This window comes from Chenopodium album, chromosome 9, assembly GCF_948465745.1.
Source record: "Chenopodium album chromosome 9, dcCheAlbu1.1, whole genome shotgun sequence".
In the NCBI taxonomy this organism is placed as follows: domain Eukaryota; kingdom Viridiplantae; phylum Streptophyta; class Magnoliopsida; order Caryophyllales; family Amaranthaceae; genus Chenopodium; species Chenopodium album.
In genome coordinates, this window is record NC_137842.1 from 7,161,081 (window position 1) to 7,233,169 (window position 72,089).

Consider the following 72,089-nt stretch of genomic DNA (forward strand, 5'->3'; position numbering starts at 1 on the left):
TATTGACATTTAATTTCTTTCCTTTTCTTTGTTTTTCTTAAATTTCGAATTTTGATTAGATTCTTGTCATATACTTGCATTTGCATGTCGCAAAACATTTATGAACTTTGCTAAGCGTTATTATAATTTGAACTTAGAACAAAATTACGCTGTAGATTTTACTTATGACTACTTAGACTATACTTTATCGTTGTATCGATAATAATGTTCTATTCTTGTTTTTTCGTCTAGACGTATATTTTATATTTGAATTTGAATTGGTCAAAAATTTAATGTAATGGGTTATTAACTTATAATAGTAGTCCATGTTGTAGCTTTTAAGATACGATATATCTAAATCGATTTGCATTATGTAACAGTCTTTATCACATCGATAGAAGATTATGATTAATTTACACATTACCTTCTTTATTAAGGAATCTTGTTGTAAAATTACTTTAGGAAATAGGAATAATAATAATGGTATTATTATTGGAACAAGTGCTTTAAATCCTAACACCATGTTATTAGTGGCATAGTGACCCAAAAAAGTTCTTTACAATAATGACTCCACTTTAATATTGATGTTGTTTGTGTTATTCCTTTGTAGGGCTGTAAGGACCCACATTTGGCGGAATTTCAACAATAACCGGAGGTTTTACCTAAAGAGACATAGGTACGCCGGTTACCAGTCAGAAATCGCCCGGTCCGTGTTTTGTTTATGTCCCCTAGGGTGGGCTCCGTGGAGTCCACGCCTAGTCGAATCGGTTGCACTTGGGTGCGTACCCGTGATCATAGCGGATGGCATTAAGTTGCCATTCGAAGACGTCGTGCCTTGGGCCAACATATCCTTGACCGTGGCGGAGCGCGACGTCGCAAAGCTAGGTACAATCCTCGATCACGTGTCCCGGACCAACCTCACGGCCATCCAAAGAAACCTGTGGGACCCAAATGTGAGTAGGGCCCTCCTCTTCAACGATCGGATCGAAAAAGGAGATGCCACGTGGCAGGTACTTCGCACTCTTAGTACAAAGCTGGCCCACCATAGGACGAGGGTTTCTGACCAATAAGGACAGGACACGTGGGAGAAAGTCATTGGTGGGGTCAGGTTTGCCAGCTTGGAATTTCGAGATTTAATTTGGGTATTTGCATGAGAAATTTGATAATGGAAGCCAGTTGGAGTGTTTTTCTAGGGAGTTGTGACAAGCTGTGAACACTGTTTTTTACTACACCCCATTATTTTTTCTGACACAAGAAAGATAAGATTGGGTGACACAATATTATTTTGGTGACGTGGCGGATTCTGGTTGGATGTGGAAGACGGTTCATGTGATGAAAGAGAAAAAAAATTCAATTTTTAAGATTTTTAAGATTTTTTTGAAAAAATACAATTTTTTTTAAATTTTGGAGTTTATACTTTTTATACAGAGGAATTATTATTGTATAGATGTAATGTCAGAAACGAGCCTGTAAAAATTAGGGAATATACAATGTACAGTTGAATACTTGAATATTGATAAATTTTGAGAAGAGAGTGACATAATTAAAGATCTTTTTATGTCACATGACAAATTTGCCGTGTGATATGTGCCATTTTTGATGTTTTAGAAATTGAATTAATTTTGGATAGGTAGAAGGTCGTTTTGGTTAATGGTGTGTTGAATCATTTGTTTGAATGTTTCTACGAGTATAATTAAACTAATAAAAGTAAGAAGGCAACCTTCTTTGAATGATGTCAAAGTCTAACTAAAATATTTGCATACTTGATTTGTATTATGCCGTGTGGTTTAAGAAAACGAGTTCATAACCTATGATTTTTTTTTACATGTTTGTTTTTTGTTATGTTTTTTGTTATAACAAATGTTGTAGCATAACGTGTATGATTGGGTTTTTAAAATTAATTTTTGTTTATACTATAAGACTAGTATTTGGTGCAATTGGAGTGGTTGTTAAAAGGAACTACTAGCAATACCTAAATGGATAATTCAAAACATGATTAGAATAAGTACAAAGTATGATAGTCACTTAACTTGGATAAAATTATAAGGGTATTCAAATACTACTTTTGATATTCAAAACTTGAGATCAAATTCTTTACATCATTGTTTCTTAGGACTTCCTCTACATTATACATAAGTTATTAAACTTGCAAGAAGTAAGAAATAACACATGTTATTACATGTTGTTTGAATCAATTTCCTCAATGTTGTGAGATCTTGTATGACTCTATGTTTGGTGCCGGTGAGCGGATCAAGTTTGCAAATATGAAATGTGTAGATGGAGCCAATCCGGTACTCGCTTCCGATCAAACTTTAAGTGGAGTTGGGGCAGGTTTGGTTAGTGATCTGATCTTAAGAGGCCAAAGAGATGGAACATCCAGAAGGTGAGGGATTATTTTGAATGAGATAATGCAAAAGATATCTTGAACTTTGGAATGGTAAAAAATGCAGGAGGAAGACATCCTATATTGGCATAATCATAAAACAGGAAAATATAAAACTAAGACAGGGTATGCCTTTCTTCAGGGGGGTAAAGGCCACATGTCTCGATAGTGGGTTGACACCTGAATTTTGCAAGGTTTTATGGCGCCTCATTATCCCTCCAAAGTGGAATCTCTTCCTTTGGAAATTAGTTATGAACGGAATAGCAGTAAAATCAAATTTGCACCATAGGGGTATACCTTACAAATGGCATGTGATCTTTGTGGAGGGGAATGAAGAAGAAGAAGATATTGAGCACCTATTTAGAGATTGTGCTCTAGCTCAGTGTCCGTGGGAAGATTGCTCGTTGGGTCCCAATTTGGAATTGGCTGAATCTATTCCAATTCGACAATGAATTCAGAGATATATCCTACTGTTTTATAGCGAGGATGGTATTCATAGCGACAGAATCACTACCTTTATAGTGATTTAGTGGTGTTTATGGGTTAACATAAATGGAAATGTCTTTAAAGGAGACGAGGGTAATTCGGTTGCGCTCTTGCGTCATATGGAGAAGGCAAGGGACGATCCTGAGGCCTTCAGGATAAGCCGGTCTCCTCTATAGGGAATGATATAGGTGCTAGACCCCCAAGTTTCCACTATGCATTGTTAGGAAGGAAGGACTTCCATCCCCAAGCCAATGGGTAAGCTCTCAAGGGTTACAATCTTTATCGACAGATCCTAGCAAAAACATACAGGAAATGCAGGGTTAGGATGGGCACAACCTAATGATAATAATGAGTTTCAGGAAGGGGGCGGGAACTAGTGAAGGGTAGTCTCGGCCATTCATGCAGAAGCCCTAGCTTGCCTAATGGGCGGCTATTAGATGGGCTTCCTCCTAGCAAAGGATTTTCTTGTTCTCAGATTGCTATTTTAGTCAACATACTGGGTAATAATCAAGAATCGGATATTACATCTTGTGGACGATACATGATATACAGAGGGCGGTTAGTAGGTTTCAAAGTTCCGTAGTTTGGAAGGTGAGCATAGACCAAGTTCACAAAGCACACTTAGTTGCTAACGGCTGCACGACTACTCTTTCTAGCTTTGTTACTTAGTTCTTTCTTTCTCTTTTGCTGTTGTAAAAAAAAAAAATCTTACATATTTGACGGTAGATATGCTTGAGAGCTGCAATGCAAACTACTACCTTCATTTTTTTTGGTTGATACCTTCCTTTTATCATGTTTACCAATGTAATATTTTAAAGATTTGTAAGATTGTAAAAAGTAGACATTAATAAAATATCATTGAGACAGTTCAAATAAGATATCTCTTAATTATGTTTTATCGTATCTATAAATAACAAAAGTTAAATGAATGGTCTGAAATAAAAAACGGAGGAAATGTGTTTTCCATATTTTAAGACAAAGGAACTTTGAGATTTTTTGAGTTGAAATTGGCCTATATTCAAATTGACATAATTTTGACTTTGGCTATTTCTTCATCGAACCATAATTTTTGACCTAGACCAAACCAACATGTTAACGATCTGACAATTGAGAAGAGAGCAAATGCTTAAACATTCTTTTTATTTGACAGGCCCAATGGACCAAATATAGTAATTGATGTAAATCAAGAAGTTCGAGTTTATAAAGGAATTCAGAAGGCTTGTGTTACTTGTGATTTTAGATTCTTTATTAAGTTAGGAGATTTAAATCCATTCAGTATTGTTTTAGAATGGGCTAATGCAGTGATACAAAATAATAAAACAACAAAGCCAAATATTTTAGATGATTAAAATAACACTTGACTTAGACCAATTGCACCTACTATCTAGTTGGTGGGCGTTACATAAAGCCATGTTATTCTTGCCTTAATTGAAAATAATATATAAGATACATGTATGATATGAGTATAGGATGAGATAACATAGAAGTTGATAAGTTCAAATAAAATAAGATAAGAGCTAATTAGGTTTAGATATGGTAAGATAATATAAGTTTTTAATTAACATGATTAGAATTAGTGAAATGCAAGTGAAGAGAAAACTACTTACCTTAAAATCTTGTCTATATCATCACCTTTTGTGTAACCTATAAACGCCTTTTATTGATCCACGTGTCCAAATTAAACCTAACGAGTATTTTGAAAAAACATAATATGTACGTTTAAGATTAATTAACATTGCACCAAAAAAAAAGATTAATTAACACAATTTGATCTTTTGCAATATTCTTCTGTTATTTTTGATATTATATTAATATATTTTTTTCTTCAGCTTCTTATAATTTTTATTAACTTATATTTTCATATATTATTAGTAACATGAGTCAATTATTTGAAATGTAGAAAATATGAAATATTTAGGCACTATTAGTTTTATTTTATCTTGGATGATATAATTTAATTGAGATAAATATTACGGAGTAATAATCGCTTTTCGAGATTAACAACAACTAAATTTAGATTAGTTCAAATAAATAGAAACCAAGTGAATAAATAACACCCTTAATTTCAAACAACCAATGCTAAAGATAATTTGTGGTCGGACATTGACAATTCCACAAGTCGGGCCTCTAATTGACTCTGCTGGAAGTGTAAGCTTGAATGATGAATATTTCAGGTGGATCCAAACAATCATGTCCATTGTCCAAATCCAAACAAATTATACTTTTTATGACCAAAATTCTTTGAAGTCTAATACTACCTCCAGTTCTTATTACTCACAATAAAGGAATATTTTATGTCTCACAAATATTACCCCTTTGTTGCGAGCAATAAGAACCAGAGGTAGTAAAAGAAGACCAAAACATACAGTACTAGTCCATCAACTACATCAATTAAGGCCTCCACAAAAGCAAATGACGAAACCCAGTCCTTGACTGCAAATACAAATACAAATACTTTGAAGCCTGATTCTACTATAACATGACATTGCTTCATTCATCAGGATATCTTGTTTTTCAAAATTAAAATTTATTTAAATGTTTACTACAGTAAGAGTTAAAAAGACATTAAAGCTTAGACATCATCTTATACATAATCTTACTCTTAATGATGTTTGCTGATTACATTTAGAAATTCTAAAACTTAGTCTTTTTAATATAGTTATTAGGCTTATGATGTCATTAAAAAAAAGCTTGTAATATCACTATTTCATCCAAAAAAAACAAAAAACTAATTGTTCTAAGGCTTGCAATACTACAGCAGCAACATCAAGTATAGCTGCAGCAGTAATGCAGTATCACAGCAGCAACAACTTTTGCTTATTAGCAGCGAGGAATTCAGCACCAGTAGCGTTGAGTAATACAGCACTGGTATCAGCGTACAGCACATTATTACAGCACCAGCAGTTGCAACTTGCAATTCAGTATCTTTTACCATGACTTAAGGTGCATTTGAATCATCATATGCAAGAAAGCAGAAGAATACAACACAAAAAATTGATCTAATTTCGAACAGAACATGTGAATTAGGAACAAAAAAAAACACAAAACCTTTTATTTCACATTTTATCAAGCACTTAGCACGCATATCTAAAGGTGGTTTGAACTTGGTAATGGATGAAAAACAGCTAGAACTACATACCTACTTAACAAACTGTAGGTAATTTGTACTTTTTTTTTCTTTTTTTTTTTTGAGACAAAGGTAATTTGTATTCTTATAAAAACAAATTGTCGCACAAGAAGATGTTGTAATTGTCCAGCAAGCTGATTGGAAACGGATAAGATACAGCTTAAGACACTATAATCCAAATTTAGAAAGTATATAGTAGTAATAATAATGACTAGAAAAGCAGATGAATACAAGTATATTTTATCAACTTATCTAAGTCATTTTCTAAAGACCTCATATTAGTTTAAACTTTAAACACGTCTAACTCATTAAATATTCACTAAATTTAGAGAGAAATTGTAGGGATGGAATTACCTGTTTCTTTCCACGGAATCAGCACACCTGTCTGAAAATTCCAATTCCCTTCTGCTTACAGAGGCACCTGTGGCATAGCGTGGAAGATCACAGTCAATTCTTTTCCTATGCTATCAGCTTTCTATACTTGACCTGGTCATCCATCTCCACCTTTTCAGATTTATTTGCTGCGAAACATACCTTCAGGGCTGAGTTTCTCTTTGTACAAATCACTTTCATAGCGTCCACAGTGGACAAGTAACCCTGAAACCGTAGAGAGCAATGTTGTTCAACGCTATTCACATGATCTAACTGTTCATCAGCTGAGCTAAAACTACCAGATCGATAACTCTGCTTCTCAGACCCAACCAGAATTTCTCCTGACAATTGGACAAAATCACTAGAAGCTTTATAAAACAAAATCATTCCTATCATCAGAATCATAATACACATGTTCACTTTCACCTTCATTATCCTTCCAATCCCCTAACAGTCCTAGAATTTTCAGTCACAAGGCATGACCATCATCCAAAGACGACTTGTTAACAACATGGCCACTGGTAGATTTGCTGTATGGATCAACAGAAACACAAGGATCCAACATTATAGGCACAAGAGCTTCATATCCATGATTTTTCAGGGTGCAAGTTACAAGGCATCAGTGACAATAGGGTTTTTTTCAATTTTTTTCGCAGACACTGCATATATGGCTTGGTCATCACCCATAGACATTGAGGTTGCAAACCTATATACGACTTTGCTTGAGCAATGAAAAACACTAGGATCGTTCGAGTAAACCATTAGATTTTTAGAGCTGGAAGGCTGAGAATCTACTGGTTATCCAATGATTCACTAGGATCTTTCGACTACACTGTTAGATCCACTTATATGAAACCAGATGACATGTCTGAATTAAGTTCCATCCTGCTGCTTGTGGTACTAACACTAGTAGAGCCTGCATTGTCTGGCAACACCCTAGTACTAACAGTAGTTTCCAATTTCTTTGCCTCCAAACCTCTACATATTAGCATATACGTTCTTGATCACAGATCTATCTGCCTCAGAACCTTCCATATTCTTCAAATTTTGGGAATCCATAGTATTCATCAGAGTAACTTCCACTAGATTGAGCAATAGTATCATCAAATGGATTACTCCACACTCATCCATCACAGTACTAAAATCCCAATGGAATCGAAATCTCAGGTTGCACCAGAACTTTCTGATGTTCTATCAGCAACTTCAATTGGAGAGTCAGCAAATGCCTTACTTTCAGCATCACTTCTGAATTCTGATCCACACAGTCAATCCAAGACATTCAACTCTTTCTTTCTTAGGGGATGTGGACACAATTGACTCATTTTGCTCCACTTTCTGAAACTCCTTTATTGGACTCATGCCAACAACATCAGCATCATTGCTCACGCTAGCAACTTGAATACTATCAATAGGCAAAGCAACCATGCAAACTCCTCCAACATGTTTAATGTCTGATCCAAGCAAGTCGGATGATTGAATGCTTGTAATGCTTTCTTTCAAGTTGGATGCAGAAAAAAATGATTCATTATGCTCCCAATTTGAGGGACCACCCATCTGACAGACACTTCCCAGCATCATTGGTGGAATAATCTAATCGATCACTCTAAGCTGCAGCAGCAAGTATGGAAATACCTGAGAAATCCTGCCCCAAACCAATTGAGTAATCACTTAATGATTTCATACCTTTCTCGTCAATGTTACCATCACAATCAAATTTTTTGGATTTTGATCCTTCAGAAATAATAACTTCCATAACTGGACTCTGATAACATCTGAGCAGCTTAGCTGATCTGCAGTGCTATGGTCACCAACAAGGTCCTCAGACTATTCCAAGTCAAACTGGGATCAATAAAACTTGCAAATTCTGGGCCAACTGTGGTCATGCTTTCACGACAGAAATATATCCCATCAACAAACGATCTATAGACAGAGCGCTTTCCAAACACCATGCCTAAATGTTTTAACTATGCACAGGGAAGAATGCGAACCTAATCTGCCGGGAAAAGGGAAGAGACACCTTGTTAAAGAAAAAACCTTTACAATCCAATGATCAAAGTCGCAAAACAGTCACACTCCCCCTTCCCACCTCAACTAACGTCCCAATCCAGCAATCCCAAGTGCATAGAAGTTAGTCATCTACTACAGTAAGGTGTCTACCTTGGGCATCCAGGCAGTCATCGCCTCAAATAATCATATATAGGCAAAAGAAGTAAATAGACTTTAATTTGGACATTCCAGAATAGCAAATTAGTGTGAAAGTGATCATTAACCACAGAACTGCCAATGCAAATTAATCCATGCATCAACAATCAAGATGGACAATCACACAATGAACCTAATAGAAGGCAGAAATTATAGGAACAAAAACTCACAATGAACAGGATGAAGTAAGAGAACATTGACATTATCTATTTTGTTGAAGGACCACTCAAACGTGCATCCACGTCCTTGGAAGGATATTGGATGTCACAAAACAATAATAACATCCTGGAAAAGCTACACTCACTTACAGAAAAGAAAAATAAAGCATTTCAGACAAAATGTTTACCCGGAAAATTTCATCAAACATTTGGCGTTTATATCATCAACAAAGTATGATCCCTAGCAATAACTAAGCATTTCGTACATTCATTCCAAGCTGAGCAATGATAACAACGAAACCAACAGTAAAAAGAGCCTAAATTGTAGCAAACTACACCATTTTTTTTATCATCTATTTATAAGCAAATTAAAGGTCAAGTACTCAAGTCAATATCAAACAAGAATGCAAGTATACATGTTTTGAGCTAGATAGTGCAATCAATGATATACCAAACCCAACTCTTCAATTTAATCTAAGATTAAGCTTTAAAAGAACTTACAATTTCAGAATAAAGGTAAAAAATTATGCACTAAAAACATCTCATAAGGTAAAATTATCCAACCCAAAATCTGAAAAACCAACATAACAACAACAATAGAGATGCAGAAATACCTATACAGAATAACTAGAGCAGGATCAGCATCATCAAACCTACTTCCCAGCAAAGTATAGCAGCTACAACTGCACAAGTCACATCTTTTTCTCTAGTCACCACCAGCATAAGTTATTAAATAATAAAGAAGGAGATCTTTTAAGCAAGTTTTATGAGAGAAAATTGAAAAAGCGCATACCCAAATAAGCAGAAATCAAAACCGTACAAATGAAAGGGCTACAAGCACAACTGCACAAGCACTGAAATAAATAAAGACATCATATAAACAGACTATGCTGCCTTGGGAACCTGAGTTTTTCTAGAAACTCAGAATGAGTTTATTGCTAAGTAACAACAATGTCTCTAGACCCAATTTGAGATATCACCCATCATGACTAGTGTTCCATCAATTAAACTTAATATTCACTTCAAAGTACTAACATTAACAAGAGGGCAGCAGTACAGAATTCATAAGCTCAAGAATTTAAAGACAGGCATTGGCACAAGCCAATTTCAGTTTTACGAAAATGGTGAAAGATAGGATGTTTTCTAAGACAGAATAAGATTCCATGTTTGTTACGTCAGTATGACATTAAAGGGTGACAAAAATTGAAGGCATAAAAGCACAATGTTAAATTGTTTCATGCAGGCATGTGCCCTTAATATGCAGACCAAATAATATTTAGCAAGAAGACATGTAAACCACAATGTCTGTTTGAAGATGGTAGATCCACAACAACTGTATCACGCGAAGTGCAGTGTTAAACGGAGCTTGCTGTGCCAGATCCAAGCTACAATATCAGAAAATTCTTTCGTTCCTTTAGAATAGATATGAAAGATGACAGTAGATACTGTCAGAACATTACTAAAATGTAGAAAAATAAGCAAATCCATGTTAGTGTTGATGGAGTGCGCTAAAAGATGACATGACATGCTTTGCTATTTCTTTTTACGATATTAAGGTATTAAATCTTCAAAAAGTAATAGTATGAATACTTATCCACCAACCATAGCTATACTTATGGTATGAAAAAAAGATGTTAAAGTTCAGTAACATCACGATAACCAGTTTCATCCTCTAGCAGCAGTGAGGATCCATAGTCGTAGCACAATTAATATTAAAAAGGCTTGGAAGAAAGTTTTTATGAACTATGTTATAAATCATGCTTTAGAAACTCATGTGAGTAGAGTTGATCACTGGAAGTCTGGAATCCTACAGATTCTTCTTTTACAATTCATATCTCACATCAGATAGCAAATAAATACTTATTAAGTCACTACAAAATATTTAGCAGCCATAGTGGGATCATTGATAGTTTGAAGTTTTTGTACGCTTGCTATTGTTTCACTTGCATAGATATTTAGCTCCCATTATTTTGTAACGTCAACCTGTTATTACAATTTATTAAAAAAAAACCATTAATAACCAGCAGTATAATAATCATCTTAAAAATTGATACAATAGAGGCAAAATTACACCCATTGACGTGAATTATAGTTTAACTATAACCAGTGACATAACTTGTCATTAGAGACATTTAATGCACAAATAGCTAAATAAATAATTCCCAACAGACATAATTAGATACCCAAAATTCCATAAATAATTAAAAATAACATAAGGATCGGAACCTATCTCAACCCCAGCAGTTTTCTTCCTAGAGCTTGAGTGATTAATTCCACATAGTTGTAACACCATTAGGCAAAAATAGATGATTTGAAAGATAAATTACCTTGCTTTTGTTGAGTAAAACCACATTCTCATGGCGTTCTGTCTGGCTTCCACAAAATTCTTTCTCCAGTTCATTTATATCATCATCGCTCTGAAGAATAAAAAATAAATGAAGTGAGAAAGTCTAATGGAAGTTCAGATTGTCTAAATAGAGAAGGAGCTAGCAAGGGTAATCGCATCATACCAATTTCCTGAATAAAGGACATGGCTTCCCTATTTTATGGCCAGCAGGAACAATTTCCCAAGGCTTTTGAGCCCTTTCTATATCTTCATCATGAAGAGTAAACACACTAGCTTCCAGCTTAAGCTGCTTCAATACCTAAATTGCCAAGCACAAGTTCAAATTACAGCAGAAAATCAATCAGTGGAAAAGGAAAGACAAAAAAAAATTCAAGAGCCAAAGCCACAACAAACACATACCTTTGTGGTGAATGATGGCATATATGGCTGAAGCAGGCATGCAAGAATGCAAACAACTCCAACTAAAGTCTTGACAACAACAGAACACCTAGATCTGTCTTCAATGTAAAGTTTCCAAACTTCTGTACTCTGTAACGAAATTATGAAAGCAAAATGTCAGTGGCATACATAAACAGAAAGGGAAATGATTAATGAAAATGCATGGGTGATCATGCCAAAAATCATCATTACCTGGAAGTATCGATTTCCCTCGTTAGCAATAGCCATTGCAGCCCTTAGACCATCTTTCAACTTACCCTGCAATTAAGACACAAAATATTGAAAAGAGTATATTAGGTGACAAGCTAGATGCACTCATGCAGTGACAGCAACTTCAGGATATGGGAGGACAAAGTTTACCTTCTCTAAAGACTTGACATATTCTTGTACATAACCTTTAAGGGAATCACCAAACTTGTTGTCTATCTCATTGAGCACAGCATCAGGTACATCAGGGACAATAGAGTTATATCCTTTGCCTGCGGAGAAATTTAACAATAAGAAATAAAACGAAGTGGAAAGTCACTTTTATTACAAGAGAACATCACAATTTTTATATTACAAGGGAACATTGCAACCTATGCTCCTTTTTCATCATCTTTACTTGAATGGTGCTAGATTGAGAAGCCACCTATATATATATATATATATATATATATATATATATATATATAAGTAGTATCTATAGACTATGGGAACCAACAATTTATACAGTTTAAATGAGACAATAGTCACATTCATAGTTATTTTCATCCCCCTAAATAAACATAAAATCCCGTCATTTACATAACAAGGTGAGATGCATATGATGTGTACAAAATAAGTAGAAAGTAACATCATGATTTCTCAATGAACATTTTAGTCAGTGCACTAGCATGTTCATGTTTAGGGAGAGAAAAATTAAAGATATCATCATTGGTTAGTGAAACACATGCATAAACTAAAGATATCAATACCGAGGGGCTTAGCGACAAAGGTGAGCACACGATTCATGAAATTGCCCAAATTATCAGCAAGCTCGCTATTGAGTTTTGCTTGCAAGTCCTCCCAAGAGAATCTTGAGTCTGATGTCTACAAAATGTAAACACATAGTTTCAGAAGAGGGGGAATAAATAAGGTTAAAAAAAAGAGATAGTGACTTCAACTGCTTACCTCTGGCCTAACACTAACTAGGTAATATCTCCATACTTCTACAGGTATATTTGTGTCTTTCACTTCATCACCAAAAATTCCTATACCCCTGCTCTTTGAAAATTTCCCTAAAAAGGCATAAAAACTGATAATTAGTTTGAAATCATCTTAAGATATAGAAAGCAAACGATGCAAGAAAAAATGCAAGAGCTAGGAAGGACCTGCTCCAAATAGAAGAAAGTGTGTAGCATGTATCGAATGAGGCAGGGTCCAGTTTTCCCCAGTGCCTATCAGATAAGAAGGGAAATGAACCTGAAGCAAGGGTGACACTCAGGCAATTAGCTCTAATAAATAAAAGGGGAAGCATGAAAATAAAAGTAAAAAAGGTTTCAAAATAAAAAAGTTTACCGAATGAAATGAAACATTGTCTTTTCCCATGAATTGGTGTAGCTCGACATTCTGTGGATTTTTCCACCACAGCTCCCACTTGGATGTGTGACACTTTGTGATAGATATATAACCAAGGGGAGCATCAAACCAAACATACATCACCTGGTACCAAGAAACAAGGAACAATTAGAAACCATGCCTAGTATATTCAACACAAAAGGAATTGAAGCCAAACAAATTTGAAGATTTGAATTTCCTATATTTTACCTTGTCTTTGAATTTTTCAACAGGAACAGGAACCCCCCATTTAAGATCACGAGTTATGCACTTTGGCGGGAGTTTATTATCCAAACAAACAAGATTCTGAGTATCAGTCAATGCTTGATCATTCGAAAAATAAATCCTTTCAGAGAGGGCATGCACATCCTGCTGCACAGTTGCTAGTTGTAGAAATAGATGTTCTGTGGAGCGGAGTGTTGGGGTTGAACTCTGACAAATCTTGCAGATAGGGTCTAATAAATCTCGAGCATTTAAATGTGCACTGCAATCCTCACATTGATCGCCTTTACAAGATCCACGGCAGTGAGGGCAGTGACCTTCAACAAAACTGTCCGCCAAAAACTTCAAACAATTTTGACAATACAACTGGAAAAGAAAAGAAATCACAAAACTAATGAGTCATCTAGGCTGTAAAACATGATGCATAAAACTAACAACAAGCTATATGACCAACATTTTGTTTTCTTGGGTAGAATAAGTGATCTACATTACTCGGAATACTCGATCAATATACTATATCGGAATACTCGATCAATATACTATATCAAGCAGGTGCACTCTAAGCTTATTGAATTAGCAATTAAAAGAAACACTACTTGCTTCCTCCAAATTCATAACACCGCATGATGAACAAGGAAAATACAAAAATGCACAACTTATTATAATGTCTTAAAATCTAATTAAACCTTTGAATAGATTCCTAGGACAATCATGAATTAACTAAATCGACAAACTCAAAAACAAGCAAAACACACCAAAATTACATAAAACCCTAAGTACTTAATTAATTAAATTAGCTTAATTATAATATAATCAATTATAAAAAAACACATGAAACCCTAGAAGCTACTACTCCGTACATATAGACATATAGTTAAATCGATAAACGCATAGAAATTAAGCCAAATTATGATTTCCTCACCAAAAAAAAAAAAATATATTGATTAAAGTATCTATCAATTATGATTTACGAAAAATAACTCAAAAATGAAGCAAATTACTAACAGGAAAAAAAAAAAAGTTATCGATTAAAGCAACTATAAATTACGAAGCACAACACAATTATTACTCACTCACAAAAAAAAATACGAAGTAATCATAGATTAAACGAAGTAATCATAGACTAAAGCAACTATCAATTACAAACAACAACACAAAAATTAAGCAAAATTCAACACAACTAAACCCTAAATAAAAATAATTTAGTAAGAAGAAATAATTAAACCTGTTCAATTGTATCTTCCGCCAAAAGATTATTCTGAAACAGTGAATTGAACACTTGATGACAAACAACAGTGTGTTGATGAGTAGAAGTACGACCAAATTGATCAAAACTTATATCAAACCATTGATAAACCTCCTTATGCAAAGGATGGTACTTATCGCAAATCTCTCGAGGCAAAACATTCTCCTTAGCAGCCCTAACCTCGGTACTGGTACCGTATTCATCGGTACCGCAAACGAACAATACATTATACCCCCTTAACCGGCAGAACCTAGCGAACACATCGGCGCTCAGCACTGATCCGATTATGTTTCCTAGATGAGGCAGGTTGTTCACATATGGAAGCGCGCTCGTCACGAGTATGTTTCGCTCCCCGGCTTTCGGGAGCTTAACTGATGATCCCTCCATAACAAAATTGCAGAGGAAGGAGAAGGAGCGCTTTTTTATTTTTTTGAGGGAACTTGCTTTTATAATGGCTGCAAAAAAAAAGGTCAATTTTTAATTTTTTTTTTTAATATTTTTTTTATTTCTTCGATATTGTTAATGCTAAGAGGCGCCAGCAATAACAATAGTAGAATTTAGGGCTTGTTTGACATCATTTTTTGTTTTGAGTTTTCTATTTTTTTTTTTTTAGAAAAACTAAGAACCAAAAACAAGAAACAATTAAAAAGGTGTTTTCCACTTTTTTTTTTTGTTAGTTTTCAAATTCATTATGATTTTTATAGGTTTAAATAATTTTTTTATTCATTATGTGACATATATCATATACTTTTATACAACAAAAAACCAAAAAACAGAAAGCCACAGCAATGCCAAACGAATCCTTAGTAATTTATTTTTTATTTTTATTTAATTTTTGACAGGAATTAATTTTAGTTATAATTAGATTTGTTTTTAATTAACAAATTTAAACCCAAATCTATACATTTACTCTAATCAGGCGCCGATAATTATAACCTAAAGAAAAGAGAAGAAGAGTTAACCTCGTTGGGAAAGCGATGTTGTTGACACTAATAACTAGCAATGGCTCGTTAAGGTGTTGATGTATGATTTATGAAGAAGCAGAACTATGATGTAAGAATTAACATTGGAGACGATTAATAGAGTTATTATCATTGGTTAGAAATTGACTTTTTTTTTTCGTTGATCAAACAATACAAAGATGAGAATTTTTTTATTTTTTTTTAATAAACTCTAGAAAACAGAAACTTATAAGCCCATACATCAACCTAATTTCAAATTCAGTTAGGATACAAAATACAATATACATGATGAATATTAAAATCATTAATGGGATAATTAGGGCTTACCTCACAATTGAAGGTAGGAAAAAACGATGGGGAAGAATTTCAGGTCGCCGAGAAAACTTGTGAAATGGTGGTTGTCGTTTTTTTTAAGGAAAAAATGGTGGTTGTCGTTGGTGGATTGCTATGATCAATTGATCACTCTGTTTTTTTGTTTTGTTTTTTTTTTTTTTTCCAACTTTTGTTGACAGAAAGAACGAAGTGGAAAAAGAAGAGTAGCTTAAAACGCAAACTAGTTAATGACTTTTAACATATTGAGGGATAACCTCGGTGAATAGGTTAAATTAGTATCCTATCTTACTTAGATAATATTTTCAGAATTATTTTAGGTGCCTTTATTGCCAAGGCAAAATAGGTAAAGAGTGATTTCCTCAAAAAAAAAAAAAAAAAAAAAAAAAGGTAAGAGTGGCTTCCAAGGCAAATTATACTCCATAATCTTTGAAAATTTAAATACATCAAACTCAATTTTTTTTCTTTTTTTTTGGCAAAACACGTCAAAACTCATTAATTCGATCAATAAAATTTGGCAAAATTTAATGAGTGCCTTGAAGACAATTAAATAATAACAGAAATAAAAGTAAAAATATTAATTATTAATATTACGAGTAATATTTTAGGAATTTACAAACAAAGTATTAATTATACTCCGTACCATTTTCCTGTTTGGCACAAAATGATTTTATTTTTATATCCATCTCCACCTTGTTCACGTGTTAACCAGTTTAAAATTTAGGGCCTAAAAAACAAGGTCACTAAAATTAGACCACCACGGACCACAGTGCATGCGATGAGATGTGACTAATTTTTTTTTGGTGTTTCACCCGGTTCACCCTTTAGGCTAATCCGGATTCGGGGATCAGTTTTGGATGGTTAGGTTCCAGTCCCCTTCCGATTGTTGTTGCGGGGGATTGAGATGTGACTAATTTGACCCTTGGTTAAAAGTGGACCCAACCAAATTGTACCAACTAAATAAAACGATCTGGGGTCCACGTTTGTCAATTGAAATCCTACGTGGCAAACAAACAGACATTTTTCTTTTCTCTCTTAGCTGGGTTTCTTCTTCGAAAAGGGTGAACTGTTTATTACTCCGTACAATTTTTCTAATTAGGGATTTAGGGTTTAAATTTGGGCCAAAAATCGAAGATTTTCAATTTCTTGGATCTAAATCGAATTAAATTTTCTTCGTTTTTGTACTTTCTGGAGATTGTTTTCAAGATGAATTGATTAATTTTCCAGAAAAATCTTAACAATGGATTCTCCGGTGGTAGCTGTGAAAGATAACAAGCTATTAAAAGGAGCTTTTGCTGTCGGCGGAATCATGGTTACTCTCGTAATCTATGGTGTTTTGCAGGTAATTTAAACCCTAATTATGTCCGATTAATTTGTAAAACAATCAAACTTGATGATTTTCGTCTTTATTGTTATTTTATTTTTGTCTGTAATGGCTTTGTTGTTATCTGTGTTGATTTTTCAACAGTTTTTAATGTTATTTTTGGATAATGTTGATTAACTGAAATATATGAAAATAAGTTGCGAGCTCAGTAATTATAGTGGAACATTTTAAAAAGAGTTTTGTTGTTGATTTATATCTAATTTGCAATTAATATTTAGTGAAATTTAAGTTGTAATGAAATGTAGAAATACGATTAATATGTGCAGAAATTAGTGGTTTTTGACTTGAAATCATCAAAAATCGCGGCGATATGATTAAGATGGAAGATTTGAAGGCAGCATTTGGTGTGATGAATGTTGAATTTTTTGCTTATTGTATTTATTAATTGAGTTGAAGAATGTTACGTTTTGCTTATTTCTGTGGTGTACTGAGCTGAAGATTTTGTGATCTTGCAGGAAAAGCTCATGAGAATTCCGTATGGGCAAAACAAAGAATTTTTCACATTCTCACTATTTCTAGTCTTCTGCAATCGTCTTACGACCTCAGCTGTATCTGCTGCTTCTTTAGTGGTAAAATTGTTATTGAATTGGTCTAGATATGTTGTGAACTGATTTGGCTGTAATGTACTCGACATTGCATATCTGCTGTTTTGTTGTGATGCTGATATGTCTATGTTGTGTATGAAATTATTCGTTAATTGTGTCGTGGTTTTGACGCTTGCCATTCATTGATTTGTTTCTTTAGGCGAGTAAGAAAGCTTTGGATCCTGTTGCCCCTGTTTATAAGTACTGCTTGGTGTCTGTAACAAATATTCTAACCACAACATGCCAGTATGAAGTGAGTAAATGCTCCTGAGATGGAAGTGAATTTGATGAAAATCATGATCAATTTGTTAATGCTGGAAGTTTGGGATCAGATTTTAAACCAACCTTCTTGCTTTCTTTCAGGCGCTTAAATATGTCAGTTTTCCTGTCCAGACTCTTGCAAAATGTGCCAAAATGATACCAGTCATGGTAAGTGGAAAATGACTAGTGTTAATAGCTTGTTTCAAAAATATCCAAACGGCCAAGGCTAGCGATATTTCTGCATATCTTATTTATTAGCTTTCTTTGCTAGATATTTGATCCACTCTTTTTTCCTTGCATTTGCAGATTTGGGGTTCTATAATCATGCAGAAAAGATACAAGGGGCTCGATTATTTGTGGGCTGTCCTTGTAACCGTTGGATGTTCTGTGTTTATTCTGTATCCGGTTAGTATTATGGTTTTGTTTAAATATTTGTGCAGCTTGAGATTGTGATTGTTAGTGCTGTTGTAATCATCTTCATGCATTTGAATTGGTGTTTTGTTGTTCATTATAGCTAGAGTATTCTTTATAGAAAATTTCCCTATCATTTCTCTTGGATTTTTAGGCGTCAGCATCTAATCATGTAGTGGTAGCGTGCTAATGCTCATATTCAATGTAAATATGTCTTGTAGAAGGAAATGCTTGCTTTATACTTCCTCCATTCTTTTTTATTGCACCATTTGGTATGGCACAAAATGTAATAAATAGTGTAAAAGATGGAGTATGTCAAAAGTGCTTATGTGACAAAAACAAATGATAGAGAGAGAAAAGGTGGGGTAATAATGGTGGTTATGACATGTGAACAAGGCTAAGTTGGGTATTTTGTGTGTGAACAATTGAACATGACCAAAAGGTTAAAAAAACATACCAAATAAGGAAATGGTGCAATTAATATGTAACTTCCCAAAAAGGATAATGGTGCAATTAAAAAAAAAAAAAAGTATTAATCTTGAACTGTATTAGTTGAAAGTTGTCTTATTATTGGCCATCACAATTGGGTAGTGACCCCCCCCCCCCCCCCCCCCCCCCCCCCCCCCCCCCTCTTTTTTTTCTCTTTTTGGGAGTCATGACCCTTTTGTTGTTGTTGCCTCCTCAATACAGGCAGGAGATGATATCAGCCCCTACAAGAAAGGGAGAGAGAGCACGGTTTGGGGTATGTCCCTCATGGCCGGCTATCTTGGGTATTAGTCTTGCACTTTAACTCAGTATTTTATCCCGTGTTGTGCTGCTTTGAGTTTCACATACTGGTTGACTTGATGCACATCTTCCTTTCCTATGAGTTTAACAGTGTGTGAGGAAGGTCTATAGTACCCTAACTTACTACCTGATATTTTTCTGCAAAAATGTTCCCTTATTCCTCTCGTAAGCAGTAACATCCTAACCATCCCCTCTACTCCACTCTTTAGTTAAGGAGGAGGTCAATATGTTTACACTTGAAGCAGAGATATTCTCTATAGGTCTTGCTTAGACTGGAATACGATAAAGTGAGGGAGATACAATATTGCTGAATTTATAGATGATATCATTTGCATCCTATATTTGAAGAAGGATAGGGTGTCGGAGTACTCTTTTTCTTTGCACGTGATCTGGGAATGAGAAACTATACAAAGCACTCTATTTCACCCTATGTTTCTGTGGACTTGTTTCGATTTTTGACAATTTGAGACATCTTGGGATTGTCAGAACATTTTGTTTATGTACTTATTTCCCTGTCTTGTTATAAAGTGTCTTACTTGTATTTATTTGGTGAAATAGCATACTTTGCAGTCTTCTTTCCTGACTTCAATGTCTCAAATAGCTTAAACATCATAAGTGTCATTGTTTCCTTGTGGTGCAGATTTGATGGCTTTACAAGCACATTCCAAGACAAATTATTCAAAGGTTACAATATGGAAATACACAACCAAATATTTTATACAACATTGTGCTCCTGTGTGCTAAGTTTGACTGGTAGGTATACAATGTTAATTCTATTGCTTCATGCATTCCCTGTTGGTCAATTTGTTTTATTCTGATGTGTGAGGATGGATATTAACATATTGAATTTACATAAGATGCATGCCATGTTACTGTTACTTTGAACTCTAAGTCACCTGACATGTGTTAAAATTACTGAAACCAAAATCTTTAATACCTTTGATGTGTTTGCTTTGGATCGGATTGATTTCATAAACACAATTACCCGTGGAATGTGGACTTTTGCGCATATTTTGATGAATTCGTTCTTTTGCTTGGCAGGACTTGTATTGCAAGGGCAACTTCTAGCAGCTATAGATTTTATTCATAGACACAATGATTGTTTATACGATATTGTATTGCTCTCTATTGTAAGATTCATATCTTTTCTCTTAATCTATTATTCTAACAGTTCATATGCCAATCTTGGGAAACTCAATTGCAACATGTCTTAATCTTCTATTTTTCATGTAAGTTGGTGGTGCATCATAGTAGCTAATATTGGAGCTTGTACAGGTAGCTACTGCTAGTCAGTTCTTCATTTCTTATACAATTCGGACCTTTGGTGCTCTCACTTTTGCGACCATAATGACTACAAGACAGGTGAGTTTTGCTTTACATGTTTCGTTTTTGTTTCTTTGTTATTGCTGCTACAATGAGTAAACAAATGTCCTCTATAAATGCAGCTTATCAGCATCCTACTCTCATGCCTGTGGTTTGCTCATCCTTTAAGCCCATTACAATGGCTTGGAGCAGTAAGACCTTTGACCTTTTGGTATTTTTGTCCAAAATTGCAGTAATATTTGTTTAATAATAATGCATTATCCTCCACCAGGTTATAGTCTTCGGGTCACTATATGCGAAAAGCTTCTTGAGGGAAAACACCCAAAAACCCCCTCATCCAACAGACGAGCAAGATAAAGAATTGGCTCCACTAAAGGGAAACCCGTAAGTTGAAATCAATTTTTTCCATCGTCGTAGTTTTGCCCCATGTCGAGGTTGCTAAGTGACCCATTTTCTTAGACGTGATCTTGTAGAAGGGGATTTTGGCGATAACGGATAGATAATATTATAGTACTAGGGATTGTTATAGTGAAAACGGATAGTTGGTTTAATAGTCTTAGGGAACATGACCGGGTTGATAATTTGGCTTTTCTCTCCTATATTTTCTAAACGGGAAGATGAATAGGTTACGTTATTGTTAAGCAAGTCAGCAGTTCAGCATGTATTAGTGTATTACATTGTAAAACATTATTTGAAAAAAAAAAAAATGGCAATTCAGCTAATTTATGTGAAATATTCCCCCCCACCCCCGCCCAAAAAAAAAAAAAAAAAAAAAAAAAAATTATATATACACTTAAGTGTATTATGTTAAGCTTGATCTAACCATGAGTTAGCATACTATCACGTGTTCACTATGCCCTAGACTAGTCATGCATTATTGCATTGTGCATCACTCGATAAGTGCCCTCGAGTCAGGCGTTTCCACAGTGGCAACACCGCACCACACAGCCACTCTCTTGTGCCTTCAAAATGCACTTCCTAGCAACACCTCCAAACGTCAAGCAATGCCCCTTGAATGAACTAAGCTAGCCTCAGTGTCTGTGGTATGTCCAATCACTCACGCTATAATGTACAAATGAAGGTTGAGTTGGAAGAGTACACAGGGGAATGCTTACTTGTGTTGAACTCTTAATTTATATGTTCAAATGATACTTGACAAGTGTTTTAGTCTTGAGTATGTCTTCTATGGTAATTTTATTTTTATTTTAATTATTTTTTTGACAAAAGTAGACTAGTAATCTTTAATTTCTTAAGTACATATAATCAAAAAAGATATTTTAAATTAATTTATTTTTTTTGGGGGGTGGGGGGGTTCTTCGCATTCCATTCACCTGAGAGTAAGTAATCCTTATTATCCGTTCTCTCTTAGAAAATCATGTTATGATATTTACATTGTTATAGATTTTTTAATTTTTTTTAATTTTTAATTAATTTATTTTTTTTAAAAAAAAACCAAGAAAAATTTACGAAAAAAAAAAGGGTTACATATTTTCATGAACATTCAAAACAGAATCCATAATTAAATAGAATCGCATCCTATATGCGAAAGTTGCTTATTCAAATAGTCCAACCATAGCATCAATTTCTGGTAAGTACTCAGCATTCATTTTCTTAATTTGGAGGGAAGAAAATCTCATCAGAAGTCCTTGTTGAGTGGAATTGCTGCTTGATCTCAGCAGGCACCTTGACACGGCTTCCAGCACTTGTGGTGATAACGCCTTCCAGACTGAAGTCTTCCCTGCTAAGTGTGTATAAACAGGACTGCAAACACCGCGGAAAAGCTATTAGAAATCAATCTTTAGTCTAAATAACAAAAACTAAATATACCAATACAAAACAGAGGACTGAAGGAGTCTGTTTTTTATTTCGGAGTAGAGATGATAGAAAACCACTCCAAGCCATCATCATCCGCGCAATCTTTAAAACAACAAAAATCCGGGGCACAATGAACAGATTGCCAGCTGTGATCGTGGTCACCAATCTCCAACACCCTCTTTACCTTCAACCCCGACTACTTGAACTTGACCACTACCTCTGACGATGAAAGTCACCTGGTAGGCAGAGTCACAAGAGAACCCTGTAGAGCACATAGCTTTTCCATTGAGCCTAACAAGGTCAGCCCCAAGGCCTACCTCACCCACCAAGAGCAAGTTCTTGGTGTTTAAGACGACCACCTTTCCACCACCCTTGATGTCAATATCCAGTGGAGCTTCGTCACAATTCAATGCCATTCCATCACAGTGTTCCTTCTCGGGTTTAGGCATTTTTTGCTCCAAAAGTTTTGGCACATATCCTCTTACTCTTTATGTGATTAACATTTTAAACATGTGATGACTCCACATAACAAATAAAGGACTACTACCTTTAAATACTTCATGTGGTGTCACCATGAAATAAAATTGTGCCAAAAGAAGTATGATGCTAAAAAAAAGTCACCTTGAATCTATTGAACAGTTAGATGAATGATTATAAAAGCAGAATGTATCCAGAAAGTAAATTTGTATATATAACGTATAATGCCTTTATTTCAATCCTTTAATGGAAGACCATTCGCCTTCTCAAAATTTACATCTTAGACACCACACTCGTAAACCTTTACAAGTAAAATAAAAGTAAAACATCAACAATATCTCAATCATAACATTTTCCCTTTTTTTTTTTGTAAATATGGAAAATAAATCAAAACGACACACTGCAAACCAACAACAACATAAAACGAAGTACAGAAGTATAACTCAATTATCAACACTCAGGTGTAAGGGTATGATCTCTCTTAGAATCCTTGCAATAATCATAAACCAAGTAGTTTCTTTGGGCCCACGTCATCGCTGCGACTTGTTGTGGGCTGAGGTTATTGGGCCCAGAAGGTGACATTTTTGGAAGATGACATGATCCTTTAGGCCCACCAAATTCACAGCCCGCAATCTTGAAATTACGATATTGCCCCACAAAAGGTTGATAATTGTAATTGGCTTTGATTTTACCATCTTCAGTGGCCCAAGATGAAGCATCCCAAATTGATCCATACATGTACATGGGCCTTTGAGGAAACGTGGCATCACTTTTTCTAGGGTACCTTCTTATAGGCACATCATCCACTAAGAATCTGCAACGTGGCACATTAAATTTCATTAATTTCAACATTATTGTATAAATAATATATAAGGAAGATGCTACAAATAGTCCTTAGGGTTACATATTAAGTACTAAATACACACTAGAAAATCTTAGGAAATCATAAAAATATAAACACTAATAACACTGATTTACGCGTGTTTTTGTCATAATCTTCTAATTTTATTCAATTTTCAAGAGTGTATTTAATACTTACATATAGCAATTAGAGCTACATCTAGCATCACCCATAATACTCCGTACATTATAGTGATAATAATAATAGTTATATTGATTTTTGAGGAAATAGGACAAATGTGTTTATGCCATTTGTCTTAGAAATCAAAACTTTGATTTGTGACATCCTTATAATTATGGCCCGTTTATAATTTGGCTTAATTGGTCACTTTACAACATTCCTTTTCATGTTTAGATGGGCTATTATCATCCCTACATTTTACATCAAAGGGACCATTTAAGATACTTAGGTTTCTATTTTTAATGTGTTTTTTTTTTTGTAAATTTTCATGATGTTACATCATTTTCATTTGGAGGAGGTGGTGGAGGTGGATACCCTGATTAGGACGATGTAGTCGACGGGTTGAGTTTTCATATTAGTATAGAGGTAAGGGGAGATGTGCACAAGTTTGAGGCGATGAATTATATATACGTATGTTTATATATTTCTCGCAATAAAAGAAACCATAAATCGTAATAGTAGGGTAAAGTAAATATTCTAATATAGCTTATTTTAAAAGGGAAATTTCGATTATAATCACATGTTAGAAGCTTTTCTCTTACATGATGGATGTTAAAAAATTAAAACTTGTAGGTAAGTTATCAACTTGTTTTTATTGGTTAGCTTAAATGTGATTGTATTTAAAATCTTAATTGGTTGTCAAACTCATATGTGATATTGTACCATAATTTTCCATTGGAAGAGTGTTGGATTATATAAATCTAGTCGATCTACTAATTATTCATTCATTTGTCTGATAAAGCAAAGATCTTAAAAATTAACGAATCATTCAATTAAATTATGAGAGTACTTTATATTTCTTCACCAATAATAATAAGCCAAGCACTAGCTTAGCCATCTGTGATCAATAATCATTATTAACGTCATTATCTTAATTATAAATTGTTATTGATTGAATGTGATCTTTCCTATAATAGTATCCACAATTATTGTTCATGACTTGTCACACAAGTATTGGTAGTTAATAATTACTCTTTCCAAAACCCTAAAGCAATAAACTAAACTTCATTTTATGACTTATATATTTTAATATTAACCATCAATTCTAATATCTTATGTTCTAGAAAAGCATATTTCTATTAAATTCAGTTCATCCCAAAAATCATCGGTCACATATGATCTAAATTATTTCTAAGGAATTCAACCAAAACATCGAAACCATCCTTCTCTTTTAAATTACAAACCTCCAATTCTTCACCGTATATACCATTTAAATAAATTTTCATCGTTTTTTTTTTTTTTTTTTTTTTTTTTTTTTTTTTTCTCGCTACGATGTTGTTGTTTGTTATATGAAAATTTTAAAATTATATAGTTATTGAAATTTTGAATGGACATACTAGAATTGTAGTGTATTATCTACGAATAGATTATATTCTATTTAACTTATTTTTGACTTATTTCAAATAAAATATTATACTTGTAATTAATTATCACAAGTTTAATTTACAATTACTACACCCTTTAATATTTTTAAGTTGAACTAAGTTCTACATAAAAAAATAACTTGTTAAGATTTGACAAAATACAGTAATTAAACTCATTCAAAGAAATCAAATTAGTCATATAAAATAGTCAAAAGAAATTTAATGTTGAACATTAAATTAATCAACTGCCCTAATGCAAATACGGATTTGGTCATTTTTTAGTAAAGGTACCAATAATTGAACCTAAAATAGTACGGCCAAATATTTATATAATTGATTGTCAACCTCCATTATTAATTCCGACAAAGGTGATCTAAATTAAGTTATGGCGTACTACTCTTCCTTAAGTTTGTGCATGTTAATGTCAATGTTTTGGTGAGGTGTCGGTTCATCTTTTTTTCAAGGGTATACTTCTTGTCTCCCTCTTTTTTACAATATTGTACGTCCAATGGTCCATTATCTTATTATGGGATCTTAATTAACCTTCATGCATTGAGAGGAACTAGGGCCGGGGGTCGTTTTTGGGGTTGGTCGCCTATGGAATCATTGCGTTACAAATGTACTACTCTCTCCGTCCCTAAATTACATTCCTAGAAACTATAAACGAGGACCGACTCTCAGATTGAAAAGATGAGTCATTTTCGTAATTTCCTCTTAGCATCGTTCTTCACCTCTATATTAATCCTTGATAAAACCATATAATTTTTATTGGTTTGTGTATGACAAAGTAGCGACGTGTATCTCTTAAAGCCCAAGAGTTCACTCTTATTATACATTAATTTTAGGTTAAGTACAACGTTGATACGCTTCCCCTAATTTTTCTAGCATGACAATACTATATATTATGGACTCACACTCTAGTTAGGATATCCCATCAATCTCTATAAATCTTTTCTATCAATAATTAATTATGCCATGAATAAATCTAAAAAAGATACGCCTTGCTGTTAGCTTATGAAATAGACGTCATGTTAACAAAAGGAAAATACCATTTTTTCACGTCCATTGTTGATCGATCATAGGACAAATTTTGCACCTTTTGCTCTCGAGTAAGCAATACTCTTTTAAGGTTATGAATAATTTATTGAGAAGGTAAGAAATTTACCACATTAACCGACAAATTGCCATAAGCCATATATATAATATGTACGTGATTTAAATTTAGTGGTTAGATATTATATTATTATATATATAAATGGAATAAAATCGAATAACTAAAAAGAGGAATAGGGAAAACGATACGTACATTATGTCGTTTTGTGACCAGAAAATCGCATAGTTGTGAAAATCTTTGGTAGGATCAAACCATAAATGAAATTTCATTTCTCTTCCAATAAGCCTTCCATCTCCACTTCCTTCTACATAAACATTTGTTTGTAATACATATGGTTTTCCAGGGGTTGTTCCAAGAAATTCAATATCAACTTCATCATGGTGACCAGGAAAATCTTCTTGATTTGAAAGCTGCCAAAAATTAATTACAATTTTATATAAATAATTATTTAATTAGTAGGTAATCACCACCTAAAAGTTTCTTTAATTAAAATATTTTCTTTCTTAAATTAAATTCTATTTTGAAAGTTAAATGGACGGAGTGTATATAGTCTCTTTATAGTCACTCTGTCACATACTCACATTACTACAGTCTTAATTATACTCGCTCTGTTATGTGTACTGTATAATTTTTTGTACGAAAGTGAATAATATAAAGTCGAATTTGTAGGATTTTAAATTTTCTTACGTAGAAGGATGTGATCACTCCGGCAGTGTAGCCGGGTTGGAGCTTCATTGCGGCACTGAAGTAACCCGATTGATACCGTTTCAAGGACTTGAATCCACTACCTATTATTAACAAAAATATTAGTACACCATTTAATTCAAATAATACAAACTTTATAAAACTAAAATATTTAACAAAATTCTTAAATGTAACAATAAATATAAGTGGTTAGAGAGAAAAAATATTAGATTTATTGACAATTTAATTTAATTAATATTACATGGATTTCAATTTTATCATTTGGCTTAAATTAAAGTTGTTTTAATTGAGTTTTGACATTAAAAAGATTGATAATAAGTAGGTTCATAGTTCTTATGAATAGTTATATGTCTCAGTCAAGCCATTGATATGAGGTTTCATGTGGTGGTTTTGATTATAAATTTAACCACTTGAAAAAGCACCTGAAATATTAGAAATTCTTTAATACTGTAAATAGTTAGTCCAAAATTATGGTGCACTACTATTTATGGTATGACAAATAAAAAAGAGCACCACGAGTATACTATTACAAAAATAAAAGTTATGTATATTAAACTATTGCTAAGTAGGCTTAATAAAAAAAAAAAAAAAAAATTTATCTCCTCGATATATTGGTTATTAGGTTATCACCCATGCTAACTTTTACTAAAAAAAGTCACTATAACAGTGTTAATGAGGATTGAAAACCGTAATTCGGAAGTTTATGAGAGTGATATGCATATTAACAAGACAAATTAGAGAGCTCTTAGCCAAAACAAAAAGAAAAAAAATAAAATAATTGATTGATTACCAGTACTACGGTCGAGCCAGACCGTGACAGTGCCTTGTTGGAACGTTTGGTGTTGAGGACCCCATAGAGTTCTATACCCTTGATTGAAACTCAAAGGAGCAACTTGGGAACTAGGGTAGTAGCCAGGGGAAGGTTGTGCATTGCATAGATGAGACACAAGAAGAAGAGTAATGAGACACACAAAAGGGGCCATTATTTTTTTTTTTCTATATTTTGTGGGGAAAAGGAAATAGTAATATTTAAAAGAAGTTGTACTAATGCTTAGTGTTTAGGGATCAAGAGAAATGAGTATATATTGAAGAGTGTGCTAATTGAAGTGGGTATAAATAGGAGGTATTAAATGACCCTATGAAAAGAAGTTGATTTGGAAGTTACAAATAAAGACAAAAATAGCAACATCTTGTGAATAAATAATGCACAAATTTTCTTTCTCTTACACTCTATATAATTGGCACTTTTATTTTTTGCCCTTTTTAACGATTATTTATGGAAAATATTGTAGTTGGACTAAGACACTTGGACACTTGGTTATTGGAATTAGTTATATGGCATTATCTTAGGGTCATGTGAATCCAAAAGGTGTGGGTATATAGTTTCACTGATTTTGCGCTCAAATTGGCTACTATTTTCACTACATTGTGACGAATTTAGGTGATTTGGTAGGTAATCGGTTTCTACAAGTACGCAACATTATTGTATTAAACTATAAGTTACACACTTATAAGTCATGTGGCTAAATATCAATTATAGGTTCCAAGTCTTCCAATGTCCATACTCTTTCCGTCCAAATCAAATTACTCGTAGTTGATATTCGATTGCACATAAAACAATAAAAATACAGTTAGATGTACAAACGTTATCAGATTTATAATCTAAAGTAGCTTTAAATGAGAGTTATTCTACATACATTTATTAACTAGGTATACTAAGCTAGGTTTGTTGCGTGTATTTGATTGGAAATCTATCTTATGCCTTTGAGATTATAAATTCGAGTTTTTCTAATTACATTTGTGCTTAGCTTAGAGAGATGATCCCTTACCCTTCCATTTATTTCAAAGTATTTGCCCCCAAAAAAATTGGACTAAAAATGTGGGTGGATGGAATATATGTTTCTTTTTATATTGTTTATATAGAAAGTACGTAACAAGTAAAGTTATCCACAGAGAGCCTTGGCGATATATATAGACAAACACATAGATCTAGTACAATAAACATATCGATCGTTTGCCCTTTACATGTATAAATAAATATGCTAGCAAGAAATATAATAAAGACATTTAGGGTTCATGCCTCTTATAGATTTGTTGAAACTAATTTGGGACAACTTTACAAGGAAGTGATGTGAGTAATTCCGGATGAATGGAGTTATATTAATTTCTTAAAGTTAAATTACATTAATTTTAAAAGACTCAAGTATGTTTTACTTATAGTAAAAGTTTTTTTTTTCCTTCTTGTGCTACCATTTTATTTTAATTTGAGTGGTGCATATTCGTACTTAGGAAATCAATTTGCATGTATTTCTTTACAAAAATAAATAAATAAATTTTTTTTTTGCATGTATGTATTAAGCTTTTCTAATTATTTTTCTGGCCATGACAATTTTCTCAATGGTTGTATGTATCAAGGGTATAGAACTCTATGACAATCCACCTTTGCTTTTTTCATTGATGGTGAACAGTTACACGGTTGTAAGTTTGTGACTTGTAAAGGAATTTGAAGGAGAGTACCACGGTCCACGGAGTTGTACAATTCAAAAGTTGAATTAAGTTATTTTTGCACCTTTTTTATTTGGGTCTTTCCCCTTTTCTCTTTTCTTTTTTTTTTTTTTTATTTATTTATTTTTTATTTTATTATTATTTTTTTGAATCGCCCTTTTCTCTTTTCTATTTGTTGTACTAACTTTTACATAAAATTTAATTGAATATAAATTAAGTATATCTTTGCATGCATGCCTCATACATTTATCTTACCTTTCCTAATCCCAAGCACCTTTTTTTTTGGTTTTGGTGAATAAATTAAATCAAGTTTTTTTTAAAAAAAAAATGACAATACAGTTTGTTTATATATAAATTATATATTAATATATTTGAATATGGAGAGCAATAAACCATTATTAACATATTTCAGTTTGGAGAGCAATAAACCATTATGGATAAAGTTTAGGGTTCAAATAACAATTAAATACTATTGATGAATATAAAACAATTACAGAATGTATTATGTGAAATTGGACTCAAATAAGTCCTATTATCCTATCATATCACTAATGGCAGCATTTTAATAACTCAATTATACTTAATGACTTATATAATAAATTTATAGCTTATATCGATAATATAATAACATACGGAGTATATTATTTACCATTTAATAAATTAACAATTTAATAACTTATATTGATAATTTAATGGCTAATATCAATAATTTGTACTCCCTCAATGACCTATTTGACCTAATTTTAGTCCCAAAAAGAATGACCCATTTTCATTAAAACACCCACCAATTTGCAACAATATTTGTGCAAAATTAGCTTTCCCATATAAAAATTTGATTTTCCATGTAATTTTATTACTTTCTCTCTCTATTTATTTACAAATCCCATGTAAATTTATTTTTTCAATATACTTTTACTTCTTTTTATTTAATTTTCTTAATACCCGCGTAATCAACCTAAATGGGTCGTTCTTTCTGGGACGGAGGGAGTAGCTTTTTTCAGCAATTTAGTGACATCTACAACTAATACTAAAGTAGCAATCGTTTACATCATCCTTTCCTAAAACTAGACACATGTCTATTGTCATTTAAAATTTTCTCTCTAAAACTATAAATGATGTCATCATGATATTTTATTTGATTTAATTAAAATTATGGTCAGCTATTTTATTATGGATCTGGCTAACAAACGCCCCCGGGGCGTTGGATAAGCATTTAAAAACTTACCTAAAGTAGTATTAATTTGGGAAAGCATGAAAAATTCAAGCGTCGATCAGTGTAATTAATGTCAATTTTAATTTAATCCTTCTACTTTTAACATGCTTAATCAACGCCCCCAGAGCGTTTGTTAGCATTTGCCTTTTATTAGTGTCAAATTTCGAAAATTGTTTATCCATGCATCTAATAATAATAATTTAATTTTTCTTCCTCGCGTAGCCCTTTTATTATTCAATTTTTATAATAACTCTAAATTTTATTTTCAATATTTGATGCATTATTTATTTTATATTTGTCTGTGATTTAATTATTTATGTCAACCATTTAATATTCCCTCCGTTATTTTTTAAGTTGACATGCTTTGAATGGACTTTTACACTATTTATAAACTATATTTGACTATCTATAGTATTTATAATTACAGAGCTTACGATAAAATATAGTCAAAATTTAATACTACATCCATCCCAAATTATATTACTGTTTGACTTTGCAGTTTGTACGGTCTTCATCAAGACATACATTTGATTATCAATATATTTGAATATTACAAAGTATTGGGTGCCTCACCTAACCATTGGTGAGACATTTCTCATCACCAACAACCTTCCTTCGCTGCTTCCATTCCATACCTCAAGCCACGATAATGAGAAGTACTAAGCTATATCATGTATTATTTAGATGGTATCATTCCTTGTTTTAATGATATTAATCATGTTAAATAAAAGATTGTCTTGATTGGATGATATCATTCATTATTTGGATGATATTGAGTGGATAATATGATTAATTGATTAGATGATTTCATTCGTTGTTTGAATGATGTGATTAATTATTTGGACGACATCTTTAATTTTTAAGTTGGATAATATTATTCATTATTTGGATGATACCTTTAATTTTTAGGTTGGATGGTATCATAATTCATTATTTGGATGATATGATTAATTGTTACGATGATATCTTTAATTTTTAGGTTGGTTGATATGGTTAATTGTTTGGATGATACCAGCTGATGATATGATTAATTGTTTCAATGTTATCTTTAATTTTTAGATTAAATGTAATCATTCAGATGATATGATTAATTGTTTGGATAATATCTTTAATTCCTAGGTTTAATGATAAATGATATGATTAATTGTTTGGATGATATGTACTAATTTTTATGTTAGGATGATATCTTTAATTTATGGGTTGGAATGTTTAGATGATATCTTTAATTTCTAGGTTGGATGACATAATTTAATATTTGGATGATATGATTAACTATTTTAGTGATATCTTTAAGTGTCCGGGATGATCTGATTAATTAGCTTAGTTTGATGACATGGTTAACTGTTTGGATGATATATCAGTAACTATTTGGATGTTGTCTTTAATTATCTAAGTTAGATGGTAAGATTAATTGGTTGGATGATATCAGTAAATATTTAGATGATGATATCATTATAATTGATTTAGCATTCATGAAAGTTGGACTTTCCTTATTTAATTTTGGGCTAGCTTCATGAAGCTTATGTTGGCGAGGCGAGGCAAGCCTCACCTAATAGCTTCTTTATATTTGATTATGTATTATTAGCAAAGATTATAAATCTACACATTGAGTCGAGTTTAATTTAACATAACTCATAACATGACTTGAATTTTATAAAGTTTGATAATGAAAATTAAAACAAGAACAACATTTTGGCAAAGAAGGGGTAGCTGAATTATTACACCAATTTAATAACTTATATCGCCGATTCAATTGTTTATAATAAAAATTTAGTAGCTTATATCGACAATATAGTAGCTTATATATATTTGACAATTTTGTAGTTAATTTGTGCCACACAGATTAGCTACTGGGTCTGTTCACATTTACCGAACTGAGTTAAATTGATTGGAGTTGAAGTGAACTGAAATGAAATGAATATTTTAGGAGAGAAGGAAATTAGGAATTGAACTGAACTGATTGGAGCTAAATTGAATTGAACTGAAATTATCATGAAGTGAACATACCCTAACTTGCTATTTAAATGAACTTCACTTTCTCAATAAGCCTTTTAAATTTCAATCTAATTTTTTTTTTTTTTCGAAAGAAATTTCAATCTATTAATATCCCATATATATATATATATATATATATATATATATATATATATATATATATATATATATATATATATATATATATATATATATATATATATATATATATATATATATATATATATTGAATACTTTTTCTCAATCAAATTTATTTAATTTTTAGCTCCAATAGTCAAGCTAGAAGGAGAAACTTTCGAAATTTGTAAGCAAGCATCTAGCAACAATCATCGAAGTTACTCTAGGGTAACAAAGCAAACCGCCAATCCGGTATGATAAATCTAGCAGAATAAAATCAAATTTATCAATAACGATTAAGGTTAGTACGTATAGATATAAGTAATGATAACACCTTATGTCAAAAATTAGTATACATATGCTACTAATATAAAGAATCAACGCCACACCACACGAGTTTTAATCTGAGTAGATTTTATATTAAACTTAACAAGTGCCTATGAACACTCGTGAGAGAATCCGTTAATTGGTTATCAGTTGTTTGTTGTACAATTACTTTCAAACATCGTCATTGTATGTTGGCTCATTAGATTAAAATCTAAATGATTAGTCGCATTCAATTAAGGGGCCACCTTTAATCTTACCGACAATCCCCTAAACCAAAGTATTTAAGGCCAATAATGAAACACAACATCCTCTTTTATTTTCTAGAATTTCATATTTGTTTAATTAAATCTTCATATAATTATGTTCTCTTCCTTTGGACAACAAATTAAAATACCTTACGTAGTCGATAAGCCGATAATTATGAAATTATGTCTCATTTGATCGTCTAATTATATACGAATTATATTGCAAAATCTTTAAGACATAGAGAAATCAACATGAAAATGACATTATATTTTTTCTAAATTCTTGCAAGCCCACTTTTTCAGCAATGAAAATTGGGCTTGCAGCCTCAGCCACAGTTGTTGACTCTATGTTGATAGATGATTGTTGTACTAACTATTCTTTTGACTTCTAGTAATACACTTGCGTTGTTTAATGTAGTGGGAATTAGGAAGCAATATAAAATGTACAAGTAAAATTTTAAAAATTTAGAAAATATAATTATTGATAGAATAAAATAAAATACTAGTAACAATTACGATAAAATAAGTTTTGATTAAATAAAGTTTCATATATGTGGCCTGACCATTTCACATATAAGTTATTAGTTGAGTAATAGGGGTTAGGGTTACAACAAAGATTAAATGGGGATAACTTTGACAAATGAATGTTTACCGCTATAGAAAATGGTTAAATGAGGTTACATTTATAAACAAGTTATATTATTTTTTAATAGTCAAAACAAAAGAGAGAGGTTGCTCGAATGAATAAATAGGGTTATTTTTGTTTTTTACTTGATTGTACTCGTATAATAAGTTTTGGGGTTACTCCTTACTCTTATAAACAAAATAAGGGTATTAATATTGAAATAACAATTTTGCAATAATATCTTCAAATTTCTAATTCCAAGCTTGTTAGAATGTTCAACATTGTGACTTGAGGTTTGTTGTATGTAGTTTGAGGAAAAAATCAATAAAGATAAATTCATAACTACAACCAGTAATTGTTAATTATGTGCAACTTTAAAGTATTATTTGTCAGATAAAAATCAATGGTGATAGTAACAATCACCAAGTTTAATATAACAAGAGTTATAATCTAGGCCGCTAAACACAAAGTAGACTAAAGATTAAGAGAGCAATCACAAAAAATTGTATAGTATAGAGGGAAAATTTCAAAAATTCTAAGCACTAATATACAGGTGCCTTGCAAAAACCCTACAGTTAGCCCATAAAATACAGAAGAAGGGTCAAGTTAAAATATAAGAAACAAAGTAACATACAAAAAGAAGGGAAAAAAAAAGAGAAATAGGAAAGGAAAAAAAATTGTGTAGAACAGACTCACCGTAAGTTCGAACTCAGTTCGAACTCACCGTGAGTCCGGACTTGAGAACCTAAATGCTCATCTAAGTGCTGATGCTTCTTCATCCTTGACCTTTGGGTCGATTCGCAGTTTAAAAGCATCCATTTTTATATATAACCCAGATTATCAATCTCATCTTCATCCGTCAACAAAACCTGCATCGAAATCCCACACTCGGCGCCATCTCTACCGTAGTTGACGGAATCACAAGATTATTGATGACTTTAAGCATCAAAATCCTATCATGAAGACACTGATCACGGTGGGAGAATCGATGATTGGAATTCTAGGGTTCTTGGAAGCGAAATCGAGTGACTGATGACTCCAATCATCGTCGTAGATTTTGTGATGAAGAATGCAATCAAATGGACCTTGATGAATCAAAGGTTGATTGACATCAAATGGGTTGAAATCAACACCATGGTTTTTGGCATAAGTGAGTAAAGATGGGTTCAAGATGCTATCAACTTTTTTGGGAGGTAAATGCATAAAAACGGAAAAAAAATATTAATGTCAGATATTAGATTATCAAGGTCAAATATTAGATTATTAAAGTCTGATATTATATTATTAATGTCATATATTAATTTCTCATGTTAGATATTAGATTAATAATATTAGATATTAGATTATTAATGTCAGATATATTGGACTCACATACGGTGAGTGTAGTCTCACGCAAAACTTTCTCCATGTAGAATAGCTAGGGCCCCGAAGAACTTTTTGAACATATGGAATTATGGAGTGCTATCTCAAAGGGATCGAGCGATCGCTCTACCCCTTTTACCCAAAATTGAAAATCTTCCTGTAGTCTAGAGTTGACACTTTAAATAGTAAAGCACGAATCCTGAGGTGGCTTGCTATAAAGTTTAAATTCAATTGTCTATAACCTTTTCAATTCTTGCTGATCAAATTGGATATGACCTATCATTGCATAACTCTAGTACTCTACTTTCATCTGTAGTTTGAATGATTGCCTTAATTCCATGTAGTGAAGAAGATATTGCTGTTAAAATTATTAAATTGAGAAATGCATTTCTGATTAAGTACAATTCTTTCTTTCTCACCCTTATTTCTATTATTCCATCTTCCATCATCAAATGTAAACTCAAGACAAAAGGAGCATCTAAAAAGTTGTTTACACTCATCTTATATAATTGTTTTACTTATCTAAATACCAACTATATTCAATGTTTCCATCTTCCATCATCAAATGTAAACTCAAGACTAAAGCAGCATCCAAATAGTTGTTTGGAGCCCAAAAATATCACCAATCAGGTCATACCAATATAATCTATATATTTCACGGATGCTCCTACACCAATTAACCTTATGGATGATTAAAGTTAGGGCATGTTCATTTTACTGAACTGAGCTGAACTGAACTGATTGGAGCTAAACTGAACTGAACTGATTGGAGCTGAACTGAACTGAACTAAACTGAACTAAGCTGAAATGAATATTTTATGAGAGAGGGAAATTAAGAGCTAAACTGAACTGAACTGATTGGAGCTGAACTGAACTGAACTGAACTGAACTGATTGGAGCTGAACTGAACTGAACTGATTGGAGCTGAACTGAACTGAACTGAAAATAAGTAAATATGAACAGGCCTTTACTCATATTAATGAATAGGGTTAATCTTATAAGCAAATGTGGCTATACACAAAACTTACTAAAATAAATTAGAAGAAAATAAGTTCAAATAGAAGAAAATTATTTCAAATAAAATAAAACAGAGTACAATAACAAAATAAAATAATTTCATGCAAAATAATTTCAAACAAAATTATATTAGTCAAACAAAGACTTAATTTTAACTACTATGGAGTACCCTTTTTAGGGGAGTTGATATGCATAACACATGTATTAATTCAACTCCGTACAAAACGAGAGTCGAACCTTAGGATGGGGTGACTACAAAAATTGCGACTCAATAAATGTTGGTGATGTGGATATTTGCCATAATTAATTTGTAACTTAGAATACCCCCCTTGAATATCCATCATTTAATAATTAAACGGTACGTTAGGTGACTCATTATAAAATTTGTGGGTCATTTGTGATTCAAATTTAGCATACAATGTCAATACACTAGTTTGACATAATATTTACAAAAAAATAAACATTAAAAAGTTAATACGAGTATTATAAAACTTTATACTTCGTATTATTTAACAACATATTTCATAATTAAATTTTCTTTTACTATTCCCGCCAAAAAAAAAAAAAATTGGTTTGCATGTTAGTCTAATTCATAAATTCATAATCAAAGTTGATACTAGTAAAAAATAAAATTCAAACACATTGTTACATGAGAAGCTAATAAAAGGCTAGCAAATGTAACAATAAGAAACTTTTAAAAATACATAATTTCTTCATGAGAGTGCCCTATACATTATAGGTATTGCAATTCATCCACCATACCACCTGTAATACCTAGCATTCTAGCAAGGTACTCTCAATGACATTTTTGTAAATATATATAACTTTACGGACAATTCATTACAAGTCTACGATTAACCTAATTAACAAGTTCCTAACAAAAGATATAAATGTCAACAATAGTTAATCTGAGATTTTCCTAAAACTTCAAATTGTACAACAATGGCACAATTAATTGCAAAGATACAATTATTTACTTAATCAAATTCAATTACGAAACAAATTCGAATCTCTCTTCTCTTCTGCTTCATCATCTCACTTATTTTCTCTCTGCTTTTCTTCATCATTTTCAGAATCAATCTAGGTATAATTTAATCATTGCAATTTTCTACTCGCTTAACTTTGATATTTTTTGAAATGGTGTATGAATTGGTAGCAACAACATTACTTAATATTTATGGATTAGAAAGCTGCAGACAATAGAGTAAATAAAAAAACTTGTGTTTTGACCCGATTCACAATAATATTATTGTGGACCCGAGGTTCTACACGTGCGCAATTGACTTTGTATTGAATATAGTGATCCTAATATTAAATATAGTAACCTTAATTTTAACACAATAACTTTTAATAAAATTTGTGTGACTTTAACATTATTGCAAAGATGAAGTATGCCGTTATAACCCTAATTTTAATCTAGTGACCTATATTATTCATATTGAGTTGTATTTTAAAATTTTCATTAAAAAATTAATCTCTTATGACCTTTATAAAAACACAATCACTTTTATTTTTACATAATAACTATTATTTTAACATAATGACTTTTTTTTTTTTTTCAAACTAATAAAACGATCATAGTAACTCTACTATCAGGTGTATTTCAGAGTTTGTTCAAAGTAAAAGGAGGTCAAGTAATTTTGCTTATTTTGAATAGTATGAATGAGTGAAATAATACCAATTTTTCGGTCATTGTGTATAAATGTGCATAAAAAAGGTACTTGTATTAAGAAAGGGAGAGGATGAAAAGAAGAAGAGGAGGTTGGGAAAATCTATTAATATATTAACTATTACTAAAATAAAACATGTTGACATCATTAAGAGATACATGTCAATTTCTTAATAAAAATTTTCCCGCCTAAACTATTTTTGACATTATCTTTTTTTTTTTTTTTTTTTTTTTTTTTTTTTTTTTTGTTTTTTTCCCTCTTATATTCCAAAACTAAATAAATGTAGTTTCAAAATTAATTAATGAGATTAAGATTTTTTTCGAATATAAAATTGACAACTATTTAAACAAATAATAGCTACTTAATCCGTGCAATGCATGGGACTAAACTAGTTACTTACTAATTTTTGTTTAAATGAATGAAAAATGATGTTGGTTATAGGAAAAGGAAGTGAAAAAAAGAAAAAAAAGGTTGGACAATTTTGCTCATTTCATGTCGATGAGTAATAGGTTTATTCATTTATATTTATTTATATTTATATATATTTTTTTATTTATATTTATATATATATTTTTTGTGACAAACGAACTACGAAGTATCAAATAAAAGGAAAACAAACAAAAACAACAACTTTCATCAAAAAGCTAAAACAAATAAAAAAAAAAATACAATAAATGACGACGTCGTGCTCAACCAGCCAACCAGTGAGCAAGAGTAACCCATGAACGAGGAACCTTTTGACGTTGATGAGTAATACTCCGTAGTTATTTGTTCATTTTCTGCAAATGAGCAAAAAGAAGTTTGTGGTATAAAAAGGAGAGAAGGAGGTACTCCATAAAATGAAGAGGTTGGGTAGATTTGTTCATTTTGTATAATGAGCAAGAAAATATAATTTGCTCATTTTGTATAAATTAGCCAAAAAAAAAAAAAAAAAATAAAAAATATTGCATTCATTTCATGCAAATCGCGAATGAGCAAATTGTGCAATGAGTAGATTTTATGTAAATGAACAAATATCACGGAGTACTAATATATCCTTGATTGCACCATATAAGGTACAACCGGTTATAACCTTAATGCAATATTTTGGTTAGTTGGCTAAACATTAAAGGTTGTTTTAGTATATTCATTGACGGGGCTTTTGAGGAGGACAAGTATTGAATGTACTACGTATAAGGATTAATACTTTGTACTCCATATGTTTTATGTTTCAAATCAAATGTTATACCAAACATCAAATTTGTACATAAAAATCACAATTTGTGGTATATCAAAAATCACAATTTGTGGTATATCAAAAATCACAATTTAACTAAAACAAAAACTTTGCAATTATTTACAAGTTTGCCAATAACATACTTCGTATACAATTACGTACAGGCATATATCTTACTCCCTCCGTCCCTAAATTACATTCCTCCTTTCTATTTTTGGTATTCCAAAATTACATTCCTCCTTTCTATTTTTGGTAAGCTTTTTTTAGTAAATCAACTCTCTTTTTCTGTTCTATATTTAATGGTTTCTCACTCATCCTTACCTAATCTCACTCATGATCCTTGTGCCAAATTACAATGAATATGATTGGTTAAAATTTTTTAATTAGAGCATGTGATTGGTCCTTTTTTTTTTGCAAAGGATTGATGACTTGTCATGGGTAATAACTAATCTATCTTTGTACTTCCCATTGCATTATCTAATTATTGTTATTTGTCTTATTCTTCCCTCCTTAATTCCCGTGTAAATTTCCAAAGAGGAATGTAATTTAGGGACGGAGGGAGTACAAGAATTTCCCTTTCTTCAATGGTTGTAATCAAATACGAGTATTTACCTGAAACGTTTTAGAAAATAGTGTAAATTTATAAATAGATTCATAGAGTATGTAAAGCATAACAAAACATCATTGATACAGATTGGATCTTGACTTTAGAACTATTTGTTCTTTCGGGAGCATGATACTATTATTTGTTTAATACTATCATGTTCTGGATTGTAGGATCTACCATAGCATAATTGGTAAGAACAAGGAAAATAGTATATGAAAATTTTCACAAACATTAGTTGGTCTACATATACATTCGAGCATTCGGCATCAAGTCACAGCTCCAAATCCCTAACTGCAAGACACTACTATCTTTATGCAAAAGCAATTTGTGAAGAAGCTTACATGGTTGAGTTTTACAAGGGCGCTGCAGGTCAAAACTAAGTTTGTTGTAATCAGGGGTTGAGGTGTGGACAGGGAATCAACGAAGTCTTCATCTCCTATACATCGTTCTCGCTTTTCATGTCAGCTCATCTGCAATGCTCGCTTGAAGGTTACAACTATGCATCTGACTTTGAAGTAGGGTAAATCTACTAAAAGACAATACACAAGGATAGTAGTGTACCACACAACCAGAGCTTTTTCTGAGAATTAAACCAAGGAGTAGGGACCAATAGTTGTTTGACGAAGAACTTCGGAGCTTTGATCAAGGCCATGAGAAGCCACCTAAATGAAAAAGTGTTAGTGTACAATAACTTGAAAATAGAAATGCAATATTAATGTATGACAATGGCTGTCAAAATAAAAAACCATATGACAATGGAGCAACAAAATGATGTTAAAATTTCAGCCCTCACCATGTACGTCAAAGCAGCATACCGCTCCTCATTTAGATACAGTGGCTTGCCCCTACGCATTTTAGCATCCTGCGGATAAAATACGAGTAATGGAAAATGAAATGAAGATGATGGAAACCTAAATCAACTTTGTAATTTTCTCGACATATAACAATACAACCAGTCTATCAGTCCGCCTTATGGATTAACTGAAACATGAGCATGTTGACTTAATCAGAGTGTAGACATACAGTGAGTAAAAGTATTTCACAGAAAGAAACCATCAGCTATACTTCACTGGGCTTTGACAGAACAAATACTTGCATAATGAAATCTTCTGATATTTTACTGTTACCTCTTCACCATATGCATCAAGGTAAGGCGAAGGCCAAAGAGCTTTGCGTACATTTCGCTGAAGTAAAATTGTTGTTTTCTATTCACAGGGGTTAAAAAAAAAAAAGCAAAGTGAAAATCCACACAAAAAAGGTGGAGGAGGTAGGCATGTAGTCCCAAGAAAAAGAGAGAACAATGAAAATAATCGCCTGCAACAGGTCATGGAATCCTTACCCTAATTAAAAGGAACACCCCAGTCCCAGCGCCACATGACATTGCATGAGCTTGGCATTCACTTCCACTAGATACAATGATAACTCAGAAGTCAATTAAAATTTACAGTTTGAGTAAAAAAAAAAAAAAAATCATTATTCTCTATTGATTCAACAAGAATGGAAAGCGAAACTAACCTGCAGCAAGAATTCCAGGCTGGAGAGCACAATCTACCACACAAAAGGCACAAAGCAGGTTCATTTTGCACAGTCTCACAGATTGGACATGGAACTTTTATATACCTGAAGTATTCAAGCAGCGTCATTTCATAGAGAATTTTAGCTTTATTTAAGCAATACACTTAAAAATCTGTTTCAGTTAAATTTAACAGCAACAATGACAATAGCCCACCCTAGTCATGACAGTAAAGCGTGAACTTAACCTAGCTAACTAGCTTCTAGAGATTTCTATTTTGAGTAGAATTAGCATACCAAAATCAATTCTGAAATCACCCACTGTTGTTTAAAAATAAATAAATTTTGAAAAATAAAAAGTAAAAAGAAAATTCAGACAAAGCAAACAAAAACCTCTGCACAAGATCCTGGTAAACAGCAGGAAGACGTATCAGCTGAAATGGAACAGCTGGAGTTGAATACAGAGTACGGTGAACACATTGATCCTCAAAGTCCTTAGAAAAATGATGAAACCATTTAAACATCATAGAACGTAGACCTCCATCTTTAAGAACAATGTCCAGTGGAGGAATTCTAAAAATATCGCGTAATTCCTTTGTCTCATCCCTATTCCCCAGCATACCAGCATCCTCCTGGCAATCAGAGGTACCTATTGATTTATCAAAGTCATCGACCCATGAAGGGGAAGGAGAAATTTCAGAACACTTGAGAAGTTTCTGTAACAACAGACACCTTCGGAGATATGGTAAGGTTAAATTATCAATCACATCTTTGACATGACAAGACGGATCGACATGATTTGAAATGAAAATCTGCTTTGTAATGACAGATTTTTCAGCTAGCTTGGCTATATCAGCAATCAGGCAATCATGGAATCCTAAGTCATTCACGTTGCGGTGTGCGTATGAACAGTATGTGAATACAGCCTGAAATGTTTTAAAGCATACAGAGATGACGAATCAACACATAGTTGCAGCACCAATAAAGTAATATTTAAGAAATTCTAACACACCTGAATGATAGAGACACCATAAAAGACATGCACAAGAGATAAGAAAGAGTCTTGTGTTGACAGGAATGGAGAGGGAAGGCAAAATAGAACCCACATCAATATTGAGAAAGGATCATGGATAAGAACAGGGTGTGAAGCTTGATCCCAAAATTGCATATCAGGATATGCCATCTCCCCATTTGCATGTTTTAATATCCACAAAAATTTTCCTGAAATGTTAAACTAATCAGATGCAACACGTTTATGAAATAAGCTCAGCAAATTTAAGAGCCAATATGAGAGAAAATGACGAAAGTTACAGATTTATACAGAATTGCTATCAAACTAAAATTAAAATTTAGCAACATATATATATATATATATATATATATATAACAAAATTGGCACCATTGATCATATTGAGTAAATGAGTACTGTTCATGTACTGTGCCTCCCAAAAATAAACGCATCAATTAGCCAAATATACTTTATTAAATGAAGAGCATACTACACCATCATAGAATAAACATTATATTATACGGCGTGTATGTGGAGATTCTCAAAGAATGTTGAAGTGCAATACATCACTATAAAAGAAATAGATGGGGAAGTTAATCATATATCCAAGCATTTATTCACACATTTTTTTCCTGAAGCAAGTGAATTGTCACATTACAAAAATTAAATAATATGTTATACACTTGTACACAACCCAATTTTCCCACCCGAAGGGAAAAAAAACAGCTTTTACAAGGAAAAGTAGAGGTATACACTATATTAATCAACCTTTTTTGAAGATCGTCAATACTCAATAGAACTAAAATGCAAAATTTAAAGAAATCTGCAAAAAGCAGCGAAAACTGCAAAGACAGACATAAAACTCAAACTAGGAGACCTCAATATCTGCAAGAAAATAACTTAGATTTAACTACAAAGCTTACTTAACATGAAAGCATTAGACTACAATTTTCTCATCCGTCCACCACTAATTCTTTTCAATAAGAGGAGCAATTCAGTCAATTACAAACACTGTTTCAAGATGGATACATAAGAATAATATAGAGGGAATATACATAGACATCAAAAAGATTTTCCCAAAGACAAGGGAATTGCACTCAGTCAAAAACACAGTTTCGTGATGGATATAGTAATAAAGGATATAAACATCTAAATTTTTTTTTAAAAAAATAAATAAATTCTCTTACCTTCTCCACTGATTGCTCCCTCTGGGCACTTATCGTTGTTAATGCCAGAGCAAATGGATGCTGAAAAGAGTTGAAGGCCTCTAAACCTTACAAGCAAATCAGGCAAGTGTGTGCTTCTAGTGCTTTGGATGACTTTTAACAGCATTGGCAGTATAAACCCACAAGATGACCTATATTCATCATCCAAAGAGCTAAGGCCTTTTCTTGCACTTAGAGAGCTCTTTTCACAACGAGATGCAATTTCTGTTGATACAAGTGAATGCTTGAGAGTGGCCCACATAAGAACAGAAGGGCTCGCTCTCCCCGATCTTAAGAAAACGTCTTGTTTCCCTGGAAAACACATTCCAGTTAGCAATTGGAAGACAGGTTCAAGATTAGGGCTGATACTTGTATTTCTCTGCATAGGTAAAGCCTTCAGCATATCACTTCTCGAAACAGTAGAAGCTGCAGTTTGTAACATAGACAAGGCATATTGAAGCCGCAATGAACCACACTCCTGCTTTGATGCAGTCAAAGAGCCAAGAGAATGCATTGAAGGGATATTGAAATTTGTAGGCTGCTCCCAAACATTATGAGAATCATCTGGTACAACAGGTAGTGTAGAATCTGCAAGGCGGCGACATACAGGACAGAGAAACTTGCCCTGTAAAGAAGTAATAAGTGAAAGATAACAAAAATTTGGAGAGAAAAAGCAGTAAGGATCTTATAGAACTGTACTTGATCCAAATCATCAATAAGTCTGCCTTCAGATACCATTCGTCTGCTGATAAGTCTGCAATTTATATCATCAAAATAGCTGTGAACGCCTTCTAGAGTAAGACCAGATATAACAAGACAAGAAAGCTATTACCAAACAGAATACCATACTCTCATCAACTGATTTTCAAGAATTACACTTGATTGTGCAATGAAAAGGACATTTGAAATAAAAAAAAAAAAGGTGAACTACGAAGAGGCATTAGTATTTAACTTAAATGTACAGGTAGGGCAGCTGTTTATGTTAATTTTTCATTTTTTTTACTCCTTCAAACTAGCACGCTAAATTGAATCTGTCATCGCCTGCATGATAACCAAAATTATACTTCCTCCGTTTTTATTTAGTTGCAGCACACCCCTTTGGCACACATTTTAAGGAAGATATTAAACTACGTAAAAGGATAAATTAATTTACAAAATTTTACCACCTATAAATAAGAAGAAAGGGATAAGTTGCTATGGTTTAAAATTCATAGCTTAATTCATTCGTTTACCTAGTTTAATCAGCTTCTTGAAAAGCGTGATAAAAGGTGTGTTGCATGTATAAAAAAACAGAGGAAGTTTAGCTTAGAAAGAACGATGGTTCAACCCATTCATTCCATTACAAATCGCAATTGGTCAATTGCTGATAGCCACCACTATACTGAAAGCACTAATTGGGCCTGCTGTGTCCCGTTTTCTCCTCACAATAACATTACTTTCTGTTGATCTCAATTTGACTATGAGCTTGTGAACTTATCAGAACCTTTTGTAGTTGTGAACTTAGCTAGGCCTTATTTGATCATTTTCACTAGTATGAAATTTATTCTCCATGAACAAGTTTATTAAAGGTGAAGAGAATGAAGTCTATATATTGATAAATTGATTTTACATCTTGAACATATATATTTGTATCAATTTTATCAAGTGTGGTAACTCTGGTAAGATTAGTATTCTCATACTACTGAATTTTAAGAGAATGTCCCATGTCACCAGCTTTACTGCCAGCCCATTCTGAATGCATGCATAAGTACAATAATAATACACACCCGTAAGATTAGTGCCATCGTTCTGTTGTGCTTGCACACTTCATTGTTTATGATTCGTTCTACATTCAGAATTCCAAGTTTCCAACAATTGAAGAAGCAAAGTCCACAGCAAACAACTTTTGCATAACTTCAGCAGTAATAAGTGAAATGAAACCAAGGAAAATAAACAGATAAAAAGAGGAAAAAGAGTTTTCAAAGAAAAAGGGAAAAGAAAGTTCATAGGTGCCCAGGGTTTGGCAAAATACAACTATGGGCACTTGGGTTTTCTCACTGTGGACACCTAAGGTTTACAAAATGGTTTTTTTTTTTTATCCAGACAACTCACCCCAATGTAGTTTATATTTCTGATAAATGATAACGTAGTATATATGAACTCAAAAACAATCAAAACACAAGAGAATCAGAATTATTTCATCAAAAAATCTTTATTAAAACACGTTTAAAGAAAAAAAAAAAGAAAAAAATCTGAAACAGCTAAAACAAGTGAACTATTGTGCACTTTTTTTTTTCTCCAGTTAGTCCTTGATAAGCTTTATTATCTTCACCTCATATTTATTCAGCTAAAGTCATTTTTATTAGCTAAGCTGATTTTTTTACTGAGTGAAACTAATCTTAATGAACACTAATTATTACTAAATTACTATCTTTTGTTTATCTAAGGTACCCAAAGTGAGAATACCAAAACCAATGGTACCAAAGTAGAATTTTGTCAAATATCTGGCACCCAGAGTAGAAGTCACAGTAAATTGAATCACCTAGCAAAACTCACCTTTCATTTGATGACAAATAACGATCAAGACATCCCTGATGAACTGCATGGCCACAAGAGGAAATATGAATCCCATCACAATTTAAGGGGCCAAACCCATCATAAGAAGGAAATATGTTGTTGTTTTGTGAAGTATCCTTATACTGTTTGGTGAGAGCAGCTATGTATTTTCCAAGCAACAGAGAGACCTGGTTTGATGATTTTGTAGTATCCTCTGCAGTAGAGATTCTTTCACCATCGCTCGTAAAACCAGAGTTGTCATTACAACTAATCTCTTTGTAAATAGATAAAAACAGATCTTGCTCTAAAGACTCAAGGGAGCATGCAGTCTTATTCCTCATCTCAGCAGTTTTTCCAGGATTTTTTGTTTTTTGAAGCTCGGGAAACTTAGACTTACAAAAAACTACAAAATTATTAAGTTCTTCAGGGTGAGCCTGTGCAGCAAACTCATCTATTGCACCTTCAACTAATGGCAACAACTCAGATGATGGTAAACTCTCCACAGAGATAGCATTAGAACCACTACTAGCAAGAGGATCCTTTTCCATACATGCTTTTACAGAGCTCTCCAACCCATCAGAATGCCAGCCTTGGTCCCATGCAGAATAACCTCTGTCAACAAAGTTTACAATCCTAGATTTCTGTTTATTTTTCAAAACGAATAAGAACAATAAATAAATTAGTGTTATAAGCAATATTCAGAAGATTACTGTAGACAATATCTATTAGCCAACAAAACAACCTTGATGTGGTTGTCTTAATAATAATTACCACAGTAGCAAAACTTAATAAATGAATATATATATAAAAAAAAAAAAAAAAAAACTCCATTCTTGGATTTGAAAGCGAATTGATAAAGCTGATAAAAAAGCTGGTCTATTGAGAGATGCTAGAAAGCTTTGAAACCAGTGGGTTTCTAAGGATGCTCCTTATAAGGACTCTTTAGTGTTTAAAATTAAGTGGCATAAAGATAATTTAGAATTCCTCCTCTAGAGCTAGAAAAAAGATTTAGAATCACACAGCAAAATGCAGTTATTGGTATTTTGTTGGTTTGTGATTCCGCCTCTTAAAGCACAAAATGTGGACCAGATAGGTAAACTAAATCGGGTCATAGGGGATGAACTGACCTATATATTCAGAAATGACAAGGTTCAAGCTGCAATAACAATCACAAAGCCTTAATTCTAAAAGGATGGGGTCGGCTGCAAGGATCAAGAATTAATTTCTTTTGGTCACCCACAGATTTATCTTTTCTACCTTACTGGCTATTATCTAGTATTAAATGCTTTTGCAAATCCAATATAATTCATATTGTTTTCAAATCCCTCCATGTCATCTTCGGCCTCCCTTGGCTTCTTCTAAAATCTGATCAAGACATGGCCCACAGGATTAAGTCGGGGTGGCTTAAGTGGAGAGCGGCCATGGGGGTTTTATGTGACCGAAGCATTCCCTTATAGTTGAAGGGAAAATTCTACAGGACTACCATAAAACCAGTGTTGCTCTATAGTACTGAATGTTGGGCTTCTAAGAAGGATCACATTAAAAAGATGGAGGTTACGGAAATGCGGATGTTAAGGTGGATGTACGGAAACACTCTAAGAGATAGAATCAGAAATGAGGTTATTTGCAAGAAGGTAGGTGTGGCAGGCATTGCAGACAAACCAAGGGAAAATCGTCTGCGTTGGTTTGGGCATGTAAGACGGAAACCTGAGGGTGCATCGGTACAAAGAGTGGGATCATGGAGGGGTTAAACGAGGGAGAGGGAGATTGAAAATGACTTGGTTGGAACTTGGAGTTAGGAAGCATATGAAGTATATGAATTTGCATGAGGATGAGGCATTGGATCGTAAGGGATGAAGGAGGAGGATCTTTGTCAATGATTACACTTAATAATCAAATTTGGTTCATGTAGCCGACTCCAAATATGGGATTAAGGCTTTGTTTGATTGATTGACATCTCTTATTTCCTTTCTGGAGCATCTACTGGGCTCTGTTGTGCATGCCCAATCCAATGTAATTGGTACTCCCTTATTTTATCCTTAATACATACAGCTCCAACCTTACTGAATATCCTAATTACAAATTCTATGATGATATCACAACATCCATCTCGTCAAGCATAATCATGCTACACCCATCTTCTAAACTTAATCCTTCCTAAATGCCTCACATTCCAACCCATAAAAGAATTATGTTGTAATAACCGTCATATAGAATGTTCCATCCAAAACTACAGCCTACAACCGCAAATACAATATTTCCTGGCAGGATCAAGAATTAGTTTTAAAGAGCTGATAATCCAATAGAATGCATTGTTGATAGGATAAAAATTTCTAATAAGATGTATTCTTTGAGGTTACATTAGAAATGGAGCTTCTGTAAAAACAAGAGAGTCCCACTAGAAAGAGTTTGATATCAATATCTTTAGAAGGATGTATTCTGTTTAAATTATCCCATCCCACAGGAGGAAAAAAAACCACTCTTGATATGCCCAAGGATTGTTGTATAATTGACGTGCAGGCTGGCCATAATACTTTGACTCTTTGAGAAGTCAAAGCGGGCAACTCTCTATTTTCCATTTCAGACAAAAGGAAATTTCAAAAAAAGCTAAACCAATCCCACTAGGCCAACACCACCCCAAGTTGGCAAGAAGCCAAAAGAGAAAGATAATTCATGCAGGGCTTTTCATCCATTCTTTTCTTTGCCTTAATGCCTTCGCCTATCTTAAAAATGGAAGGAAAAAAAATTCCCGAAAAAGAAAGGGCAATAAAATGGAGAAAAAAATACGCCTATTACGCTAAAACTAGGAACGAAGAATGAAATCGGCATACCTGAAGTAAAATAAGGAAAGATACTGGGTTTGCAGAATTGGAATCATGGCAAAGACAACAAACTTGTGTCTCTTGCAGTACATTAGAAGCATGTTTCACATTCCCAAAGCCAGAATGATCAGACTCAGTATCAGCTGAACCCGTCAAGTTTGCTAGAAATTTAGATTGCTCAACTTTCATTTTTGCCTGTACAATGCAAGAAAAAAATCATATCATAAACAATTATCACAACACTTTAAAGCCAAATATGTCAAGAAAGTGCTGTAATAGACTAGCTTTAGGAGGGGCACTTTGGGAAGTTTAGTATCATTAGGTTAATAGTCTTAGCTTTAGTATAAATAGGAGAGGGGGGAAAGGAAGTGGTAGACAAAAATTGATTAAGGAAACCTAGGGAGAGTTATGGCCTAAAGCCATTGTGGAGAGTTGTGAGCTAAACTCACTTTTGAAGATTGATAGCCTTAAGCTATTAACCTATTTTTGTAACCCTTTCACCATTATCAATCAATCTTAAGCTTTCATCATTATTAATTTGCTAGTTAAAATCAGAAATTCTTGCTGTTACATTGATTTTGCTGGGTGACCGAGCTCAGTTCATCACAAGTGCCCATTCTTAAAAGTTATATAGCCACATCCAAGGGCAGCTTATAGAAAATTGTATTAAATGAAAACATAAATAAAATATTTAACTATTCAATTGAGGTACAAATCCTATCATTGACTAGCTGACTTCTGTCCTCCTGCACTCTTTCAAGCCTTAATGTCAGTAATCAGGTTTTTTATGCGTAGTATAGCCTCGGTGTCTTACCAAAATGGCAGCTTGTCTTTCCCTGGCTTTCATCTTCCGCTTCTTTGTATCGGAAGCTGAACTTAAATCCACTATATCATCAGTTCTGTAATTAACAATTTCAGGAGCAAACTGCTGCAGTTTCACCATGCATTTTGAGTCTAATTCAGCAAACTTTTTCAGAAGAATTTCTACAAAGGAAGAAATGTTGAAGTTCCCTGCTTCCGTTGAGCTGACCATGTTATCTTTCCTGTGCATCCTCATCAACATGACCAGAAGTAATAGTAAGCTCGGGCAACCAGATTCATCATGCAACCCCACTTCAATTTCCTCTGTTGCAACAAACAGCAACGGAAAGCAATCCCCATCATGAGTAGATATATGGCCAGAACTTTTCTGTAAAGAGCAAATATCTAAAGCTAGCGAAAGCAAGTGCAGCGCAGTTATAAGTACCCCATCGGGAGCACGTGATTCTGCCGATCTGTTTTCTTTAACGACAGAGGATTTTGCTGATCTATCCGTAAAGACAGCATAATAGAGGACAGCCCGAATAACCTGGAGGGTAGTCTTGCAAGTAGCTACTCTAGCTATTCCAATTAATGGATGATAGACGTTTGTCCACTTTGGCAATTGAGTACTCAGGGCAGAAACCCCACAAAATCGAGAGTATCTTTCTTCAGCAACCTGCAAGTCTCTCGGTTTCCAATATGGATGATACAGATCCAGTTCTTTCCAATATGGCATTCGTAGAGAGTACTTCCCCTGAAGTACAGAAATTATGAGACAGAATGCATGAATGCGCCAGACACAGAATGGAAAAGAAAGGAGAAAAGAACAGGAAGATAAAAGGCAAACCTGATTTAATCCTGATGGACTGGAGTATGAAGCAATTTTATCTAAGACCTCCTGTAGCAGATCCAGTTTACATAGTTCCTTAGGTAGACCCTTGACAAGCTCACTATGTGTAGCATCACCTGCTGCAAGCTTGCAGATCAGTTCTCTTTGCAGACTCTGAGATGTTGTTAGTCCACACAATTGCCTCTCTTTGACTATCTGTATTATTAGAGTGAGCATTTCTTGCATTAAAACAGATTCATACCTGCAGATATGGCAGTAACAAGTAAACCAATTTGATAGAAAAGGAGACAATAAGCATCATTACTAAGCCATAAAGCCCAAGTTCAGCACAAAAATAAAAAATCAAAATAGAATTAGAAGACAAAGGCAAGTTCATTGACATTTCATAAGGAGAGCTTCAGGAAATAAATCAACAAGTGTTAGCTATGAAGTTCAAAGAGATGACATACTCACTAACATGCTTGAGATCCAAAGCAAGGTAATTGGACAATTGAAAACGTTCTAAGATTCTTGTTACATATAGGTCAGCTGGAGCAAAAGCAGCACATAGCTGCAGCAAAAATAGATCAAGCTCCGACTCTTGATTAGACCTGCAAAAAAGAAAAAAGTTTAAAAACTAAATGAGCAAGTGGCATTAATGAACAATACCTTGATATGCACCCATATGCGTATATCACAGCCACATCCCGTTGTACTTGCACACAAGCACAATTTATAGATTGATGCATAGCGATAAATAAATGGATAGACATATTCAGATTTACAAACTATTTCTACATACCAGCGAATAGAGTGATATCGATGATACATTAATATAGCAGAATCGCCATTTTTCCGCCACATCCCAGCACGAACCTGGGAACAAAATACCCTGCTTTGAAGAGGGTGCTCCATCATGAATGAAGAAAATCCGTATGGATGGCAGCCTCTAAGTACTTTTTGAAAAAAATCAAGGTGGTCGGATAAAGGATTCAGATATGTGAAGTCATCCTTATTTGTTAGTACAAAGTCTCCATAATAGTGCCTAAGAGCCTGCTTCAAAATTAAAGACAGCAATCCATGAAAGGGCATATGTAATGATATCCCCTGTGAGCTTATATCGTAGTCAATATCTGGCCAAACAGATAAACTCAACAAAGACAAGGCATCTTTATCAACAGATGTTTCTGATTCCAAGAAATTCACATCCTTATCCACATCCCCAGTATTAACTGGGCAGGCATGTGTCAGTGTCTGAAGTGTACTCCCTGAGGAGACATCAGATGAGCCTGAAGTGTACACCCCCTTTTTGACATTAAATGAGGCCTCCTTGAATGCGGATATGCAATATGAAATGTCGCTAGTGACATGAGAAACAAGATTACTCTCTGCCAACCAACAGTCTATAGCCTTTGTTGTCTCAAAAGCCAACTGTAAGACAGAAGGCAAAACTTCAAAATCTTGATTTGCGTCCAACTTCTGTGATGAAGCTTCACCAGAAAGCCTTCCAACTTCAGCTAGTTTTTTACTATATCCGTCATCAGTGTCTTTTTTCACTCTCTCAGAAGAAGCCTCATCCATCTCTTTACTACCATGGTCAGAACCAGAGAAACTACCCTTTACTAAAAGAAAATGAATTTTGGCAATATAACTGCACATATTAAAAGGTAGCTCAGCATTTACATCTTCTCTAAAGTTGGTTCTTTCTCGTTGTTGAGGATTCATGCCTTGCACTAAAGACATAATTTGCAACCAATCTTTGACAGTGTCGAATCGTTCATGAGTCACATACTTTAGTAGATCAGAATGGCTTAGAACATGATTAATGTCTGTCATGACACGGATACATAGATTGTGTACACCTGGCCACATGCTAAACTGCATAATAATTTCCAAACAGCATATTAAGGCATAAGATATGGAATGCCCTACCAATAGTAATTTATTTAAATAAAAATTGGTAACATTCTTCGAAGATGATAAGAAAAATGAAACAAATTAAATCTAGAGTACGAGCCTGATATCAGGAAAGAATCATTTGAAAAAAAATGGAATATATAGATAACAAAGTCATATCAAATACTCTAATCCCTTCGTTATTTAAGAGCAACAATTTCCAAAAACGGCCATTATTTTTAAAGAGCAAATCCTCCATTAGGCTCTACTCTCCTCAACTTATTATTTAAGATACAATAAGTTCATATAAGGGCGCATTCATATAAGATTAAACAAGGGTTGATAAGTTCACAAAAGATAAGATAGGGTTAATAAGTTCCAATAGAGTCTAACAAGACCTTATAATAAGGTCCAATAAAGTCAATAAGGTTCGAATATTAAAAATAAAAAAAAAGGTCAAATAATATAAGGTAACATAAGATCAGATAAGAAAATGGCTAATAAGTTGGAATAAGATAAGGGCTAATAAGTTCAAAAAAGAGAAGTTTAGGGCTATAAAATAAGATAAGTGAAATTTCAAGTGAAGTGAATAATACCTTTCCTCCCATGGTCCACACTCACATTTCTTCTTATATTATTTCCTCTCACATCTTTACCTATAGAATAAAATATGAAACCACTCTCCGTAATTTATAATTTCCACACAAACCCCACTCACACAATATTTTAACAAATTTAACTCAGCCACCTAAATTCCATGCTAGACGAAGTGTAGCACTTATATTAAAACAGAGAGAGTATCACATAAATCATCAGCATACTTGCCCTCGCCTTTGTACAGAAACACTATAGAAAATTGAGAAACAAAATGACATAAGTTACCACAACAACTCTCACAAAAGCACTTGTGATCTTGCTTTAAATAGAAAGACATAGCTCTCAAAACATATCATCACTTAACCCCCCTCCCATAGTCCCAATGTGCCATCCCACAATACATCAGAGATCAAACCTAAGTAATACATGATATTGTGAGCAAGTCCATTACATTACACTTTATAACCAAGGCTCATATTACATAAGCGTAAATACAAGCTCACAACAAATAAACAGAACTAATAATAATTAAAAATAAATAAATAATATTACCTGAATACGGCCATCATTTCCGCAACAAGAAAAGAGAATCTTCCCCAGACATCTTAACAGCACAACCAAGAGATTACGCTCCTTTACAAGATGTGGGGCCAGTGTTGGCACAGTAAAAATGTGCACAGAAAACTTCATCACTAGAGAATTATGAAAATCATAGCTAGATGTCTTAAGAAGCTCAGAAACAGTAACAGGGTAATACGCTGTGAATACTTCCGCAAAATCATGCTTAAATATAGGTTCACACAGAAGCTTCAGTAGCAACTCATGCAACTTCTTTGTGACATCAGGACTTAAGAACCTCTCAGATCTTACCAACAATTTCAGTAAATCAACTGTGTGAATCAACCTCTTAGAAACAAAACTCAGCAAACTTTCACTGTGATTGCAGAAGTCCAGAAGCATCTCCACCACACTGTAGGAAAGCTCATTAACAACTTTTCGCAGCTCAGTACCATGTTTATTGGTTGACTCTCTTCTTAACATGTTGTCTTTCCAGAACTTGAGAAGCAGATCCAATACTGGTTCCACTGAACAGGCTATCTCATCTGGAAGAGGCTGTATTTGTTCTGCGCCTTTGTGCTCTGAACAAAAGCCCTCTCGTTTCCAGGCAGACTCATCGCCACAATCACAGCATCCCGCACCAGGAGTTGTGGTAAAAAAGTCATGATTCTCGTGATTTCCTTTCTGGAAACAAGGAAGACATATTGCACAAGCTGGGTCATGTCCACAGGTATTACAGCGAAATGCTAAATCATTTTCCCTCCAAATAACACCACACACACCACGCTGACCAACATTTAAATTAGCCAGGTTATTCAAAGCGATATTTGGTTCGCGCTCAAACATCAACCACTTTAACCAACACATACTTTCACGATAGAGATCTTTCAAGTTCAGATGGTCCAATGCTTTCTTAGACCCAAATTTCCTTTCACAAACAACCCCTGCATTCCCTGCAGTGCCTAGGTCTGTAGGTATAATGGCTGAGACTATTTCAGACAACAAGGGTTTGTTGTTTTTAATAAAGCACACCAAACCAGGCTGGAGATCTCTTAGGTACTCCTCGGGAACACCAATCATGGATAGTCCCTGCCAAAGAAGACAATCACCATTTAGCAAAATATAATGCCAAGATAATTGTACGTACATACTACATAAGCGGTTGTCAATTGTGTGTGGGCCATTGTGTGCATGTCATCATTCAACATAAAATATACTACTCCCTCCGTTTCTAAATGTTCTTGTTTTGACTTTTTTTTTTTTTTGAGAGAGAGAATCACTGTCAAAGCAATATGCATACACATAGTCATGCACATGCCACAGAAGACATGCACAAAATCCTTGGCACACTGTGCATGTTTCCTTGGTTTCTCCATAGATCCCAAAATCCCACGCATCCAGGTTATTGTTTTCTGCTTTTAAATATAGCATTTTAAGGAAACATTTTCTTATCTGTTTTTGATGCAACCATGCGAATTCTACCCAATACAGAATGTAAATCATTTTAGACAATGAAACAAGCAGATGTGTATACAATCATATACTTCAAATCTACAGCCTATAAAGAGGCCTAAATATTTCCAACACGTGTATGAAAGACAATTGTACACATACAATAAAGATTACTTAATATTAAAAGGATCTTCATTGATAAAACTTCTTAAAAACAACTCTCCACTAAAATGCACAACTCATATTTATTCAACTGATAATGGAAATCATTTATGAAGGATTTCTGAACATCATTGTTGATAGCATAACTGAAAATATTGCATAGACTTCTAATAAGAATTCCCATACCTATGATATCACTTTTTATATTCAAGCTTCATGGCTCTATAAATATCATTTAACATAAGAACATAATTTATAACCCACAACTTACAATGCCTCCCTAATGTCTCCAAGCCCCCATCCACTTCTAAGTTGCTCATTTGAGCTTTGGCATCTAGTTCTACTCAGGCTTGACTACTCATGCAGGACATGACTACATGTCTCAAGCTTGAGTGTAATATGAAATTATAGCAATTTTTTTTTTTTTGCTGAAAATGAAGTGCCAAATTGCAAGGCGACATGAGTGCTTTGGGGATTGAAGAAAATATGATGTTGGATAGGGTGGTGTGGAGGGAGAAAATTCACGTGAACGACGCATCGTGATTACATATATACTTTAAAATTTATTTTTGTTGTAAATTTTATTTTTAGCGCACCAATGCTTTATGAATAGTATTGTTTTTCTTTGCTTAAGTTTTCTCAAACCTTTATGTTTTAACTTGAACATTTTAACCACTCTTTTAAAACTTTCTTGAATTTAATTCTTGATTCCCTTTTAAAATTCCCTTAATTTTTCTTAAATGCTCTTTCTTTACTTACTTTACTCACCTTTTTTCAAACTATTTCTTATGATGATTCATGTTCGTCAACCCTAAATCATTTTGGGACTAAGGCTTTATTGTTGTTGTTATTGAAAATGAAGTGTTAAGAATCCATTGCAAGGTGAGCGTCTAACCCGCCATAAGCTTACTCCCACGACACTATCTATGACGCATGTAATGCCTGCATAACCATGATGTCGACTACATTATTAGGGTCATACTTCCTCTGGTTTTTTATACTTGCAACACACTTTTTATCACGCTTATCGATGAGGTGATTAAACTAGGTAAACGAATGAATTAAGCTATGAATTTTAAACAGTAGCAACTTATCCCGTTCTTCTTAAGTTCTTATAGGTGTTAAAATTTTGTAAATTAATTTATCCGTTAACCTAGTCTAATACCTTCCTTAACATGCGTGCCAAGGGGTGTGTTGCAACTAAATAAAAATGGAGGAAGTATATAATTAGGGTGTAGTACTGTAGTGTGAACAAAAACCACCATAATTTGTGTAGACATTCTAATAATTACCACAAATTGTTTAAAATAAACACTTTTTGCTTTAATACCAGCCATAAAATCAAACTTTGCAATCGTTGACAAATTATGACAATCTACTTTGATTAAGTTTATTCAGCAACACTTGCATACCCAAAAAACCTACTAATCAAAATCCAAAAAACAAAGATTTTGAATTTGTTACAAAATTTACAGATATAATTGTTACTAATTGTTAATTTGTTACTCATAGAAATTGAAAGGTTAATCAAGGGATGTTAACTATCTTAGTTAATTAAAATCTCGGAAAATCTAAGATCAAATCCCGTCTACATCATTTATCCTTTGCGACTATCTCTCTACCCAAAATACAAAAATAAAAAGACAAAGACAAAGAGAAGAAGACCTGAATGATACGATGACGAGGAGAGAGAGTGGATGACGGCGAACCGATGTCCATTTTAATAATTGCACAGCCAATTCAAAGTTCCTGAATCGAAAATATTCCGGCGTCAGTTGATCATCAAACGCAATTAAATGATAGCAAGTTCAACCTCGCTGATTCCGATGATAATCGCAGTAGAATTGAACACAGATTGAAATGACAATACCTTAAGTATAAGAGTTGACGACGAAGATGATGAACAAGAATTTTGGTGATGATAATTTATGCTTGCGAATGTATTGAGATATTATCGTATATTAGGAGATTTGATAGAATATTTCCTTATATTTATCTTTTATATTTTAGTTAATTCCTGATATCTTTGTAACTCTATATATTCCCAATGTTTTTCAATGAGAAGGCAAGCAATTCTATTCCAATTATTTTCTATTCTTCTCTATTTTATCATGGTATCAAGAGCAGGTCAAATCTTGGGACCGTTCACAAAAATTTCCCCCCTGCCGGTGGGTTAGAAAGTTAAACCCACCGGTGGGATTCATATAATTTGCTTCCGCAATATTAATACTCTTTGAAATTTCTGTTCTTTAATTTGAATTTTTTTTTAATTAATGGAGATGAAGAAAAGTCACGTTTGGCGTACTTTTTACATGCGTCATAGATAGTGTCGTGGGAGTAAGCTTATGGCGGGTTAGACGCTCACCTTGCAATGGATTCTTAACACTTCATTTTCAATAACAACAACAATAAAGCCTTAGTCCCAAAATGATTTAGGGTTGACGAACATGAATCATCATAAGAAATAGTTTGAAAAAAGGTGAGTAAAGTAAGTAAAGAAAGAGCATTTAAGAAAAATTAAGGGAATTTTAAAAGGGAATCAAGAATTAAATTCAAGAAAGTTTTAAAAGAGTGGTTAAAATGTTCAAGTTAAAACATAAAGGTTTGAGAAAACTTAAGCAAAGAAAAACAATACTATTCATAAAGCATTGGTGCGCTAAAAATAAAATTTACAACAAAAATAAATTTTAAAGTATATATGTAATCACGATGCGTCGTTCACGTGAATTTTCTCCCTCCACACCACCCTATCCATGCGTCGTTCATAGATACTGGAGCTACTCATCATGTTACCGGCAATAAATCTTGGTTATTTGACACTCGTTATATTGAATGTCCCGTTGGATTGCCGAATGGTGAAAGTGTTTTTGCTACTTTGGAAGGATCGGTCAAATTATCCGATCAAATAACTATCTCTGGAGTCCTTTTTGTGCCACATCTTAATTGCAATTTACTTTCCGTTACACAACTCAGTGATCAATTAAATGTTGTTGTTCAATTTAACTCATATATGTGTGCTATACAGGACCGACTGAAGCAGCTGATTGGAACGGGAATTAGGCGAGATGGACTATATTATTTCTTTGGCAAGTCGAATATGGTGCAACGGGTGTCTGTGGTTGAAGCAATGTCAGATTTGGAGCTTTGGCATAGAAGAATGGGGCATCCTTCGGAGAAAATAGTTAAGTTACTTCCGCACATTAGCAATAAAAGTAGTTTAAATAAAGGTTGTGAAGTATGTTTTCGTGCTAAGCATCCTAGAGATAAATTTCCCTTGAGTGAAAATAAAACATCTAGAATTTTTGAGAAAGTGCATTGTGATTTATGGGGTCCATATCGACATGTTTCTTCGTGTGGGGCTCGTTATTTTTTAACTATTGTTGATGATTATTCAAGAGCTGTGTGGATTTATTTGTTGATTGATAAAACAGAAGTTTTTCAGATGTTTATGGCGTTTGTTGCTATGGTTGAAAGGCAATTTAATCAGACAATTAAAATTGTTCAGAGTGATAATGGAACCGAATTTAATTGCTTGATTGATTTTTTTATTGCTACTGGAATTATTTTCCAAACTTCTTGTGTGGGAACCCCTCAACAAAATGGGAGAGTTGAACGAAAACATAAACACATTCTTAATGTTGGGAGAGTCTTGAGATTTCAAGCAAAATTGCCTATTTATTTTTGGGGTGAATGTGTTTTGGCCGCCGCTCACTTAATAAACCGAACTCCAACCCCTATTCTTCAAAACAAAACCCCATTCGAAATTCTCTTTAATAAAACCCCTTCCTTTGATGCTATTCGTACCTTTGGATGCTTGTGTTTTGCTCATAATCAAAAGACTAAGGGGGATAAGTTTGCTAGTCGGAGTCGAAAGTGTGTATTTTTGGGGTATCCGTTTGGGAAGAAGGGATGGAGGTTATATGATCTTGAAACTAAAGAGTTCTTTGTGTCTCGTGATGTCAAATTTGTGGAAGAAATTTTTCCCTTTGGTTGTCCGGATGACATTAATATTGATGTGAGTATGCATGATATGTCGGTTGATGTTCATAGCGATTTTTCGGAAATTTTTGAGGATGTCGAAGCCTATGAATACAATGAGGCAGCCCACTCCGCAACCCCCTTGCGGCAAAATGTTGCTGGCCACAGGGGGGCCGCGGAGTCCACTGCCCAGCACAATGAACAGCAGCAGCAAGCTACTGCCGTGGCTACCCAACAGCAGCAGCAAGCCACTGCCGAGGCTGCTCAACAGCAGCAGCAAGCTGCTACTGCCGAGGCTGCAGCACAGCAGCAAGCTGCCACTGCCGAGGCTGCAGCACAGCAGCAAGCTGCCACTGCCGAGGTTGCCCAGCAGCAGCACCATGCTGCGTCACAGCAGCAGCAGCTTGCTGGGGCACCGCAGCACACTCCAGCCACACAGCAGCCAGCCACTAGCACTATACCCGTAGCCCAACAGCCTGATATGGGTCGCGGTTTTCGAGAAAAATACCGGTCTGTTAAGCTTCGTGATTTTGTCACTCACTCGGTCTTTGCCAATAGTCCATCTCCGTCTTCCAATCAGTCTTCAGGTACTCCTTATCCTTTAGCACACTATATACATTGTGACAAATTTTCTGTGAATTATCGGAAGTTTATTTCAGCCGTTGTTCAAACTAAAGATCCGACAACTTTCAAAGAAGCTATGCAATATGAAGGATGGCGTAAGTCAATGAATGAAGAAATTCGAGCTTTAGAGAACAATGGTACTTGGACTTTGGAGCCTCTTCCCCCGGGTAAAAAGGCTCTAGGAAGTCAATGGGTCTATAAAACCAAGTTTCTTGCTAATGGTGAAGTTGAGCGTCTAAAATCTCGTTTGGTGGTATATGGGAACCATCAGAAAGAAGGTGTAGATTATGATGAGACATTTGCTCCGGTTGCTAAGATGACCACGGTTCGTACTGTTCTTGCTATTGCGGCCGCCAAGAATTGGGAAATTCACCAAATGGACGTTCATAATGCGTTTCTTCATGGTGACTTGGATGAAGAAGTTTACATGAAATTACCACCCGGTTTTCAGAGTTCGGATCCTTCTTTGGTTTGCAGATTGAAAAAGTCTCTTTATGGTTTGAAGCAAGCACCTCGATGTTGGTTTGCTAAACTCACCAAAGCCTTAAAACAGTATGGTTTCAAACAATCTTACTCTGATTATTCTTTATTCACTCATACTACTCGTGATACTCAGATTACAGTTTTAGTGTATGTTGATGATTTGATTATTTCTGGGAACGATTCCGCTGCATTGACTGTTTTTAAGGCCTACTTATGTGACTGTTTCAAGATGAAGGATCTAGGTCCTTTGAAATATTTTTTGGGGATTGAAGTGGCTCGTAGCTCTGCAGGTTTATTCTTGTGTCAGCGAAAATATACTCTGGATATTGTTTCTGAGACGGGCTTGTTAGGAGCAAAGCCTAGTGGTTTTCCCGTGGAGCAAAATCACAAATTGGGATTGGCCACCGGCGAATTTCTTTCTGATCCAGAGTCCTATAGGCGGCTTGTTGGTCGATTGATTTATCTTACTGTCACACGCCCTGACTTGGCGTATTCAGTTCATATTTTGACTCAGTTTATGCAGCAACCTCGTAGTGAACACTGGGATGCTGCAATGAGGGTAGTTCGATACTTGAAAGGGACTCCTGGACAGGGTATTTTATTAAGCTCTGATTGTGATTTAACTCTGCAGGGTTGGTGTGATTCAGATTGGGCTGCTTGTCCTCTTACTCGACGTTCTTTATCTGGTTGGCTAGTTTTTCTTGGAAAATCTCCTATTTCATGGAAAACTAAGAAGCAACCAACAGTTTCTTTCTCTTCTTCGGAGGCCGAGTATAGGTCCATGTCTTCGTGTTCTAAAGAGCTAAAATGGGTGAAGGCTTTGTTATTGAGTCTTGGTGTGCAACATCCAAAGGCAATTAAGTTATTTTGTGATAATGAGGCAGCTTTGCACATTGCAAAGAATCCGGTTTTTCATGAACGTACAAAGCACATTGAGATCGATTGTCACTTTGTTCGTGATGCTATTACTGAGGGATGGCTATCTACTTCTCATGTTTCGACATCTTCACAGCTTGCTGACATTTTTACAAAGGCACTTGGGAAAGCACAATTTGATTATCTTCTCTCCAAGTTGGGCATTTTTTATCCCCATGCTCCAACTTGAGGGGGGGTATTGAGATATTATCGTATATTAGGAGATTTGATAGAATATTTCCTTATATTTATCTTTTATATTTTAGTTAATTCCTGATATCTTTGTAACTCTATATATTCCCAATGTTTTTCAATGAGAAGGCAAGCAATTCTATTCCAATTATTTTCTATTCTTCTCTATTTTATCAGAATGGCTGTAATGACTAGTGAGGGAGACTATAAAAGATGGTGTGAGAGTTGGAATGTTTATTTGGCGGGGAGAAGACTTTTGTACTCATTTTTCTTTCTTTAACATTTGTCAAAAAAATAAATAAATAAATAAATAAAAACCAACAAAAAAAATAAAATAAAGTTTAGTTTAATATATAAATAAAAAGTTTTGGCTTAAAATAATACCAACCGTGTAAAATAATACAACCTCAACTATCTACTATCACCAGCACAATCTCTTCTACACCACGACAACCATTTAAACATACATTGCAAACAGTACGATAGCCATTTAAACATAAATTGCAAAAAAATACGGTTGGAATAATAGGAGCAACAATATTAAGATAAAAGTAAAATAAATAATAGTAACCTGTTTATTATCTGAAAAATAATACTACGTAATACGGTTGGAATAATGGATTAATGGTAGTACTTCAGGCAAATTCTTGCTTCTAGTATCCTATTTATCTGTAAAATACATTCCACTTAACAAATGAAAGATAGGTTAAAGATTAGGCCTAATCCTTCAGTTTCTATGCATGGTCGCAATGTCGCATAGACAAGGCCCTTAAGCATTTCAACCCTTGAAACAGCAGAAGCTGTAGTTCCTAAATCCTAATATTGACATGGAGACAAGGTGTATTGAAACTGTAAGGAACCGAACTAAATGGATGCACTGAAGAGATGTTGAAACCCGTAGGCTTGCTCCTAAAGTTTATGAGAATCAACTGGCACAGCAAGTAGCGTAGAATTTGCAAGGCGACAATATAAAAAACCGATAAGTAAAATATAGCAGAAAGTTGGAGAAAAACAGTACAGAAGATCTTATACAACTATACTTGATCTGGACAACAATATGCCTGTGCTCAAATACCATGCTTCTGATTGATCAGATAGGCCTGCATTTACAAACAATCCAAATAGCTGTAAATAGACCTATTAATAGGGTAAGCAGAAGACCAGATATCAAAGACAAGAAAACTGAGATATTATACTCTTCTTACCAACTGTTAACACTGATGAGTACATTTAAAAGACTGCTATGTATTATCATAGCTTGGGCATCATAAATGGAAGAACATAGGAAGAAGATGATAATTCTACTTTTGAGATGTAGAATCTCTCCCCATTTAGCCTTTTAAAGCTAACCCAACACATTCAACAAAATTCAACATGATTATCTCTCTAATTATGTCTATTTACAGAGCATTTCCCTAACAAACTAACTAAGTTCTCCTTTAATCTACTCCCTAAATTGCCCCTCTTCCCTAACACCAGTTCATTGCACACTTCACTAAGAAGTACAGGAAAAGAGGAGTTATAATTGTTTGTGTGTTTGTACTTCACTAATAAGTACAGGTAAGAGGAGTTAAAGGAGGTAAAATTGTTTGTGTGTGTGTGTGTACTTCACTACTATGAAGCTATACAATGGCATCCCGGCTACCAAAAATCCCCACATGAACACTTGCCACCTTTGAAGTGATGAAACCGGTAGGGATCCTTCAATAGAATTTCCCTGCCAACTGCAGCACTAACAAACTTAAAAACAGAGTGGCAATCACCACAGACACGAAGGTTCTTGAATACTCTGATGATTGAGCCTTCTGGGGAGTTAATTAACCCGTAAGCAAGAGCAAGTCTCTCACTGTGGCTCCATAAATTGTGTTCCTTCTGCTCTTCATCCGTATCATGCAAAGCAAAGCTTGTATCAGGGACATAACCTGCTTCAGAAATCAGCTTCTTGACTTCTTTGAGCTTTGCATCTATTAGATTTGTCTGAGAGTGGGTTTTGTCTCCCATTCCAAAAGAGCTGACCTTGTTCTTCAACTTGACCCAGCTACATGCAGGCTTTTTCTTTACATTACCCAATTGCATTTGATTTCTGATACTCCCCACAGCCTCCCAGTTCCCACTTGATGCACATACGTTTGAATACAAAACATATACAGAGTCATCATCAGGTCCCATTTGAATAAGCTGCTGTGCAGCTTTTTTACCAAGTTCGACATTACCATGAACTCTACAAGAAGCCAATAAGCTCCGCCAAACAAATCCATTGGGAGATACTGGCATTTCAATCAGAAATTACTCAGCCTCAGCGAATCTTCCTGATCGCCCAAGCAAATCAACCACACATACACAATGCTCAATTCCGGGTGGAATTCCAAAATCCCTTGTCATGGAATAGTAATATTCAAGACCTTCTCAATAAGGCCCCCATGACTACACGCACTTAGAAGGCAGACAAAAGTCACATAATCAGGTCTTATCCCTGCATCAAGCATTTCATGAAAAGTGTCTCTTGCTTGTTGAAAAAGCCCATGCCTTGAGTAAGTTGAAATTAGAATGTTCCATGATAACCATGACCTGTTAACTGCTTCTGGAAGTATATTCAAGACATCATCCAATTCCTCGCATTTCCCATACATATCCATTGCAGCATTTATTACATGCAAATCTATGTCCAACCCAATTTTAACGGTCAGTCCATGGAGCATTTTACCCTCTTCCAGAATTGCCAAGTTGGCTGCAGCAGCAAAAGCACTGGAAAAGGTAAATTGATCTAAATCTATCCCCAGATTGTACATATTTTTGAACAGTTTCTATGCATCTTCTCCCCGGCCATGACGTGCATTAGCAGAAACTATGGCATTGTAAGTGACAAGAGTTATGTTCCTGGATATATTGAATAGTACACTGCTTGAGTCAAGATCACCACATTTGGCATACATAGTAAGAAGAGAATTCTTCACATACTCGTCTGATTCAAAACCTGTACAAACAATATGTGCATGAACAGACATTCCACGCATCAACAGACTACTGGAAGAAGAAAACGAAGAAAGAACATTCACTATGGTTATGTAATTTTCTTGCAAGCCTCTTCTTCTCATCAACTTATAGGACATAAATGCTTCATCAGCTTCTTCATTTTCAGCATATCCTCCAATCAAAGCATTCCATGTGACAGTGTCTTGATCAGGCATCGTCTCAAAAACTTTTTGAGCTTTAATTGTCAAACCAAAGATGACTTGGTTGGAAGGAGTGAGGAAGGATATGAAGTGCATGGATTTACGTGAGGATGAAGTTTTGGATCGTAAGGGATGGAGGAGAAAGATTTATGTTGATGACTACACGGAATAATCAAATTTGGTTCATGTTAGCCGACCCCACTTTTGGGATTAAGGCTTTGATTGATTGATTGATTGATTGAATTGTCAAACCAAAATTTGCATACATGGTAACCAACGAATTACCAAGAATCAAATTATTGACAAGGCTAGAACTGACAGCAATAGCATGGACAACAATGCCTTCAGGAAGGAACTCTTGGCTGGTACATGCTCCTAACACACTAGCAATACTGACTTGGTTTATTGATGCCCTTGCCTTCAAAAGCCTACTCAAAAATCGAAAGGCATCCATGGATTTTCCATTTTGGGCATAACATGTTATCATTGAATTCCATGAGATTAAATCTTTCTCTGGCATTGTAGTAAATATCAACTCGGCATCATCAAGTTGTCCAGCTCCAGAGTACATGGTAAGAAGAGTATTGCACACACAAACGTCAGTATGAAATCCATATTTGACTACAAGACCATGAATACCCCTGCCCCATTTTACAAAATCAACATTATCAGAAGCCAATAACAAGCTGGAAAGTGTAACCGAGTTCACCTCATCATGAACGAAACGCATCTGCCTGTAGTATCCTAGGATTCTTCACAAAGCTTGTGATGACCATATGCTGTAATTATTGAATTCCAAGAGATTGTATCCCGTTGCTTCATCAAATCAAACACATATGATGCCTCATCCAAATATCCAAAGCTATCAAACATTGATATGAGAGAATTAGCAACCGACAGATTTGACTCGAACCCAAACTTTATAACATATCCAAGAATTTGCAGACCCAAAATTGGATACTGAAGCATCCCACAAGAACTGATCAACACAGTAAATGTATTCTCATTGAAGCCTACCCCCTCTTGCCTCATCTGTTGATACATATCAATAACTTCCTGAGGTTGTCCACTATCAGAATACACAACCATCAGCGCAGTTCGAGTAACTACACTCTTATATGGCATGCCCTGATAAAGAGTCTTAGCCTCCATCAAAAACCCATTAGTTCCGTAAAAATGCAGCATAGAAGTAACAACAAAGACATCATCCAATAATCCTGACTTAACAACAAAACCATGTAATTGAAATGCTTGAGAAATCATACTATTTGATCTACTACAACCAGCGATCAAACTCGATATCACAAACCCATTCGAAGCAAAGTCAGAAAAACTTCTCATTTCACAAAATAACTTAAAAGCCTTCACATACAAACCAACTCTTACAAACCCAGAAATCAAAGTATTCCAAGAAGCCTCATTTCTTTGTGGCATTTTATCGAACACATGGTGGGCAGCATCAATACACCCAAATCTCGAATACATACCAATCAAAGTATTTGAATGAAATATGCTGAAAGGGATCAAACCCTTGAAGCAAATGCAATGCAAAGCCTTCCCAATGGAATGATTGGTAATATTTGAGAAACCTTTGGTATGAAATTGAGAAATTTCTGGGTTTGGGTGATAAGAAAGCCATGATAGTAAATCTGTATCGTTGAATTTATGGTCTGAGGTATTATGTTGGTCTAAGAATGTCTGAAATGCACGCTTATATAGCGAAATTACAGAGAATTGAATTTGGGGATGATGAAATGTTGCAACTGATCTTTTTCTATAACAATTCATTGGCAAATGAATGTTTGGACTTTGAAGGTCTATAAAATTGGTTTTTTTTTTTTTTTTTTTTTTTTTTTTTTTTTTTTTAAAAAAAAAAAAAAAAATTGTTTGGCGGGAAGTATATTAATCAATAATCACAAATCTATCTATCTAACTAAACATAAAGACTAAAGTAATCCTCAAAATAACTCTTAAGTGGGAACACCCTATTAAAAAATTTCCATCTAAAAGCATTTTTTTTATTGTCATTTTTTTCATACAAAAATAAAAAATAACTAGATGAAGCCCGTGCGATGCATGGTTTGTTTGAATTTTTTAAAAATAATTTTTTTATACATATATTTGTGTGCTAAAATTTGTTATATATTTAGATAAATTCCTAATATGAAAAGATAATATTTTATATTTAATTAATTTAAATTGGAAAATCTCATTTGCCAATTTTGCTTACATGGCATTTGAATTATTTAATTATAAAAGATTTTAATAATCTCCTATTTAATTGGTTACTACTAAAATTTATAATCCTACATGGCACACTATGAAAATTAGATCCTATGTGGCTCTCTAAAAACTCGGGAAAAAACTCCCCTTTATATATATATATTAGATTTTATCAAGATAAAAAGATAAGATAGATTTTTTTTTTTCAACGTACATAATCCTATTTCCAATTTGATCGAATTTAAAAAAAATAAATAAAAGGTAAGTTACACATTGATAATTCCATTTATTGACCACTAATCATTATACAAATTTTACTTTTCATGTTATGCATAAAATTAATCCAACCATGTATTAATTGGAAAAATCCGAGCATGGCTCGGGCATTAACTAGTCTCACAATATTCGGTATTCTGCCCGTCCGTCGGTAAAGAGCTTTTATAAGAACTTTTATAGCTTATTGAGCCCTATTAGAGGTAAGAGGTTTGACAATTTTTAAAAGCTAACTAGTGTGTGGCCCGGGCGATGTCCCGGGTTGCTAGTTTGTACTTGATTACTTGTTGGTTTAGAGTTTAATAAGTCTTGCTATAAACATTTTTTAGTTGTCAAACCCAATCATTACATAATGGAAACAAATACTCCATCTGTTTCTTAATACAAAGCTTCTTTCGAGCTTTTATTACTCACATAATAAAGAAAAAGAGGTTTTTAATTTAGGGACGGACAGAGTAGTATAATAAAACACTAATTAACTTATCTAAGTTAACTATACTTTCGTGGATAAAAAAACACAAATAATAAATGGCTAAGATGGTAAGACTTGTTGGTCTTGAGTTCGATTCTTGTAATAAGCATTTTCTAGTTGCAAACCTAATACATGTTATGAAGGTGATATGTCATGTTTATAGTGACATGTGGCACATATTTCTTACATGTCGAACTTGAAAAAGGTGACATGTGGAACCTATTCTGTTTTAGGAATGTTTTTTTTTTAATATATAAGTATATATATACAGTGGCGGATCCAGGTTTTTAGGAGTGCTAGGTCACCGTCACTTATTGACCATATATCACACTTTTTTTTTTCCTTTTCATTATGAAAATTAAAGTGACAATTTAATTTAATATTGTCAAAAATATCCAAGTTAATTTTTTTTTTCAAAATTAAAATTACCCAATTTAATTATATAAACGTAAACTTAAAACATCCATACAACACAATTTAAAAGAAAAACCATTTAATATAATGTCTTAAAACATAACAACATGACAAAACTAAAAAATAATCAAATGAATCACATGAAAATCAAATAATAAATTCATAACCTAACAAGAAAAAAAAAAAACACAAAGCTGCTATAGTGAATTAATTAAAATAAAAATAAAAAATCAAATAATTACATGAAATAAATCACATAACCATGAAAATGAAAATACTTAACTTTTAAAAAAACAAAATTGATAAGTCAGCTAAAAAGAAAGAAAAAGAGAGAAAGGAAAAAAAAAAGGAGAGAAACAAAATATAAGCACAGAAAAAGAGAGGAGAAAGAAACAAAAAAGAGAGGAGTGTGATAAAGACGGGAAGAGAGAGGAAGAGCGTGAAAGAGGGGAAGAGAGAGAAAAAAGGAGCATGGGAGTAAGACACAGGCTCTGAGAGTGTGGTTTTTTTTTTTTTTTTACTGTACTCCGTATTTTTAATTGAAAACTGATTTTTCTTTTATTTTTCCCTAGGTCACGTGACCCAGCATGACCAAGGCTGGTTCCGCCACTGAGTATATATTAGTGTTTAGTTGGGACGATGCCCCGGTCTATACGTTAAATATTCTTTATTTTAAATTAAGTTTTCTTGTATTATAATAATCTTAAATACTTTTATTATAGATTTAGTTGAAGAAAAAAAAAATTGTATAAAAAAAAATCTCATGTCATGCATTAACTACGAGTATATTAAGGGACAAATACAAGATAATCTGCCAGATAAATGAATTTTCGTTAATCTGGTGGCATTTTTGTAAATATATTGAAAAAGCGTACGCGTGGTCATTTATTCAGTACTTTTGGTGAGCTGTCCAATTACGGTTCACAACTTGCATTTAGGAAATTACACATGTACCCCTCAACTAGTACATGAAAAGATGCATGTACGCCTCCACTAGTATTTGACAAGACGACTATACCCCCAGATTTTGTTTATCTGGGGAATTAACTAGTCAATATTTAAGAAACATAAATAAACAAAGGTATTCGATAGCAAAGATGGTATGACTTCTTATTTACTTCGTATTTTTTAATGGACTCGAGTTTAATTCTTGACATAAATATTTTTTAGTTCACATCCGCATGAAATATACTTCGTATTAATATAATAAAAATATGAGAAAGAAAATATTTAAATATGAAATAGTTATAATGTGCAAGTAGATATTTTTAAGAATTTTACTTTAGATTTTTATATAAAATAAAAGTCATAATCTAAATACAATCTTATTTTAATATAATTTTTTTTTTGGAAAAGTACACTTTAATAATCCCAACTATTGCCGATTTACTTCTAATTATCCCAACTAAGGTTTATTTTTTTCAGGAAAAATTGCAAATAATAATACAACATTTGGCCGATTCTTTTTTAATAATACAACCTTTTGATTAATTATTAATATTACAACCTTTGGGGGGTGTTGAATTTTAACAGGCAAAAACCGGCTGATAACTTGTTTTAAAAACGAACAACACAGGAAAGAAGAAGGATCACTTCTAATTCATCATTGATAAAATTATTGGAAGAATCCATTGTTTAAACGTAATTCGGTTGTCTCAACCGCATAAGTTAATTTTCATTAACTCAATCCTTGTTGCAATGGCATCCCATGTGCTTGCTTGCTATGAGTTGCCAGTTTCTGTAACGGGGAAAATTGATTCCTTTCTCATGCGCTTCTTTTGGGCACACTCGGACAACAAAGGCATGCACTGGGTAAACAAGGATACCATGCATCTTCCTCGCGGATTAGGGGGCTTGGGTATTCGCTGCTTGTCTTCCTTAAATAAGGCGTTTCTAATGAAACAGGTTTGGAGAATCGTTACCAACCCGCAGCTTCTAGTCTCCAGAGTTTTCGGTGCTCGCACAACCTTTCTGTCCAACATTGATAGCACTCGACCTCGGTACTCTGGTCGGTATTCTTATGGCCTTCGGGGGTTATTAAAGGCGGACACTATTTTGAAACAGGGTTGTAGTTGGAAAATTGGAAACGGTCAGTCTACTTTAGCTGGTTCTGCTAAGTGGGTCAATGGGTGCATTCCAGAGTTCAAACCTGGAATTCCTTTGCCAAATGGCGCCCCACATACTGTCAGTTTTTTCATCAACCATCAGACGATGGGGTGGGATGGTACTAAAATTGTTGATTCGTTTGTTCCTGCGGATGCTTCTGCTATCCTAGCAATGGAACTTCCTGATACTAATCAAGATGATTTCTGTTACTGGCCGGGTACCCCTGCTGGAAAGTACTCGATTAAGACTGGCTATGTAATGCTTCAACAACAGCTTTCTCCTTCTTCTACACCTTCTGCTACTGACTCCTTTTGGAAGGTTCTTTGGTCTCTTTAGTTGCAATCGAAATGGAAGTTGTTCTTATGGAAGTTGTTACATCGTGCTCTAGCGGTCAAGGTTGAACTCAATCACAGAGGAGTTCCAATTCAAGATGTTTTTTGTGACCTCTATAGTACGGAACCAAAGGATTTACAGCACCTTTTCAGGATGTTCGCCAGTGCGCGTTCGATTTGGAGGGGTGGATGCCTTGGCATTCGCTCAGAATTTAATGGAGACCTTTCTCTCTCAGATTGGATCCAAGAATATATCCGACTTTTTATCAGTCAGGATGGGCCTTCAAGTACTCGCTTAGGTACTTTCATCGGTACGCTTTGGACCTTGTGGTTATGTCGTAATTCTAGAGTCTTTAGGAAAACATCGCCGTCTCGGCCTTTTGATTCGATGTTTGCGGAGGTCATGGAGAATCATTCTATCTTTGTCAACTCTAATAGCATTCTTGTTATTGCGGAGGCTAATGGTGGTTCTTCTTCTCCGCCTGGGTTTTACAGGGCTCAGCTTGGCCTGCACCCCCATGAGAGGAGTTTACTCTCTCTTCAGATGGACGGCTCCTGGTTTAAAGATTCTCTACAAGCTGGAATGGGTTGGTGCATGGATAATGAGGATCCGCTGGATGATCGGATTACTGGAGGTAGCAACTACGGGGTTTGCTCCTCTCCTTTACATGCGGAGGCTTTAGCTTGCTTGTATGGGCTTCAATGGGCTTTAGATTGCGGGATTCTGTCTCTCACGGTTTTTACTGATTCATATAATCTGGTCTCCTTGCTTCGTGGAGAGGGTCAGGGTAACATCGCTTATAAATGGCTTATTCGGAGAATTTTGCAACTTGCCTCGCGCTTCCAGGTTTGTGGTATTCATAAGGCGGATCGCCAGCACGTCCACAGAGCTCACCAAATTGCTGGAGAAGCGGCAATTCACTCTATTTGTTTTAATATTAATATATAGTTTTTTGTATCCTTTGTCAAAAAAAAAAAAAAAAACGAACAACATAGAGAATATTGGGTAATTAGGAAAGGGAATGAGAATCAACTGGCCCGATTCCCTTTGTTGATGTTTGTTTAGCACTTTCTTTCATTCCCTTTCCCCTCTTCATTACCCCAAATCCCTCTAAGTTCATTCCCCACCTCCCTAGACTTTTCCATTCCTATTCCCTAGCCACCAACACACCACCACATCACCACCTTCCTACCTTCATACACCACCGAGAAACCCAACCACCGCACTACCCACGATTCGCCGCCTGTCCGACGACCCTCGCCGCCTATCCTCCTCCCCGTAAAACTCTCTTCTCCTCACGCAAAAACATCCCTAACCCCTAGAAATCCCTCCTTCTCTCCGCAAAACCACCGTCCGACCCTCCCCCACCCTCGAAACCCTAGCAGCTAGGGTTTTGAGGGTGGGGGAGGGTCGGACGGTGGTTTTTCGGGGAGAGGGAGGGATTTCTAGGGGCTGAGATGTTTCTAGGGTTTTTCTAGGTTGATTTTTGGG

At 34.1% G+C, this 72,089-nt stretch overlaps 5 protein-coding genes and 2 pseudogenes across 10 annotated transcripts in view; 2 read left to right on the forward strand and 5 right to left on the reverse strand.

Annotated features, from left to right (window-relative positions):
* LOC145558337 (putative glucuronoxylan glucuronosyltransferase F8H) overlaps nt 1-1,565 on the forward strand; it is a 3,190-nt gene extending 1,625 nt beyond the window's left edge. Inside the window, exon 3 of the mRNA XM_081619552.1 lies at nt 590-1,565. Within this exon, the coding sequence (XP_081475678.1) occupies nt 590-1,049 (460 nt within the window). The 3' untranslated portion in view covers nt 1,050-1,565. The remainder of the gene's footprint in view (nt 1-589) is intronic.
* Nucleotides 1,566-8,789: 7,224 nt separating this feature from the next.
* Nucleotides 8,790-15,000, reverse strand: LOC145558338 (putative methionine--tRNA ligase). Its single transcript, XM_081619553.1, has 12 exons — nt 14,518-15,000; nt 13,281-13,658; nt 13,032-13,175; nt 12,845-12,935; nt 12,645-12,751; nt 12,449-12,563; nt 11,853-11,971; nt 11,685-11,750; nt 11,454-11,582; nt 11,218-11,352; nt 11,035-11,124; nt 8,790-10,690 (listed from the first exon to the last, which is right to left on the reverse strand). The coding sequence occupies exons 1-12, from the start codon at nt 14,923-14,925 to the stop codon at nt 10,673-10,675; spliced, it is 1,800 nt and encodes a 599-aa protein (XP_081475679.1). The 5' UTR covers nt 14,926-15,000; the 3' UTR covers nt 8,790-10,672.
* A 1,893-nt stretch (nt 15,001-16,893) lies between these two features.
* Nucleotides 16,894-21,301, forward strand: LOC145559505 (UDP-galactose/UDP-glucose transporter 5-like). Its single transcript, XM_081620921.1, has 11 exons — nt 16,894-17,172; nt 17,670-17,783; nt 17,959-18,051; nt 18,162-18,227; nt 18,366-18,464; nt 19,161-19,240; nt 19,897-20,009; nt 20,298-20,386; nt 20,532-20,618; nt 20,702-20,770; nt 20,851-21,301. The coding sequence occupies exons 1-11, from the start codon at nt 17,071-17,073 to the stop codon at nt 20,965-20,967; spliced, it is 1,029 nt and encodes a 342-aa protein (XP_081477047.1). The 5' UTR covers nt 16,894-17,070; the 3' UTR covers nt 20,968-21,301.
* An 889-nt stretch (nt 21,302-22,190) lies between these two features.
* LOC145559506 (glutelin type-A 2-like) lies at nt 22,191-22,843 on the reverse strand (annotated as a pseudogene).
* Nucleotides 22,844-23,061: 218 nt separating this feature from the next.
* Nucleotides 23,062-28,371, reverse strand: LOC145558340 (xyloglucan endotransglucosylase/hydrolase protein 31-like). Its single transcript, XM_081619554.1, has 4 exons — nt 27,926-28,371; nt 27,118-27,218; nt 26,623-26,840; nt 23,062-23,685 (listed from the first exon to the last, which is right to left on the reverse strand). Exons 1-4 carry the CDS (start codon nt 28,116-28,118, stop codon nt 23,322-23,324), a joined length of 876 nt encoding a protein of 291 aa, XP_081475680.1. The 5' UTR covers nt 28,119-28,371; the 3' UTR covers nt 23,062-23,321.
* Nucleotides 28,372-38,416: 10,045 nt separating this feature from the next.
* LOC145558341 (E3 ubiquitin-protein ligase PRT6-like) lies at nt 38,417-57,353 on the reverse strand. Of its 6 annotated transcripts, XM_081619558.1 has the most exons (19): nt 57,283-57,353; nt 57,078-57,161; nt 53,793-54,887; nt 51,550-52,625; nt 51,218-51,358; nt 50,766-51,009; nt 49,932-50,672; nt 49,127-49,312; nt 46,296-46,936; nt 44,460-44,514; nt 43,743-44,385; nt 42,559-42,767; nt 41,940-42,472; nt 41,550-41,654; nt 41,374-41,440; nt 41,162-41,239; nt 40,828-40,896; nt 40,596-40,696; nt 40,048-40,504 (listed from the first exon to the last, which is right to left on the reverse strand). In XM_081619558.1, the coding sequence occupies exons 2-18, from the start codon at nt 57,129-57,131 to the stop codon at nt 40,622-40,624; spliced, it is 6,012 nt and encodes a 2,003-aa protein (XP_081475684.1). In that variant the 5' UTR covers nt 57,132-57,161; nt 57,283-57,353; the 3' UTR covers nt 40,048-40,504; nt 40,596-40,621. The 6 variants fall into 6 exon arrangements, 4 of the variants coding, with proteins under 4 accessions (XP_081475684.1, XP_081475682.1, XP_081475681.1 ...); XR_014092445.1 differs by lacking the exons at nt 57,078-57,161; nt 57,283-57,353 and adding an exon at nt 38,417-38,990 and having other exon boundaries at nt 40,376-40,504; nt 53,793-55,138; XR_014092444.1 differs by lacking the exons at nt 57,078-57,161; nt 57,283-57,353 and adding an exon at nt 39,490-40,039 and having other exon boundaries at nt 40,376-40,504; nt 53,793-55,138.
* Nucleotides 57,354-62,933: 5,580 nt separating this feature from the next.
* Nucleotides 62,934-66,615, reverse strand: LOC145559507 (pentatricopeptide repeat-containing protein At2g03880, mitochondrial-like; annotated as a pseudogene).
* Between the last annotated feature and the right edge of the window lie 5,474 nt (nt 66,616-72,089).

Coding starts and splice junctions, on each gene's coding strand:
- LOC145558338 (XM_081619553.1), bottom strand. CDS start 14,925: ATGGAGGGATCATCAGTTAAGCTCCCGAAAGCCGGGGAGCGAAACATA. Junction 12,752..12,844: donor CTTTCTTCTATTTGGAGCAG/GTCCTTCCTAGC, acceptor ATGCCTTTTTAG/GGAAATTTTCAAAGAGCAGG. Junction 11,972..12,448: donor CTTTGTCGCTAAGCCCCTCG/GTATTGATATCT, acceptor ATTTCTCCGCAG/GCAAAGGATATAACTCTATT.
- LOC145558340 (XM_081619554.1), bottom strand. CDS start 28,118: ATGGCCCCTTTTGTGTGTCTCATTACTCTTCTTCTTGTGTCTCATCTA. Junction 27,219..27,925: donor CTGGCTCGACCGTAGTACTG/GTAATCAATCAA, acceptor TGTTAATAATAG/GTAGTGGATTCAAGTCCTTG. Junction 26,841..27,117: donor GAGTGATCACATCCTTCTAC/GTAAGAAAATTT, acceptor AATTTTTGGCAG/CTTTCAAATCAAGAAGATTT.
- LOC145558341 (XM_081619555.1), bottom strand. CDS start 54,947: ATGTACGTACAATTATCTTGGCATTATATTTTGCTAAATGGTGATTGT. Junction 51,359..51,549: donor CGATATCACTCTATTCGCTG/GTATGTAGAAAT, acceptor TCTTTTTTGCAG/GTCTAATCAAGAGTCGGAGC. Junction 41,240..41,373: donor GGGTGTTCCTTTTAATTAGG/GTAAGGATTCCA, acceptor CCCTGTGAATAG/AAAACAACAATTTTACTTCA.
- LOC145559505 (XM_081620921.1), top strand. CDS start 17,071: ATGGATTCTCCGGTGGTAGCTGTGAAAGATAACAAGCTATTAAAAGGA. Junction 18,228..18,365: donor CCAAAATGATACCAGTCATG/GTAAGTGGAAAA, acceptor TTGCATTTGCAG/ATTTGGGGTTCTATAATCAT. Junction 20,771..20,850: donor CATTACAATGGCTTGGAGCA/GTAAGACCTTTG, acceptor ATCCTCCACCAG/GTTATAGTCTTCGGGTCACT.